The 71,670-nt window shown below is 44.0% G+C and overlaps 1 protein-coding gene across 2 annotated transcripts; it reads left to right on the forward strand.

Moving 5' to 3' along the window:
• Positions 1-1,630: 1,630 nt before the first annotated feature.
• LOC119777537 (serine-rich coiled-coil domain-containing protein 2-like) lies at positions 1,631-52,508 on the forward strand. Of its 2 annotated transcripts, XM_038276436.1 has the most exons (15): positions 1,631-2,131; positions 22,662-23,784; positions 23,867-24,034; positions 24,211-24,381; positions 24,461-24,534; positions 34,534-34,701; positions 39,332-39,422; positions 39,524-39,602; positions 40,115-40,171; positions 40,288-40,402; positions 41,760-41,843; positions 41,937-42,017; positions 43,507-43,632; positions 48,926-49,681; positions 50,378-52,508. In XM_038276436.1, the coding sequence occupies exons 2-14, from the start codon at positions 22,710-22,712 to the stop codon at positions 49,247-49,249; spliced, it is 2,613 nt and encodes an 870-aa protein (XP_038132364.1). In that variant the 5' UTR covers positions 1,631-2,131; positions 22,662-22,709; the 3' UTR covers positions 49,250-49,681; positions 50,378-52,508. The 2 variants fall into 2 exon arrangements, with proteins under 2 accessions (XP_038132364.1, XP_038132365.1); XM_038276437.1 differs by lacking the exons at positions 43,507-43,632; positions 48,926-49,681; positions 50,378-52,508 and adding an exon at positions 43,343-43,445 and having other exon boundaries at positions 41,937-42,119.
• The last annotated feature ends 19,162 nt before the right edge of the window (positions 52,509-71,670 follow it).

Raw genomic sequence — 71,670 nt, forward strand, 5'->3', positions numbered from 1 at the left:
TTCTTTTTTTTCACAAATGTCATTCGTTTTCCCCAATGCCCAAAAATTGAAAAAGGGCTTGATTTTGATCGACTTTAGGTCGGTCTGGAGGGTTTTTAAGGAAAAGTATTAATCCTACCGTAATTCCGAAGACATTGTGTGGGTCCAGAGATTTCAGTCTACAAACTGACCAAAAAAATGGTGACTCTAGCTATAAAATGTGGCCGTGAGGGCGAGTTTAAAATGTATTTTTGGTCTTAAAAAAAACGGCTGCCTCACACTCTAGCTTTTCAGTCTCTCCACTCTAGAAGGGTGGATTTTGCTAAAACTTTGTGACGCTTGAGGCCCTGATTATACAAAAACCGTAGCAGTTATCAACATACCGTCTTCAGTTTTAAATAGACGAAGGATTTATCTACAAACTGAGCTTTAAACTGTTTTTCTACATGAATGTATGCCGACACAGTGAAGTGCTGTTTTTTTATGCTTTTTTTTCCTCTCCCCATTCATTTCCTATGGGATTTTTTTTGCGACGTTTTCGCTAATAATTCGCGAACCTTCGGACTAATGAGAAAGTTTTATACAAGCACGCATCGCACCATTGGGCATGTGGCCCCCCTAATAATACGCGGAATAAATATGTGCAATAGTAATAGGTGGGCCATGCCTTCGGCATGTGGCCCCCCTAATAATAACACCGAAGTACAGAAATAATAATCAAGCATAACTTTCTTAATGTGACGGGCGACCATTTTGATTTGCTTGATTCCCTCCTTCTTCGTCTTCTTCTTCTTGTGTTTTAATGGTGGTTGGCAAACAACTTTTGGTGCATTACCACCACCAACTGCTTGATTTCCTCCTTCAATACTGGCAGTAATACTGCAGATTGTCACTAGGAGGCGGAGGAACCGAGATAGCATGATGTGTAAACGGTCATCAGAACTGAGCTCGGCCTGGTTAACTGATCCGAGCTCGGACCGCTCTCAGCATTGATCGGTTTTTCAAGGGTAGTGTAAATGGGGTTCAAATGTTCTGCTTGTTTCATTCATATAAATTGCTTTATTATAATTATGCACACAGCTCTCTCGAGATCCCAGCTGCTCATCCCCTCACACTCCCCTCCCCGCAGGTGAAGTGTCTTGCCCAAAGCCAGAGCTTTCAGTCTGAAATTAATTTTCAATTCAATTCTATTCTATTCTATTATTAGATATATTTAATATCTGAAGTAAAGGCCCAATACACAGGATTGGGAAACATGATACAATTTGTACTAGTAAGAATTCTATATTTTTTTTATTTAAGATGGAAGAATGTTATTTTAATTGTCTGAAATGTTTATTTTGACTAGTAAGAAATGCATTTGACATCTGAAATATACATTCATTCAAGTTAATAAATGTCAAAACTGACACAATTGTTTAAAGATTTCTAGGTATCTGAAAGTTTATTCGAACAGTTATATTTTCTGCATCTTGCAATGTATTTTTTTGCTGGCAGAAATGTAATCCATGACATCCATTTTCACAGTTCTGACAAGTAGGAATGTATTCTTGACCAGGAAGGATCTTATTTTAGAGATTTTTAAAAAAGCTTTCAATAAATGTCCAAACGGCCTGCCATACCTCTCTGTGTCTAACGTTTACCACCGGAAGGTGACGTCAGACTTGCTGTGTGTGTCTGTGCTCCTGTCTTGGCCTCAGAGTGAGGACCACTTTCCTGGTCCGGTTCGGTTCTGGGCCAAGCTGTGAATCAGGTTTGGTTTATTGGGAGTTCTGCGGTGGTTCCGGGTTGGTTCCGGTGATTATCGGGGTTCGATGACAGAGAAACGGGAGTTGTTGGTGACTGAGGATGATTCAGCAGCTCTCTCTCCGAGCGGCTCCACCTCTTCTCTCCACCGCAGCAGCAGCGGCAGCGGCTCTCTTCAGTCCAACCTCTGTTCTCACCTGGGCGCGTGAGCAGCAGAACTGAACCCTGCAGGTGAAAAAAGACCACAGGAAACCAGGCCGAGGGCGCGCGCTGCTACGACATTGGTCGCTTTTCGGTGTCAGACTGTTTCTTGTTGGATCGAACAGAACCGGCGGACTGATTCTAAATAACCAGAAGCGTCATTTCCGGGATTGTGTCGTGGATCTGATGCTCGGCGTGTCTGCAGGTAAGTGATCTGCAGTGAAGGTGGCTTTAGTCTGAGCATTGGACCGCAGTGTTCCTGCAGAAGTCCTGGACTGAAGGGCAGCAGCCCTGGATCAGGATAAACCATCAATTATCAAAGTTATTTAAACATTTACAGTCTTTCTAGATCGTTCATGGAAACATTAAACTATTGTTGGTCAGATTTGCTTTCATGTGTTTGATAACAGCTTAATTCTTTGTTTTTACTGAGAGACATGAGCGGTTCTGTTTTCCTGGGATGGAGATCCTGCAGTTTTCTGAACAGTCACATTCTTTCCAGAAAAAAGTCAGGTTTAGATCTTCTGCAGTGGAACCCCATGGTTCTGCAGGTTTAGATCTTCTGCAGTAGAACCTAATGGTTCTGTCAGGTTTAGATCTTCTGCAGTAGAACCCCATGGTTCTGTCAGGTTTAGATCTTCTGCAGTGGAACCCCATGGTTCTGCAGGTTTAGATCTTCTGCAGTAGAACCCCATGGTTCTGTCAGGTTTAGATCTTCTGCAGTAGAACCCCATGGTTCTGTCAGGTTTAGATCTTCTGCAGTAGAACCCCATGGTTCTGCAGGTTTAGATCTTCTGCGCTGGAACCCATGGTTCTGTCAGGTTTAGATCTTCTGCAGTGGAACCCCATGGTTCTGTCAGGTTTAGATCTTCTGCAGTAGAACCCCATGGTTCTGTCAGGTTTAGATCTTCTGCAGTAGAACCTCATGGTTCTGTCAGGTTTAGATCTTCTGCAGTAGAACCCCATGGTTCTGCAGGTTTAGATCTTCTGCAGTAGAACCTAATGGTTCTGTCAGGTTTAGATCTTCTGCAGTAGAACCCCATGGTTCTGCAGGTTTAGATCTTTTGCAGTAGAACCTCATGGTTCTGTCAGGTTTAGATCTTCTGCAGTAGAACCCCATGGTTCTGTCAGGTTTAGATCTTCTGCAGTAGAACCTCATGGTTCTGTCAGGTTTAGATCTTCTGCAGTAGAACCCCATGGTTCTGTCAGGTTTAGATCTTTTGCGCTGGAACCTCATGGTTCTGTCAGGTTTAGATCTTCTGCAGTAGAACCCCATGGTTCTGTCAGGTTTAGATCTTCTGCAGTAGAACCTAATGGTTCTGTCAGGTTTAGATCTTCTGCAGTAGAACCCCATGGTTCTGCAGGTTTAGATCTTCTGAAGTAGAACCCCATGGTTCTGTCAGGTTTAGATCTTCTGCAGTAGAACCCCATGGTTCTGCAGGTTTAGATCTTCTGCAGTAGAACCCCATGGTTCTGTCAGGTTTACATCTTCTGCAGTAGAACCCCATGGTTCTGTCAGGTTTACATCTTCTGCAGTAGAACCCCATGGTTCTGCAGGTTTAGATCTTCTGCAGTAGAACCCCATGGTTATGTCAGGTTTAGATCTTCTGCAGTAGAACCCCATGGTTCTGTCAGGTTTAGATCTTCTGCAGTAGAACCCCATGGTTCTGCAGGTTTAGATCTTCTGCAGTAGAACCCCATGGTTCTGTCAGGTTTAGATCTTCTGCAGTAGAACCCCATGGTTCTGTCAGGTTTAGATCTTCTGCAGTAGAACCCCATGGTTCTGCAGGTTTAGATCTTCTGAAGTAGAACCCCATGGTTCTGTCAGGTTTAGATCTTCTGCAGTAGAACCCCATGGTTCTGTCAGGTTTAGATCTTCTGCAGTAGAACCCCATGGTTCTGTCAGGTTTAGATCTTCTGCAGTAGAACCCCATGGTTCTGCAGGTTTAGATCTTCTGCAGTAGAACCCCATGGTTATGTCAGGTTTAGATCTTCTGCGCTGGAACCCATGGTTCTGTCAGGTTTAGATCTTCTGCAGTAGAACCCCATGGTTCTGCAGGTTTAGATCTTCTGCAGTAGAACCCCATGGCTCTGTCAGGTTTAGATCTTCTGCAGTAGAACCCCATGGTTCTGCAGGTTTAGATCTTCTGCAGTAGAACCCCATGGTTATGTCAGGTTTAGATCTTCTGCAGTAGAACCCCATGGTTCTGTCAGGTTTAGATCTTCTGCAGTAGAACCCCATGGTTCTGCAGGTTTAGATCTTCTGCGCTGGAACCCATGGTTCTGTCAGGTTTAGATCTTCTGCAGTGGAACCCCATGGTTCTGTCAGGTTTAGATCTTCTGCAGTGGAACCCCATGGTTCTGCAGGTTTAGATATTTTGCAGTAGAACCTCATGGTTCTGCAGGTTTAGATCTTTTGCAGTAGAACCTCATGGTTCTGTCAGGTTTAGATCTTCTGCAGTAGAACCCCATGGTTCTGCAGGTTTAGATCTTCTGCAGTAGAACCCCATGGTTATGTCAGGTTTAGATCTTCTGCGCTGGAACCCATGGTTCTGTCAGGTTTAGATCTTCTGCAGTAGAACCCCATGGTTCTGCAGGTTTAGATCTTCTGCAGTAGAACCCCATGGCTCTGTCAGGTTTAGATCTTCTGCAGTAGAACCCCATGGTTCTGCAGGTTTAGATCTTCTGCAGTAGAACCCCATGGTTATGTCAGGTTTAGATCTTCTGCAGTAGAACCCCATGGTTCTGTCAGGTTTAGATCTTCTGCAGTAGAACCCCATGGTTCTGCAGGTTTAGATCTTCTGCGCTGGAACCCATGGTTCTGTCAGGTTTAGATCTTCTGCAGTGGAACCCCATGGTTCTGCAGGTTTAGATCTTTTGCAGTAGAACCCCATGGTTCTGCAGGTTTAGATCTTTTGCAGTAGAACCTCATGGTTCTGTCAGGTTTAGATCTTCTGCAGTAGAACCCCATGGTTCTGCAGGTTTAGATCTTCTGCAGTAGAACCCCATGGTTCTGTCAGGTTTAGATCTTCTGCAGTAGAACCTCATGGTTCTGTCAGGTTTAGATCTTCTACAGTAGAACCCCATGGTTCTGCAGGTTTAGATCTTCTGCAGTAGAACCTAATGGTTCTGTCAGGTTTAGATCTTCTGCAGTAGAACCCCATGGTTCTGCAGGTTTAGATCTTTTGCAGTAGAACCTCATGGTTCTGTCAGGTTTAGATCTTCTGCAGTAGAACCCCATGGTTCTGTCAGGTTTAGATCTTCTGCAGTAGAACCTCATGGTTCTGCAGGTTTAGATCTTCTGCAGTAGAACCCCATGGTTCTGTCAGGTTTAGATCTTCTGCAGTGGAACCCCATGGTTCTGCAGGTTTAGATCTTCTGCAGTAGAACCTCATGGTTCTGTCAGGTTTAGATCTTCTGCAGTGGAACCCCATGGTTCTGCAGGTTTAGATCTTCTGCAGTAGAACCCCATGGTTCTGTCAGGTTTAGATCTTCTGCAGTAGAACCCCATGGTTCTGTCAGGTTTAGATCTTCTGCAGTAGAACCCCATGGTTCTGCAGGTTTAGATCTTCTGCGCTGGAACCCATGGTTCTGTCAGGTTTAGATCTTCTGCAGTGGAACCCCATGGTTCTGTCTGTTTAGATCTTCTGCAGTAGAACCCCATGGTTCTGTCAGGTTTAGATCTTCTGCAGTAGAACCCCATGGTTCTGTCAGGTTTAGATCTTCTGCAGTAGAACCTCATGGTTCTGTCAGGTTTAGATCTTCTGCAGTAGAACCCCATGGTTCTGCAGGTTTAGATCTTCTGCAGTAGAACCTAATGGTTCTGTCAGGTTTAGATCTTCTGCAGTAGAACCCCGTGGTTCTACAGGTTTAGATCTTTTGCAGTAGAACCTCATGGTTCTGTCAGGTTTAGATCTTCTGCAGTAGAACCCCATGGTTCTGTCAGGTTTAGATCTTCTGCAGTAGAACCTCATGGTTCTGTCAGGTTTAGATCTTCTGCAGTAGAACCCCATGGTTCTGTCAGGTTTAGATCTTCTGCAGTAGAACCCCATGGTTCTGCAGGTTTAGATCTTCTGCAGTAGAACCCCATGGTTCTGCAGGTTTAGATCTTCTGCAGTAGAACCTAATGGTTCTGTCAGGTTTAGATCTTCTGCAGTAGAACCCCATGGTTCTGCAGGTTTAGATCTTCTGCAGTAGAACCCCATGGTTATGTCAGGTTTAGATCTTCTGCAGTAGAACCCCATGGTTCTGTCAGGTTTAGATCTTCTGCAGTAGAACCCCATGGTTCTGCAGGTTTAGATCTTCTGCGCTGGAACCCATGGTTCTGTCAGGTTTAGATCTTCTGCAGTGGAACCCCATGGTTCTGTCAGGTTTAGATCTTCTGCAGTGGAACCCCATGGTTCTGCAGGTTTAGATATTTTGCAGTAGAACCTCATGGTTCTGCAGGTTTAGATCTTTTGCAGTAGAACCCCATGGTTCTGCAGGTTTAGATCTTTTGCAGTAGAACCTCATGGTTCTGTCAGGTTTAGATCTTCTGCAGTAGAACCCCATGGTTCTGCAGGTTTAGATCTTCTGCAGTAGAACCCCATGGTTCTGTCAGGTTTAGATCTTCTGCAGTAGAACCTCATGGTTCTGTCAGGTTTAGATCTTCTACAGTAGAACCCCATGGTTCTGCAGGTTTAGATCTTCTGCAGTAGAACCTAATGGTTCTGTCAGGTTTAGATCTTCTGCAGTAGAACCCCATGGTTCTGCAGGTTTAGATCTTTTGCAGTAGAACCTCATGGTTCTGTCAGGTTTAGATCTTCTGCAGTAGAACCCCATGGTTCTGTCAGGTTTAGATCTTCTGCAGTAGAACCTCATGGTTCTGCAGGTTTAGATCTTCTGCAGTAGAACCCCATGGTTCTGTCAGGTTTAGATCTTCTGCAGTGGAACCCCATGGTTCTGCAGGTTTAGATCTTCTGCAGTAGAACCTCATGGTTCTGTCAGGTTTAGATCTTCTGCAGTGGAACCCCATGGTTCTGCAGGTTTAGATCTTCTGCAGTAGAACCCCATGGTTCTGTCAGGTTTAGATCTTCTGCAGTAGAACCCCATGGTTCTGTCAGGTTTAGATCTTCTGCAGTAGAACCCCATGGTTCTGCAGGTTTAGATCTTCTGCGCTGGAACCCATGGTTCTGTCAGGTTTAGATCTTCTGCAGTGGAACCCCATGGTTCTGTCAGGTTTAGATCTTCTGCAGTAGAACCCCATGGTTCTGTCAGGTTTAGATCTTCTGCAGTAGAACCCCATGGTTCTGTCAGGTTTAGATCTTCTGCAGTAGAACCTCATGGTTCTGTCAGGTTTAGATCTTCTGCAGTAGAACCCCATGGTTCTGCAGGTTTAGATCTTCTGCAGTAGAACCCAATGGTTCTGTCAGGTTTAGATCTTCTGCAGTAGAACCCCGTGGTTCTGCAGGTTTAGATCTTTTGCAGTAGAACCTCATGGTTCTGTCAGGTTTAGATCTTCTGCAGTAGAACCCCATGGTTCTGTCAGGTTTAGATCTTCTGCAGTAGAACCTCATGGTTCTGTCAGGTTTAGATCTTCTGCAGTAGAACCCCATGGTTCTGTCAGGTTTAGATCTTCTGCAGTAGAACCCCATGGTTCTGCAGGTTTAGATCTTCTGCAGTAGAACCCCATGGTTCTGCAGGTTTAGATCTTCTGCAGTAGAACCTAATGGTTCTGTCAGGTTTAGATCTTCTGCAGTAGAACTCCATGGTTCTGCAGGTTTAGATCTTCTGCAGTAGAACCTCATGGTTCTGTCAGGTTTAGATCTTCTGCAGTAGAACCCCATGGTTCTGTCAGGTTTAGATCTTCTGCAGTAGAACCCCATGGTTCTGTCAGGTTTAGATCTTTTGCGCTGGAACCCATGGTTCTGTCAGGTTTAGATCTTCTGCAGTAGAACCCCATGGTTCTGCAGGTTTAGATCTTCTGCAGTAGAACCCCATGGTTCTGTCAGGTTTAGATCTTCTGCAGTAGAACCCCATGGTTCTGTCAGGTTTAGATCTTCTGCAGTAGAACCCCATGGTTCTGCAGGTTTAGATCTTCTGCAGTAGAACCCCATGGTTATGTCAGGTTTAGATCTTCTGTGCTGGAACCCATGGTTCTGTCAGGTTTAGATCTTCTGCAGTAGAACCCCATGGTTCTGCAGGTTTAGATCTTCTGCAGTAGAACCCCATGGTTCTGTCAGGTTTACATCTTCTGCAGTAGAACCCCATGGTTCTGTCAGGTTTACATCTTCTGCAGTAGAACCCCATGGTTCTGCAGGTTTAGATCTTCTGCAGTAGAACCCCATGGTTATGTCAGGTTTAGATCTTCTGCAGTAGAACCCCATGGTTCTGTCAGGTTTAGATCTTCTGCAGTAGAACCCCATGGTTCTGCAGGTTTAGATCTTCTGCGCTGGAACCCATGGTTCTGTCAGGTTTAGATCTTCTGCAGTGGAACCCCATGGTTCTGTCAGGTTTAGATCTTCTGCAGTGGAACCCCATGGTTCTGCAGGTTTAGATCTTTTGCAGTAGAACCTCATGGTTCTGCAGGTTTAGATCTTTTGCAGTAGAACCCCATGGTTCTGCAGGTTTAGATCTTTTGCAGTAGAACCTCATGGTTCTGTCAGGTTTAGATCTTCTGCAGTAGAACCCCATGGTTCTGCAGGTTTAGATCTTCTGCAGTAGAACCCCATGGTTCTGTCAGGTTTAGATCTTCTGCAGTAGAACCCCATGGTTCTGTCAGGTTTAGATCTTCTGCAGTAGAACCCCATGGTTCTGCAGGTTTAGATCTTCTGCTGTAGAACCCCATGGTTCTGTCAGGTTTAGATCTTCTGCAATGGAACCCCATGGTTCTGCAGGTTTAGATCTTTTGCAGTAGAACCCCATGGTTCTGTCAGGTTTAGATCTTCTGCAGTGGAACCCCATGGTTCTGTCAGGTTTAGATCTTCTGCAGTGGAACCCCATGGTTCTGCAGGTTTAGATCTTTTGCAGTAGAACCTCATGGTTCTGCAGGTTTAGATCTTTTGCAGTAGAACCCCATGGTTCTGCAGGTTTAGATCTTTTGCAGTAGAACCTCATGGTTCTGTCAGGTTTAGATCTTCTGCAGTAGAACCCCATGGTTCTGCAGGTTTAGATCTTCTGCAGTAGAACCCCATGGTTCTGTCAGGTTTAGATCTTCTGCAGTAGAACCCCATGGTTCTGCAGGTTTAGATCTTCTGCAGTAGAACCCCATGGTTATGTCAGGTTTAGATCTTCTGCGCTGGAACCCCATGGTTAGATCTTAGACCTCTTAGCATACTGCAACATGGCGGCGCGCTGCCAAAACCTTAGTAAACAAAGCTGTTAATTTAAATTTAGAGCATTGGCCTAATTAAAAGTTTGACAACTTTTGTTGTGTGTTTATGCTGAAGTACGTTGGACAGAGGTGGAAGGAGTCGGCTATCAATCAGCATACTGCTCTGAATAATAGCATATAGCCCGGCGTACACTGTGCAATTTTCGGGGCGATTTTCCAGTCGTGCAAGAATCTTTCGATCGGCCCGACTTTAAGCCTGATCGTGAGTCGTGTAGCGTACAGGGGGTTACGAGTGGCGATCCGCCTCTCACGACCACCTCCCCATCTGGAATCGTGAGGTCATGGGCAAATCGCTCAGGGCGCAAACAAGGATTCTTCTTTTTATTCTTCCTCTCAGATGTAAACCCAGCAGCATGGTGGGGGGGCAATGAGTAGCGCCATCTCACTGTGGAGCGGAGTCCCACCTGGTTTTTAGTCGTACAGTGTGAGCAGGTAGATCGCATCAGAGCGTCGGGCGAACATAAATTGTGAGCTTTGAGCTCACACGGTACGAGGAAACCCTGAGGTTTCCTCGTACCGTGTGAGCAGCAGCTGCGTGCAACGATTGAAAAAAATCGCACACTGTTCGCCCGGCTTTAGGCAGAGGCTAGGATGAAATATGCTGGGAAGAACCCTGACTTTTGAAGAAGACAGAGAAGTACTTCTAGGGACAGAATCAAACACCCAACTTCTCCAGAAGCCACAGAGAGTTGGACCTACCAACATCCTGCAGGGGTTCAAGTGTCCCGTCAGGGAATGAGGGACAGAATAATACCTTAATTATTAATACCAATAAATTACCAGTGTACTCTGCAGGAATCTGCTGCCTAGCTGCAGCTAACCGCTGCAGAACAATAACAGCAGCTGCTGCAGCAGAGCTCCTTCAGTTAAGAATAACAAACTGGTTGTTTCTGCTGGGGGGCAGAGTAGCCCCCCCCCTCCCAGCATAACTGCACTGATATATTGAATGAACTTTGCTGTCCAGCAGAAATCCCTAAACCTCAGTGTCTGTTTTGAAGCTCCGCCCCCTCATCAAAATTGTGCAATATTCCTCAGCTGAAAGAAGGAAATTCTAGAAACCTCTTTGATATGGGATTTAAATGACAGGTCCTGATCAAAAATAACACCAAGATTTTTTACTTTATTATCTGAAATCAGTTTAATCCCATCCAAATGAAGTGACTGACTAATCAGCTTCTTTTTCAGAGACTCTGGTCCAAAGACTATAACTTCTGTTTTGTCTGCATTCAGAAGCAGAAAGTTAAGAGTCATCCAGGTTTTTATGTCTTCAGACATGCCTGTAATCTATGTAATGGGTTAGTTTAATCTGGATTTATAGACAGATATAGCTGGGTATCATCAGCATAACAGTGGAAATTAATCCCATGCTGTCTAATAACTCTACCGATTGGGAGCATGTATAAAGTAAAGAGAATTGGTCCTAGCACTGATCCCTGTGGTACTCCACAGGTAACCTTTGAGCAGGTATAATTGTGTGAACAGGTGGTTCTGCTGGGTTCTGGCTGCAGGCATCAGAACAGAAGCTGTGGTCAGAAGGAACTTGCTGACCGCGTGGAACTGAAACTACTACCAGGCCCAGATCCGGTCCATTTGGCAACTTGACTCCCTACAGGACAACAGTTTGAGGAAAACATAAAATACAGATGCTAAACAATCCTAAAGACATTAACGACGTATTTGAGTTTGGTTACTGATGCTGAGGCAACAAGCCTGGGCAAGTGGAGGTTTAGGTCAATATGATGAAAGATGAATGATTTCCAGTTTGATTTAACGTTTTGGGTAAAAGTCTCCTAAAGCTCTGCAGGGAAGAAAGACTCCAACCTCTGTCCTTCCTCAGATAAATGCAAACAGCTCAGCTGCTTTCTCCAGCCCAGGCTTTGCATTAGAGCCAAGCTTAAGTTATTAGTGAAGCTTTTATGTCCTAGACGTTGCTGCTCTGGCCTTGTTTCTCCTTCCTGGACTCTTTCAGCTCTTGTTTCCTGCAGTCAGATATTTGATGGATAATTGATGTTGTTGCTCTGAGCGTCGCTGCTGAGATCAGGAATCGTCTGGTGAATCTTTCCATCTCTGACTGGGCGGCGTCTGCTTCTGCTCTGCTTTCCTTTTCTGTGAATTCACTCAACTGAATCCAAACTGTTGCTGATGAGGAGGAGGATTCTGCATGGAGGTCGAAGTAGGAAATGTTGATGGTATTCAGCTGATTCACTGACCTGAATTTATTTCAAAATAAGCTACTAAATTTATAGCAACTGTTGAATTATTGCAAATACCCCAGAAGGTTATAAAAGTTAGTGTCAAACTGTTAAATGCCAATGAAATGTATAGAAAAATTACATTTTATTTGGGTAAAATTAAAAAGTTTTAAATTCTAGAACATTTTTACCTATTATGAAATCAATAACATCTGAAGATGATGTGGACTTTGATGGTGAAACCAAAGGAGCGTCGGGGAACTGAGGAGATGACCACTGAACGGTTCCTCTCTTCTCCTCCACCCAAACAGCTGCTGCTGCCGGAGCTGCAGCACAACACCAATGCCTTCTGAGCCAAGTTGCTATGAAACCCAGAGGAACGGATGGAAGGGGGTCCTGCTGAGGGTCTCCTACAGCCCTGGGGAACACCAGCTGCTCGCTGCTCCAGTTTTACCTGAGACTCTTGAATCTGGGCTTTTCTGCTGCATCTTAGGCCTGTTGGCTGATTTATGTGCTTTAATTTGTTTCCATCTTTGAAATGCAGATTGTTTCCTCTGGAAAAGACAAAAATCATGAGAAATGCTGATATCCAGCTATCCTGACAGTAAGTCTGTTGGTTTTTGCAGTGTTTCATAAGGATAAAAGATTATGCATGACCAGTTAGACCAGTTAATGGTTGAAAAGGGAACCACAGCAGAGGGCCAACCAGGACCTACGGTTGCATCGTTATGCTTTCAGCAAAATGTGTGTCTGTCTCCATGACTGTGTTACCTTGTGAGAACCGATGACTGGTCCTCATGAGGCCATAGAAATCAATGGAAGTCAATGAAAAGTCCCCACAGAGATAGTGTGACACAATATGTGTGTGTCAGAGTGTGTGTGTGTGTCAGAGGGTTTGAGTTGCTGGTTTAATTTCCCTCCCGGCAACGGTTTGCTTATAAGGGGATTCAATCTGGAAGTCTTTAAGGAAGTGACATCACTGACAGTAAGCCAGTATTTAAAGACTAGAAATATAGACCAATATAACCTGAATATAACCTCTAAATTACACTTTTATTTTTTAAGTTCAGCCTCTAGCTTCTCTATTTTGATTATTCAAGAAACGGTAAATAATTAAGGCTTTTTTCCTTTTAGCTAAACTGAGGCAGATGTCTTTTTTTTTTTTAAAGACATAGATGTTGGGCAGTAGCGCCGCTCGTAAAGTCGTACCGCCGTAATGTCGTAACGTTGCTGTTTTCTACATCAAATAGCTTTTCAGCTGTGAAGCTACTTCTAGTACTGGGTTAGCATCCTTAGACGCTACTAGTTACATTTTCCCAGGGATTTCTGGACCTTTAATGCATCTCTGCTCATTTCCTGAAGTAGACATCACACGATTATAACTTTACGTACTTAGCCTGGATTCTTCCCTAGACTGCGTATAAAAAGAGAGAATATAAAAGAACGACCTGAAGCAGCCAGACCAGACCAGCAGGAGACGGTGGAGGGAAGGAGACAGACCCGTCTCCCAGTCCAAGACGTCCAACACTCATTTAATGACCAATTTGACACTAAGTTTGACACCAAGCTCAATACATTTTATACAGGTTAGAATGGCGCCATCTACTGGAGGCTAAGAGAACTACATTTTAGCGGTTATCCTAGTGTCTGCATTACTTGATAGTTGAACTCGCTTCTTCCAGGATGATAGTAATATAAATATTATATAAATAAAGGATAAAAAAACCCTCTTCCCAGAGGGCAGCAGGGAGAACAGTCCATGGTGGGGGGGTTAGGGGTCATTGATGATGTCACGGGCTCATTGCCATCATTATCTTGCTGTTGAATAAGACTGGAAAAATAAGACTGATATTATTTAACTCTTAAATTAAGTAATATTATTTTTAATCTGATATTTTAATCATCCATTAAAAAAAAAAAACTTGCATCACATGCAGCAGTGGCAGCCTGGAGATGGTGTCCTTTTGATCCTCAAAAGCCTTAAAGCAAAGATCTAGATCTGATGCAGCACACAGTCTCATTCTGTCCATCATATATTGACATTTTTTAACAGTGTGAGTTATGATAAATACATGATGAAATATGAGCCATTGACTAGTGTAACTAAGAAAATGCACACTTAAAAGAAAAAAATTCTTAGATTTGCTCCCAAGTAATTCTTCACAGCAGCCTTTAAGTCTAAGGATCAGAAGTGATGACAGATAGAGGTGGTTGCTTGTCCTCAGATATTGCTGGGATAGCTTCCTTCATAGGTTTCATGGGACCAAACCTCGTGAAAGGTGAGCAGTCAGTAGAGATGACGTGCTGTTGCTCTATAAAGTGCTCCAGCACGTCCAGCAAACTGTTCCATCTGGTCACAACGTCCAGGGTTAGCTCGTGCTTTCACCATCGTACTCTAGTGAAAGAACTTCACAGGGAAAGTGACTCTAAAACAGCCAAGGAGGCTCTGCTGCTCCGGAACATTTAGGTTTCTGATGGACAGAATCTGCATCATATTCATTAAAAAGCTGCTTGTAGCATCTAGTCAGCCCAAACTCAGGTCGCTGCACATTCTATGTTCATCTCTAGCTTAGAGATTTGGTTTGATGTATAGAAACATCTCCAAAGAAATTTAAACATGGTTTATTTTTTAATAAGATCAGGATCTTCATTGGGAAATCATTAAACGTTTTAATCCTTGTTGGATTCGATTATTCAGCCTTTGTCTAACAAATGCTTCCACCTCTTCATTCATAGAAAAATGTAATTTTCACTTTAATCTTTAGATAATCTCATTCATTATAGAAAGGAAAAGTCTTTCTTCCTTCGATCCAAAGTGAAATCCTCATTTCCTTTTACTGGAACATCGTCAGGCAGGAAGGTTCCTCTAATCGTCTCTAACTTTAGCTTGTTGGAATGAACTCTTTGATAAACCGACTCTTCTTTAGATTCTTGGATTAACCTATAAACTTTGGAACAAACTGTGTTCCTGGAGAAGCTTTTATTAAACCATAAATTGTTTATGCATTAAAATTAAATGATGATGAGCTGGAAACATCCTTTTCTTTTGTGGGTGTGGCAGATCATCCTGACATTGCTGCTTGGTTTGTGTTTCAGCCTGAGAGCCGCTGACCTCAGATCAGGTTTCTGTTGATTCATTTATCTCTAGATGCAGAGCATCTAGATCAGCTTACAGTGTGTCACTGGCTGCAGCCGACGCTCAGGGACCAGATGGGTCCCTCCAAAATTAAACCAATGCAGAATGACACTGCTTTGGTTTTTCAGTGTTTTCCACTTTATTTCTAAAATGATTACACAGTCTTAGTGATTTAAAATGGCCACAATAAGATTACAGTTTCAATAAAACACCACAGATATTGCATCAATAAGGGCGCCTAAGATTAAAGCATGAAAATAATGAAAAATAACCAATGGCTGCAGTCATTAACAGCAGTAAGAAATGTTTTACATTTGTTCTTTAAGGTGCGCATTCATTAGTACATAGTGACTGTTGGCCATGTGGTTAGAGCAACTTGTGCTATTAGAAGGTTGCCCGGTTCGATCCCCACAGCCTGCACTCTGGGTCCCTGAGCAAGACCCTTAATCCCACACTCCTCCCCAAGGGGAGGGGTTCAATGCAGAGAGGGAATTTCCCCATTGTGGGACGATAAAGGGATTTATATTTCATTCCATAGAAATAAATAAATAAATAACCATTTAGTGAGAACTCATCAGATTGGGATAAACCTCACACAGAAATGTTAGCGTTAGCGTTTCCACGGCAGACATATAAGGTCGGAGCTGAAGAGGCGTAACCTGGTTAATTCACCTCCACCCTTTAGTCAAGTCAGAGTTCTACAAGGATCCATCTGGAAAGCCTCGTGTAGAAAGTGTTCACAAAGGGAGGAACGTTCAATCCAATTCTTCCAGCTGATTGGTTACCTGCCTCCCATGTCCAGCTTATAGCCAATCACTGCAGCAGCAGCAGGATGATTTTCTCAACTTGCAACATTAACTGATTAATCAAACTCTTACCAAGTCCGGTTGGTGGGGAAACGTCTTCGCATCCACAAAGGCAAAACTCTCTTCCAGCTGAAACCAGAGCAGCCATCTTTGTTTTGGTTCAGCCCTCCTCCTGGCTCCTGGCAAGATGTATTTTTGGGATTTGTTAATTCCCAAATCTCAGAACAATCCATCTTGCTTGGAAGGTCAGTGGAATGGTAAATGGTAAATGGGCTGTACTTGTGCAGCGCTTTGGTCAAGTCAGGAGATTCGACCAAAGTGCTTTAAACTACATTCAGTCATTCACTCACACACTGATGGAAGGTTGATGACTTCCTGCATCATGTCAGGTCCGTTGATGTGAGCTGATCCTTTTCTCTCTGTATTATTGCCAGAATATTTTTGATTCATTTGTCATTATTTTTAACAATTATGGCCATCTGCTAAGCTAACATCTGCTCTGTATGGCACAGAGTGGGCGGAGCTTCAGCACTGACCTGCTTGTCATTACCCGATCCGTACCGGAAGCACGATCCGTACCATCAGCTCATTTGCGCGTGCGCAAACAGAATAACTTCCGGTGGAAATATTTCCGTTTTCTTACTTTTTTATTCTTTTGTATTTTTTAGAGGCATGGGTTTCTTTTTGTATATCTTTGTATTTTCGTCAATATTGCATTTTCTAAAAATAAAAAAACAGAAATACATAAAGAAGTTAAATCGCCTTGTGATAGTTACTCTGACTGCTCTGAGCATGCACAAATATACGTCACACAGCGTATATATTTAAATTTGTTTAAATATTTGATTTACTCTGTACTTAACTATGCACTCCAGCAGTACTGATCCCACAATGGATTCATTTGCTACCTTTCGTGACCTGCAGTTTTTCATTGATAAGGAAACATTTCCCGAAAATTTGGATTTTTATTCCAGAAAAAATGACGTCAAGCAATACAATGGATTGAATTTAAAAAGCATCCATTTCTTCCAGAAAAGTCTTCAATATTGTCTTTACGATGTAGTTTAGTATTCTTTAATTATTTAAGGATATAAATAAAGTTTTTTCAGTACCGTAATTACATAATTTTTTGGCGACCCGGAAGTTATTCTGTTCGCGCAGGCGCAAATGAGCTGATGGTACGGATCGTGCTACCGGTACGGATCGGGTAGCGAGACTGCTCCATTGGTAGAGAGGTGCTCCAGAGCCTGGCCCATCCTCTGCTCAACCCTACATCAAGCCTGCTTTCTACGTTTTTCAAACAAGAAGATCTATGTTTGCCCTTCAGCTTCTTTGGATTTGTTAAAGCAAAACGATTTAAAGCATCTGAACTTTTATAAGGTTACCTGACGCTAAATGCAGACCATCTATGAAGTGGAAACCATTATTATTGCTGTTCAAATAAACTTCTCAGGCCTTTGGATCCTTTCAGCTCAGTGAGCAAAGAAATGATGGCGCTGACGTCCATCAGAGGAAGAGGGGAAAGAAAATGGGTGAGACTGGAGGAAGTCAGGTGGCAGAACGCTGCAGAGGAGCTCAGTTTGTTTCAGGATCAGTTTTTTCGCTCTGTTTTTTTTAACCTTTTAATGTGCTTAAAGGTAGATTATTGTTTTTAGTATTTGTGCTATTTTTTAAGGTTTATAAATTCCTACTTGCACAGCTAGAGTGAAATGAACCATTGGATATGTTTGGGTTCCTCCTTCACTTGGCTTTTTTAAAACCCAAATCTTTCAGTTGGGAAATGACACAACCTGCAACCGAAGAACCAAACCAGTGTGACTGCGTAAACGGATCCTGCTTTCTTAATGTGAGCTTCAGGAAGCTATCTAGCTGCATCTCCATGTGATGCCAAACTGACTCCACTGTGGACAGTAATGATGACACACCTGCAGGACGGAGTGACGTTAGCAGAGATTCAAACCACTAGCATTGGGCAGACGGGTTTGAAGTCTGATTTGGTCACATTGAAGCAGTAGCATTGTTGTGTCTCTGAGCTTAAAGGGAGAAGCTGCCGTCAGCAGGTAAAGGTAGCTGCTGTTCGCCACTGCCAAACTGCAGCTGGTCTGTGTCTGCAGCTCACTCACAAAATGAAAGGAGCTGCTTCAGCAGTGAGACCAGCCTCACTTTCTGCCTACTGCTAGCAGAGCGTTGAAAGTGCTGCTGTAGCTGACTTTGACCCCACAAGTTCATTCATTAATCCAGATCGACTCTCTGGCTTTCAGCCAGAACAGAGCTGACTGTGACTGACTGGATGTTCTCTATTCATCCTCTGACATGGGAGCTGTGCTCACACTGAGCCTGGTTCTGCTGTAGATTTCTTCCTGTTCAAAGGGAGTTTTTCCTCTCCACTGTCGCCACAAGCATGCTTAGTGTGAGGCATTGCTGAAGAGTCAATCTCTGCTGTCTCTAGCTGCTCATCCAGGAGAAAAGAATCCTGTGAAGTCAATGACTGTTTTTCCTTTAATAGAAACTTTGAACTAACTTAGATAAAAAGCGAACCACTCAAATGTAGGCGGGTTAGCTTTCTTAGCATCACTGGAGGAGAGGCTAATAAAGCTAACCACTCAAATGTAGGCGGGTTAGCTTTCTTAGCATCACTGGAGGAGAGGCTAATAAAGCTAACCACTCAAATGTAGGCGGGTTAGCTTTCTTAGCATCACTGGAGGAGAGGCTAATAAAGCTAACCACTCAAATGTAGGCGGGTTGGCTTTCTTAGCATCACTGGAGGAGAGGCTAATAAAGCTAACCACTCAAATGTAGGCGGGTTAGCTTTCTTAGCATCACTGGAGGAGAGGCTAATAAAGCTAACCACTCAAATGTAGGCGGGTTAGCTTTCTTAGCATCACTGGAGGAGAGGCTAATAAAGCTAACCACTCAAATGTAGGCGGGTTAGCTTTCTTAGCATCACTGGAGGAGAGGCTAATAAAGCTAACCACTCAAATGTAGGCGGGTTAGCTTTCTTAGCATAACTGGAGGAGAGGCTAATAAAGCTAACCACTCAAATGTAGGCGGGTTAGCTTTCTTAGCATCACTGGAGGAGAGGCTAATAAAGCTAACCACTCAAATGTAGGCGGGTTAGCTTTCTTAGCATCACTGGAGGAGAGGCTAATAAAGCTAACCACTCAAATGTAGGCGGGTTAGCTTTCTTAGCATCACTGGAGGAGAGGCTAATAAAGCTAACCACTCAAATGTAGGCGGGTTGGCTTTCTTAGCATCACTGGAGGAGAGGCTAATAAAGCTAACCACTCAAATGTAGGCGGGTTAGCTTTCTTAGCATCACTGGAGGAGAGGCTAATAAAGCTAACCACTCAAATGTAGGCGGGTTAGCTTTCTTAGCATCACTGGAGGAGAGGCTAATAAAGCTAACCACTCAAATGTAGGCGGGTTAGCTTTCTTAGCATCACTGGAGGAGAGGCTAATAAAGCTAACCACTCAAATGTAGGCGGGTTAGCTTTCTTAGCATCACTGGAGGAGAGGCTAATAAAGCTAACCACTCAAATGTAGGCGGGTTAGCTTTCTTAGCATCACTGGAGGAGAGGCTAATAAAGCTAACCACTCGAATGTAGGCGGGTTGGCTTTCTTAGCATCACTGGAGGAGAGGCTAATAAAGCTAACCACTCAAATGTAGGCGGGTTAGCTTTCTTAGCATCACTGGAGGAGAGGCTAATAAAGCTAACCACTCAAATGTAGGCGGGTTAGCTTTCTTAGCATCACTGGAGGAGAGGCTAATAAAGCTAACCACTCAAATGTAGGCGGGTTAGCTTTCTTAGCATCACTGGAGGAGAGGCTAATAAAGCTAACCACTCAAATGTAGGCGGGTTAGCTTTCTTAGCATCACTGGAGGAGAGGCTAATAAAGCTAACCACTCAAATGTAGGCGGGTTAGCTTTCTTAGCATCACTGGAGGAGAGGCTAATAAAGCTAACCACTCAAATGTAGGCGGGTTAGCTTTCTTAGCATCACTGGAGGAGAGGCTAATAAAGCTAACCACTCAAATGTAGGCGGGTTAGCTTTCTTAGCATCACTGGAGGAGAGGCTAATAATGCTAACCACTCAAATGTAGGCGGGTTAGCTTTCTTAGCATCACTGGAGGAGAGGCTAATAAAGCTAACCACTCAAATGTAGGCGGGTTGGCTTTCTTAGCATCACTGGAGGAGAGGCTAATAAAGCTAACCACTCAAATGTAGGCGGGTTAGCTTTCTTAGCATCACTGGAGGAGAGGCTAATAAAGCTAACCACTCAAATGTAGGCGGGTTAGCTTTCTTAGCATCACTGGAGGAGAGGCTAATAAAGCTAACCACTCAAATGTAGGCGGGTTAGCTTTCTTAGCATCACTGGAGGAGAGGCTAATAAAGCTAACCACTCAAATGTAGGCGGGTTAGCTTTCTTAGCATCACTGGAGGTGAGGCTAATAAATCAGACATTAGACCAACAGAAACTATCTGTGGTTCTTTACATAAGAACATTACTAAAAATAAATCATTTCACTTATTCAGTAACCACTAAAAAAACTAATAACACGCAAAAAACACTTAGTGATGAATGTTAGCTTAGCAGTTAGCATATAAAAAAGAATGACAAATGACCCAAAGTATTCTGCAATAAATTAAGACTAAAGTGTATAAAGTAGACAGAATCTTTGATAATAATCATTTATGACAAAGAAAACGATCATTGTTTGCTCCACTCCTGAGACTGAACAAAATTAGTCTGCTGTTAACCACATGAGGCGACGCTACCTTCTGATTGGCTATACTGACTGCCAATCATAGCACACGTTTTAATGGGTTCTAACCTTTCAGTTTAGTTATAGTGAGATTTAAAGCTGTGTTGCTGCGTCACGGTGACTGTTTAGGAAGCCATGACTCGCCTCCATGCTGCCTCGTATCTTCCTTCTTTTACTGTAAAGTGGAAAATGTCTGGGTTTAATGCAATCACTGCAGGATGATCATCAGAATCTGGATTGTTTATGTAATTTAACATCTCTTCTCCGTGAAGATGATTAAAAAACAGAAAATTCTTTTCTCACACTGAAATCACAAGCTCCTCAGCTGTGGCACCATGTTCACATCAGCTGTTTTCTTTGAGGCATGAAGAAGCTTGTGATACACAGTTGGTTGTCTCTGGGTTAGGAAATAGATAGTTGATGTTTTATCTTCTAATTTAACCAAACAGACCATGTGCTGAAGCTGTAGGGCAGTGGGATGATGTCCTGTTTTTATTGATGAACTTAATCAGGAATAAAAGGCACTTTGAAGCAAAATGCTGGAAAACTTTTTAAACCAGTTGCCAAACTGCTGCACTTTAAGAAATGGAAATGTCATGAGAGCTGTACAAAAATAATTTTTTTTTGTATACACTCTGTGTACAAAATGAAAAAAAAAGTTGTCTAAGTAAAACTCACCCAGAGCCATCGCTCTGTGGAACCATCAGCCCACCTGCTCTTAGCAGTAATGATTTTATGGGATTCTATTTGAGATATGATCATTAGCACTCCTCTAACTATCGTTGGTTTAAAATTGGTTCTAACCCTCCATCCTGGAGAGAAATATCAGCTGTGCTGCTGCCATCAACGCCTTTGTTTCTAGATGTTGGAGCTTGGCCTGTTTTCCAGTGTAGTCCTGTTTCTCTGACTGTGACTCACTGGATGTGCTCTCTTTATCCTCTGACATGGGAGCTGGCTCGGAGCTCGTCTGCCTGGCTGTGTGTTTCCTGGACGGGGCCGCCTGTGGAGCTGGTTGACAGTTGCCTTTTGTATCTATGCTTCTTTTTCTATGTCTGCTTCTGTCTCCTTGAACCCCAGTGGGCCTCAGCAGACGGTCGCTCACACTGAGCCTGGTTCTGCTGGGGGTTTCTTCCTGTTTAAAGGGAGTTTTTCCTCTCCACTGTCGCTACAAGCATGCTTAGTGTGAGGGATTGCTGAAGAGTCAATGAGTCGATGCAATCAGCTGGTTTTCCTTAGATAGAAAACTGAATGATCTGGTTGACCTGGATCTATAAATTGACCTGACATGATGTAAATTGGTTCTATAGAAATTTATGGATTATTTTATTAGTTTTTTTAGTACTTATGTTCTAAGCAGGGAGACAGGAAATGGGATTAGAAAATTAGGGAAGACAGCAAAACCCACCAGGGCAGGACTAGAAGCTGTGATGGCCGCATCATGGACCAAACCCGCCATATATCGGTCGCACGCTGACCGGCTTCTTTTTTCCTGGGAAAAGGTGAGGTTTAGATAACTACCTGTCTGAAATATGAAGGGATTATGGAAACCAGTCAGTGATGGCCCAAGCAACTGATGAAACGTGTTCCTGCTGTTCCAAACTGAAGGGCTTAAAACTCCTTCTGTTCAGCAGCACTGAAGAGCAGATGATCCGTCCCGATCTGGCTGGCCAGCAGGGGAGGCGCGGAGGAGCAGAATAAGCAAGTGGCAGAAGTTTCTATTGGTGGCATCTTGGCCGATGACGGCCTCTACTTTTAGCTCATCCAGCCTTGTTTCTGCAGCGCGTTCAACAGAAACCAAAGAGAGGGGGCCTGGGTGTCAGCCAGGGAGGACAATTGGTCGTACTTCATCACAGCCCTGACAGTTTTTAGCGTAGCGTGCCGATGCACTTGAAGAACCCTGGATTAGTTACATTGTGGGGAAAGTGTAAAAGGGGCCAATTTCCCAGAATTCTGGGACGCTCTGAGGCGATCTGCAGGTAAACCTGCCCCCCATCCTCATGTGGGCCAGAATAGTCCCTCCCTTCTTTGGATGGTGGACAGGTTTAGATCTGAGGGGTGGATTGAGTTCAGGTTGGGGTTAGGATTAGGTATGAAGCTGTCAGGGGTCACAGCTAGGCTGTAGAAATGAAGTCAATAGAAAAGCCTGACTAAGATAGCAGGGATGTTTCATTCCTGTTATTGCTGCGGCTGCAGCAGCAGTGACTCATCAGCTGAGCTACGTTCAGGTGTTATCGCCACACGTTTCAGCTCTTAATCAATGACCTTTGATTATTTGGCAGTAAAGTTGGCTGTAAAACTTTCTGTATTCATGTTGATCTCTGAACAGTTGGTCATCAGAGGAAGTCTGATAGTTTTCCTCTTAACTTCTTGAAATATCCACTGGAGATATTTTCACAAGGACAGATTGTGAATCTTTCATGTTTTAAATATTGGTGTGCCTTCTTCCTCTCTCCTTCTCCATCCAGTGCAGCTTTACTGGATAATTGTCTCCATGGTGAAGTGGGCGGAGTCTGATGTCTGCTTCTCCTCTTGTTGACCCTTCCATCATGCCCACCATGGTGTCCCGCCTCCCCCAGTTAAGCTCCCGGTCACAGACAGCTCCAGCAGCTGGCAGAACTCGTCTTACCAACGGGTTCTACCACCACCCCGGACCTGCAGGAGGCGCCATGCCCTCATCGTCTGCAAAGCAGAACGGATTCATCCGGGTTCCCGGTTCATTTCTGACAAAGTGGAGGAAGGAACACGCAGCTGATTGTGATGAGGCTGAGAGCAAGAAAGGAAAAGGTGGCAGCGCCTTTCAGCTGTGTGTGCAGCAGGGGGCGCTACTGTCACAGCAGGATGTCAACAAGCAAATCAGCCCCTCTGCAGCTAAAGGCCGAAGGCAGCTTACATCATCATCCTCATCACCGTCTCCACAGTCCAGCCCCACAGCTCTTCCTGTTCCTAAAAACAGATCTCAAGGTTCCAAACCAAACCCGACCTCATCAGTTCTGTCCAACATGTCGAAGCAAAGCCTAAAGAAAAGTCCAGGATCAAAATCAGAGACCAAGATCAGCGGTTCTCTGAGGCAGGCTCCGACCTTCCCTCGGCCTCCTACAGGTTCTGGATCTCAGTCTAGTTCCCCCCTCCTGAAGAAAGCGGCTGCCAGCCGCTCCCAGTCTAGCGATAACATTGGCGGTCCTGCTGCCATGCGGCTGACTGATCGCGATCGGCTTCGCTCCCAGAGCCTCAACCAGGTCCGCCAGCAGGCGTCTCCAACCTTCACCAGCAAAGCTGCCCAACATGGATCCCCCGCCTCTTCCTCCTCCTCTTATGCTCTTCATAGAGGAAAGGCATTAAAATCACCTGTGAGCAGAGCTGCTCCAGGGAGACTGGGGGTGGCCCCCACCTCCCAGCTGCCACAGTCCGCCCTAAAGGCGCCCCTCTTTCCGAATCCAACGGCCAGACCCATCGGCATCAGCTATAAGCTGTCCCGCCCGTCACTTATCAAGAAGACCTGCCCTCTTCGAGCGACAGGAGCCATCGTGCACAGTGGTGAAAAGGATGTTCACTCAGTCGAGTCGCCGTCATCGACTGAACACAAACCCGGTAAGTCCGTCTTTTCTTTGGGTCAGCTATCGTTGCTGAAGCTGTAGACTCGGGTTTGTCTCTAGATTTCCTTTCCCTGCAGAAAACAGTCCAGAGGCCCCAGAATTGGAGCAGCTTTCAAATGAGATCCTTCCACAGGAAGTTGGATCAGTTGTCGGCGAGATGCTGGAGGACATGTCTCTGTCCTCCACTTCCTCCCTGGACAGGAATGACATTAATCAGGAGTACATGGACGACTTTGACAACCTTGGTGAGACACTAGGAATGTTTTTGGATGTTATAAAAATCAGCAAAGCAGCTCGTTAATAGAGAGGTGGATGTTTTATTGATTAATGGAGAAGATGACATTACATTTCTAATAAACTCAACTTAAATTAAAACCAGTAAACAGTTTTTTCATTATTTTTCATCCTCTTTTGTTTTCAGGAAACGGAGGAGCTGGCGTTTTACAGTTCTCATCCAAAAATGAAGAGGATGACTCAGGACTCGACCAATCATGCACCAGGCTGGACGAAGACCAGAGTGCAATGAGCAGCGTCACCAAGACAACAGGACTGTACTTCCTGGATGATAGTCCTGACTGGACCTCCATCAGAGGTACATTTTAAAGGATGAGCTGTAAGGATCAGCAGAAGCTTCAAGGTCTATCGATCAGAAAAAATCTTTATGTCTTCAGGTGATAAAGGAGAGGAGAGACTTGAGCGACTTGCCCGCCAGCGGAAGCCAAGTCAGTCTGACTATCATGAACAGGTATGTTATTTTTAAATGTTTCTAGAAAATGATTTAGGGAAAAAACGGTTCTGATTCACATGATAACTATTATTAGAAATCAGTCTGATCTGGTTCCTACCAGAGGTGGAACAACTGCACTTCTCCCAAGTGTCCGTCTAGTCAGGTCCCAAGTCTGCTTCTGTGATTCCTGCTGCTTCAGATCCATGGAGTTCCTCCTGCAGGATGATTCCTGCCTGGTCTATTGTCCAAAACTGTGTGTTTAAATGTGTTGATACAAACACAGTGCCCTGAGGAGCTTCTGACTTCCTCACTGATGCATGATTAGGATGTGTAGGGGGCGGAGTCTATAGGATGACTTTGACTAAAAGTACTGAGGATGTTGCTTGTAAATGTTGCAGGAAGGTATGGAGTTGAGGTAGGATCTAACAGGACAGATTATCCTGCTTTATCCAATCCCAGTCCTGCAGATTTAAAATAAGATCTAGAAAACAGATCTTAGTTAATCCATTTTAAATTAACAGAACAAAATTAATTAGCTTCTCCATCTTTGGCTCATTGTGATTATTAATGTTTCTACTGATCTGAGGTGCAGAGAAATGGACCAGTTAGCATTTTCAGTTCAACAATAGTTGTTTGATTTAGATTTGAAATAAGTTGCACATTTTCTATTCTCCATCCTCCTGCTCCTCCTCCTCCTGCTCCTCCTCCTTCTACTCCTCCTCCTTCTCCTCCTCTCTCTCCTCCTCCATCCTCCTGCTCCTCCATCCTCCTTCTCCTCCTCTCTCCATGTCTGTAAATTGTCCATCCATCCTGATTCACCAGTTCACCCAGTTAGCTACATAACTGTCAGAAACACACTAAAAGCTGCTTTAACAGTATAATGTTACACTTCACATATCCCTCTTTTCTTTCACAAAAAAATTATTTGACTTATTTACTTACTACTTACTGTTAGTTTTCTACCCTTTCTCACCGTTAAAGCGGCCACAGGCTGAGCCGTAGTTCTCTGAGCGCACAGGAGCGGTGCGTACCTGATCTGTACCTGAAGCGCCATCTGCACCGGTAGCTCATTTGCACAAGCAAATATCGGGTAGTGGAGGGGGAGGGCAGGAGGACTACAGTGTGCAGGAAGGACAGGGAGAGCGGCTGCTTTGCTGGGTGCAATGGGGTGAAACGCTAAACCCATGCTACTACAATTTGGCCAGTGGGGTGGCCAGTGGGGGGGGACCAGTGGGGTGAGCAGGGCATACCCCAGGGTGGCCGTGGCTTGGACATTAGATCCAGTTCCAACCAGGTTATTTAAAGGGAACGCTGTTTTTTTTCCATTGGTCCTTGATTTTCCGTTATTCCATTCTGTTCTACTCTCCCATCTGAGTTTAGTGTCATTTGGAGCCGTTCTTTTTTTTTTAGAACTTATACTTTTATTATTTTTTACAGAGCAATTGTACAGCCACGCATCAATGGTACATAACACAAAAGTTGAAAATATACAGTTTTCCAAAAAAAAAAAAAAAAATGAACATCTTAGCTTGATGCCTTATAATCACAGCCTCGAATTTGTAGGCACATCATCCTGAGACCCCAGCATAAGCATACACTTTGGATGGAATAGCTCAACACCATATGCAAGAAACAAACTTGTTAAGCTTATTTACATCAACATAGCTTCTGCTGGCCCCCAGCGGAGGCTAAAGGTGGTTTTTTGAAGTCTTAATGAGTAGGTTATCTTTTCCATTGTGTACAACTCTCTTACTTTTTGTACCCATAAATCATAGGAAGGAGGCTCCAACTGCATCCACCTGATTGTAATGCATTTCAGGGCTGCTGTAAAAAAAACATTCAACAGATAAGTTTTGGCCCGTCCTTGCAAACCCTCCGGTATAATACCAAGTACCGCAACAGTAACATCCCTCGGTATAACCTCTGTGAAGATCTGGTTCATAGTCCTGTACACCTCATCCCAAAAGTTTAGTAGTTTGGGACATGACCAGAAAATGTGTGTATGATTGGGGACCGCTGAGCCACAGTTTCTCCAACACAAGCTTGGTACTCTAGGATCCATCTTGGCAACAACATCCGGGGTCCTAAAATATCTACTTATGATTTTCCATTTATATTCCCGCCACGTATTGGAGTTTGTAACTCGATGTGCCTCAGTCCAGACTCCCTCCCATGTTTCATCAGAGATTATTCTGGCCGTCTCTGCCTCCCATCTTTGTTTTGTCCTAGTGGGATCGTTGAGGTTCATTGACAGAAATACACTGTATAACTTTGCTATCAATTTTTTATCTCCTCCCCCTTTCTGAAAATGAATTAGGAGTTTTTCAATTGGTGAGGGATTAAGCACTCTTTCCCAGTCCCTGTGTGCAACTAGAAATGAGCGCAGCTGTAAATATCTAAAGAAATCACTTTTCTGGAGATGAAAATTCCTGCATAGCTCTTCAAATGCCATAAGGTTGTTCTTGTGGATCAACTGATGAAGAAATGTAAGCCCCTGTTCAGCCCATTTAGAAAACGTTTTGTCCAATAAATTGGGTGTGAAGGATTGAATATGTCCAATGCTTGATAAAGTTGATAAGCCTCTTGGTAGCTTGAAAGAAATTCGCACTTTATTCCAAATGTCAAAAGTGGTTTTAGTCCACAATGGCAGCTCCTTTACTGGAATATCTAAAAATGGCAAAACTTTTAATGGTACTGAGCACTTTGCTTGCTCAATGCTCAGCCATCTTGTTTGAGAATCCTGTTGGATCCATGAAATTAAAGGTTTTAACTGAGCTGCCCAGAAATAATATTTTAAAACAGGAAGCTTAAGACCGCCTTCTGTCTTACTTCTTTGTAGTGTTTTATATTTTATGCGAGGGCGCTTGCTTTGCCATATGAATTTTGATATACTTTTATCCAATTCAATGAATGTGGCCCTAGGTATGCTAACCGGTAACATCTGGAACAAATACAGTAATCTAGGTAACAAATTCATGCGAATGGTTTCAATGCGACCGAGGAGGGACAAGGGCAATGCTGACCACCTCTCCAGGTCATTTTTAATTGTAGTCAATATTTTACTGTAATTGACATGATACAAATCTTTTAATGAAAGAGGAATGTTGATGCCTAGGTATTTAATGCCCTCCTTTGGCCACCTAAAGCCGCTCTGTTGTTTGACCTCCAGTGGAATATTGCTATTGATATCTATTGCTTCTGTTTTATCAACATTTATTTTATAACCAGAAAAATTGCCATAAACAGAAATCATTTCCTTCAGACGTTGAATTGAGGATGTCGGATCAGCCATATATAGAAGTACATCATCTGCGTAAAGGGATATTTTATGTTCCTCTGTGCCAATCAAAATCCCTTTCATTTCATCAGTATCTCTAATGAGCTGGGCCAGTGGTTCAATGCTAATTGCAAACAAAAGAGGTGACAGAGGACACCCCTGCCTGCATCCGCGCTCCAATTTGAAACTCGCCGACCTGAAACCATTAACTCTTACAGCCGCTTGTGGGGATGAATATAATGTATGTATCCAATCTATGAATTTCGGCCCAAATTTAAATCTCTTTAATGTTTGAATAAGGTATCTCCATGATACGCGGTCAAAGGCCTTTTGGGCATCTAAAGACACTACAGCTGTCATAGCTTTATTTTCTTTTTGGTGAGAGATAATATTTAATAAACGCCGTAAATGATTTCCATAATGCCTCCCGACAATGAATCCGGTTTGATCTGGATGTATGATTTTATTTATTATGAAATTAAATCGTCTTGCCAGAATACCAGTTAGAATGCGTACGTCCACGTTAAGCATTGATAATGGCCTATATGACCCACAGTCAGTAGGGTCCTTACCTTCTTTATGTAATACAACTATTGTGGCATCAGACCAAGATGGCGCCATTGTTTTAGTTTCTGAAGAAAAGCGATATGCTTCTAATAATAGTGGACTAACGATGTCTATGAAACACTTATAGAATTCATTTATGAAATCATCAGGACCAGGACTTTTGTTATTTTTAAGGGAAGAGACAACATTTTTTATTTCTTCTTCTTGAATTGGCTGATCTAATTGTTTAGCTACAGTATCAGATAATTCTGAAATATTTATATTTTGTAAGTAGTCTGCTATTTTATTCTCATCATCACAAGTGTCCGTGTCTCGGTATAAAACCTTATAAAATTCCGCAAATGTTTCAGCAATATCTTTTGGTTTTAAGATGGATTTATTGCCCGATTTCAGCTTTAAAACTACGTTTGAGGACTGTTGTTTTTTAAGTCGGAAGGCCAAGAGTCTGCTCGCTCTATTTCCATTTTCATAATACTGCTGCTTGGCAAAACGAAGGTTACCTTCTATCTTTTCCGATAGCAAATCTTGGAGCTCTCTCCGTGCGGTGTTCAAATCATTCAGGATCCCGGATGCTCTAGTCTTTTTATGTTGAAGATCCAGATCTTGGATTCTATCTTCTAAGTATTTCTGTTTGGCTGCCTTTTGTCTTTTTTTTGCTGTTGTATAGGAGATGATACTACCTCTTAAATAAGCCTTTGCACAGTCCCACAACATAATAGGAGATGTTTCAGGGGTATTGTTTATGTCCAAATAATTTTTGAGATCTAATTTAACAAAATTGATGAATTCTTGGTCATTAAGAAGGGAGGCATTAAGTCTCCATTGCTTAAATGATGGTGTCAATCCTATATTCCACTCGAGGGTAACGGGTGCATGGTCAGAGATTGTGATGGGCGATATTATGATATCCTCAACTCTGTGTAGTTCGGCCTTGGTGGTAAAAAAGTAATCTATTCGTGAGTAAGATGCATGTCGATTTGAGTAAAATGTAAAATTTCTATTTTTTGGGAATTTGGATCGCCATACATCCACTAATCCAGCTTCCACAGACATATTTTTAAGCATTTTACCCATCTTAGATATGGGTGTCCGAGAGAGTGGTTGTCTATCTAGATTTGACATTACACAATTAAAATCCCCTCCGACGATCAGCAGACCAGAACTGTATTCTGCAATCATATTGAAAACTGACTGAATAAACCCTGGTACATCTTCGTTAGGGGCATATACATTTATAAAGGATACAGCTGTTCCATCAATTATCCCATTTACCAATATAAATCTACCCTCTTTGTCTTTATGTACCAACGTTTCAGTGAAATTTATTTGCCTATGTATTAATATAGCAACACCCCTTTTTCTACCAGAGCAATGTGACGAGTAGTAAACTTTATCAGCCCAAGACCTATTTAATTTTATATGCTCCATATCTGATAGGTGTGTTTCTTGTAACAGTGCTACGTGACATTTTGATTGTCTGAGTTGCAGCAAAACTTTTTTTCTTTTGATTGGACTATGCAAACCCCTCACGTTATAACTTGTTACAGTTAGTGTACTCATAATTAATTTAATTTAAAATATATATGTGATAGTATTGTATTGGAGGCAGAGACGGCCATTTGACTGGTGGGACCAAGCATTTGAATAACATGAACGCTGAAAACCAAGATGATGCAATAAAATAAAAGTAGTGAGGCTTTGCTGTACAAAATTGTCAAGACTAAGATTCAGAAGCTCTGTTTTTTTAAATGCAATAAGATCCTTGGGGAACAGAGGGATCAAAACGCAGAAAACACAATTAAAAAAGTGCATAACTAACATAATGCAAAGTAGTGGGTTTAAGACCCTAGCCACTATAAAAGCAGCAACAAACACAACCGAAAGAGACGGATGTGTGCAAAAACAACAAAAACAAGAGAGATCAAAAATGTGGAAGTCCAGGCTCCCGCAGGGGAAATAAATATATGTACTTTAACTACAGTGTAGAACCTACTGGTGTTATGAATGTAACTAAATTATGACTAATTATGACTTTATAGTATTTAACCAAGTTAGAAGTGACAGTGTTACACACCCTTTAAACATACCAGTTTAGAAATGTGACATTACCAAACACAGTCACAGTTGGTATTTAAGCAGTTTCAGATCCAGTAATTGCAGCAGGAATGGTCTTCCGTATGTAGTCCATGGCCTTCACAGGATCTCGAAACTCCTTACTGTCCTCTTTGTATGTTATTTTGAGTCTTGCTGGATAAAGTAATCCAAAGCGCACATCGCTTCGCCCCCGTAATACTTTCCGTGCATCAGAGAAGGCTGCGCGTGCTTTGGCCACACTGGTGGTGTAATCCGGGAAGATTGCGATTCTTTTACCCTGGTAGGTCAGCGGGGCCTTGTCCCTGGCTCTTCTCAGGATGTCAGCGGCGTCTCCATCATAGTGCAGCTTAGCGATGATCACACGGGGTCTTTCTCTGCTGCCCGGTTTCGTCAGCACAGCTGTTCGGTGTGAGCATTCGACTTTTACATCCCGGTCCATCTGAAGCGCTTCTCTGATAATTTTTGAGACCTCCTTAGGATTGGCGGAGTTGGGATATTCCTCCACCCCAACTATACGAATATTTCCGCGCCTCATCCTCCCCTCCATGTCTTCGCACCTGTCTCGTATCTTAACCAGCTCGCTTTGAAGGTCGGTAACTATAGTCTGCAGTGAGTTCACCTCATCAGACCATGTAGACAGTCCACTTTTCACATCTTCAACGTCTGATTTAATTGAGGTGATTTCTGCACGGGTGGCGGTGGAATTACTAGCAATTTCGGCCCTCACTGCATTGAGATCAGCTCTGAGAGCGGTGAACTCCTCAGACAGAGCGCTTCTCATTTCCTCCCTTATGATTTTGGAGATTTCCCCCCGTAAGGAGGTTAGGATATCGGCTTTCAGCTCTTCACACATACCAGGGCTCTTGGGTTGCGGGTTTTCGTCCTCTAGAGTGCGCAGCTTCGTGGATCTGGTGTTAGCAGTTAGCTTTGGCGTGCTACCATCGTATTTGAATTTGCGAAGTTTATCCGCCATTTATCGAGTAGCGTCCACCGGAACGGAATTCTTTATAGTCCAGGGTCACTATTAAACCAATTTAGGTCACAATTAGTGAGAAGTTGTGGTTTTTTAACCGAAAATGTTGATATGCCTGCAGGAGCTCTGAAATATCCGACTTTACTCCATCTTGGCTCACTAGCGCCCCCCATTTGGAGCCGTTCTGAAGATATTCCATTAGGTTATATCCAGTAACGTCTTCCTATGGGCAACGACTTGAAGGCACAAACTAAACTCTTCATCATTTATTCTTTATGGTACGCCAGCATTCAGAACATGGAGGCCAATCACTGTCCCCCAGACATCCACAGGTATATTTTTTTATATTTATATGTTTTAAAAACAAAGCGGCACGTGTATGACGGCATGCGCACTGGAGTTGTAAAAGGCAGCCCGGGCCACAGGCGGCTACGCTCTACCCCTTCTATTCATTCTAGCTAATCTGAATCGTTCATTTTGAGAACGAGATCATCTGTGGTAGCAGCACTAGACATCTTCCAGGCATGAGAGGAAAACTAGCAGCAGTTCAGCAAACAGGATGAATGAACGGCAGCCGGCGCACGCGGATGACGTCATACACACTCTGCTTTGTTTTTAAAAGATATAAATATATCTCCATCCTGGAGAGAAATATCAGCTGTGCTGCTGCCATCAACACCTTTGTTTCTAGATGTTGGAGCTTGGCCTGTTTTCCAGTGTAGTCCTGTTTCTCTGACTGTGACTAACTGGATGTGCTCTCTTCATCCTCTGACATGGGAGCTGGCTCGGAGCTCGTCTGCCTGGCTGTGTGTTTCCTGGACGGGGCCGCCTGTGGAGCTGGTTGACAGTTGCCTTTTGTATCTATGCTTCTTTTTCTATGTCTGCTTCTGTCTCCTTGAACCCCAGTGCAGCAGATGGCCGCTCACACTGAGCCTGGTTCTGCTGGAGGTTTCTTCCTGTTCAAAGGGAGTTTTTCCTCTCCACTGTCGCTACAAACATGCTTAGTGTGAGGGATTGCTGAAGAGTCAATGAGTCGATGCAATCAGCTGGTTTTCCTTAGATAGAAAACTTTGAATCAATCTGACTGGATGATCTGGTTTATCTGGATCTATAAAGTGACCTGAGATGACATGATGTTAATTGGAGCTATAGAAATAAACTGAACTGAATTGAATATAAAATGATTCTAGATAATGTTGGTAAAGCGCCCCCCCCACACACATACACACCACCACCAACCAGCTCTACAGGTTAGTTCAATTCAACCGAAACAAACCTGAGGTTTTGTTACGCTGCAGGTGGAGTCGGTCCCACCCAAAGCAAAGATAGATGAGCTCATCTGTCATTTGTTTGCAGCAGAAACACACCCAATAGGAAGATGCTGCTTTTCACTCATCCCACTAGGTGGACCCGGCGTCTAGACCTGATGCTTTATGTGGTTCCTGCTCTGAATGCTTTTTAAGATGAATGAAACAGCATGTTGATTTAAAGGAACAATAATAGTCTGTCCACAAAAGCTGATTTTTGCAAACATTTCGCTGTAAATGTGACTCTGAGCTACAGACTATGACTGCTTGTTTGTATGCTTTCAAGTTTCTGTAGTTAGGGCTGGCAACTTCTTTCTCAAGAATTTTAGATAAGAAAGGAAGATTAGATATAGGTCTATAATTGACCAAGTCATCTGGTTCAAGAGACGGTTTCTAGAGTAAAAATAAACACATTTTTATATATTTTTTATTCTGTTTTGACTTTGTGTCTGCCATTGTGTTTTTATGTTTTGTACGGTGACCTTGACTGTCCAGAGAGGCACCTTTGAAATAAAATTTATTATTATTATTATTATTATTATTATTATTAAAGGTTTAATTACAGGTTTAATTACCTTAAAAGCCTTTGGTACATATCCCTGTAACAGAGATAGATTAATCACATCTAGAATGGAGGAGATCAAAGGGAATACCTCCTTAAATAACCTGGTTGGAACTGGATCTAACATCCAAATTGAAGGCTTAGATGAAGACAATAGTTTTGCTAACTCTGAAGGTTCAACTGGATCAAAGCAGTCTGAGCCCGGTCATTCTGTATACGCAGTGTGGATGCTGCCTCACCTTTATTCTGCCCCCTGAAGCTGCTTCCACCCCAGAGCTTTCATCCCCAGTTCTTTTCCTAAAGGCAATCACTGGTTTTTACTTCCTTCTAGATAACTTCTCAATGCAGTAAAAGGCTATAGAACAGGACTTAATATTTAACAACAATTTAATCTTAAGCAGATTGCTGAGTTTACAGCCCCAGGCGCCTAGAATAAGGGCTACAACAGTTCCTTAGAGATTAACAGAGACACACCCTGTGACAGCAGTATATTCACACACAGGTTAAATATCTCTGGTCCAGTAGAAGCAGAACTGCCTTCAATTCAACAGTAGTAAAACCGAGATTCTGCTCATTGGCACTAAATCAACTTTTTCCAAAACCAACAGCTTCACACTTATTATTGACGGCTCCTCCATCTCACCGCCCCCCAGTCCTCCTCCATCCTCATCATCGCTTTAACCTGCAGTGTTGAACCAGGTTGTTGCTTTGCAGCAACTTTTCCCTGTTTCCCCACAAACGACTCTTGTCTTGTTTTTTCGAACTAAGCTAACTCTTCATATCGTCCGTTACTGTTTGGGTTATGTATCTACCATCAAACCTTTAGGTCATTTTCTTGTTAACATGCTTTATCTGAAATGAATGTAGGATCAAAAATATCAGCATTTCAATTCTAAATAGATTTCAGAGCCAAATGGTGTCTGTGGTATCTATATTTTAGCATCGATCTGCAGTACGGTAGGTTTACCTTATATCCCATCACCTCCATTCATCCGATCAATTGATTGTTTGTTTACAAGCTGTGGAAAATGGATAAACTTTATATTTAGAAGTTTAAGGAATCCAATCATTCCTTTGTTTATATCTAAGGTTCTCAGGTAGAGTTGCTTTACAGTTTATTTTTATCTTTTTAAGTCACACAATTCATTTAATCTAATTTGAATTCTTTTGTAAGCTAAAGACATCATAAATGAGATATATGAACCTCAGGATGACCTGAAACTGATTTCCTCCACAGGGCAGCTCCTCTCTCGATCTGTCCCCCTCTGACAGCTGTGGCTCTGGGGGGACCTACATGTGGGACGAGGAAGGACTGGAGCCTTTAGGGGGCAGCGCTACTACAGCCTCCCTCCACACTAACACCACTCAGCACGTCGGGAGCTTTGACTCAGACATCGACAGCGTGGTAAGGACCCTGCAGGTTCGCAGATGACCTTTGACCTCCTGACAGCTCCTCCTTACTCTTCCGTCAGGCTGATGAACTTTAGGGAATATTTGGCTCAGCTATAGTTCCAGTTTCTATTTTATTAAATTCATGAAGGAATTTTTTGCACCACAGGAACCGAAAGTCAGCAACCAAAGACTTAACTCAGGAAAAAGGAGACAGGTAAACATTTTGGAAGAGAAAGATAAATGATGATGCTGCTATCTCTATTATTATCTGAAATAAGACAAAAATGTCTTATTAGGACGATTTTTAGATCCTGATCTATCATTTGTCAGAGTTGCGGCTTGAAAGAACCTTTATCTCCTGCTGTTTGGAAAAAATCAGTTCTCTGGCTCCCCCTGGTGTCTCTTTGTGTGGAATGCAGCCAGAAGATGATAGTAAAGCAAACCTCCTCCTCCTCCTCAGGTCATGCTGACTAAGTAGCTTTAGTCTGTCCTGGTCTGACTCGGTTTAATCGCTCTCTTTGGTCTGAATTGATCCATTTCTTTATTTTCCTGTTCCAAAGATGCACCAGACTCCAACTCAACCTCTGCCAAACGGCTGCTCAGAAAACCGTCTTCTGTAATGACAGCAGTTCTGCCCGTTAGAGATCAGACATTCGCCCCCGTGCGTTTGCCGCACTGCAGCGTGTGCACCATTACCCATAATGGTGGAGGATATATAGCAGTTGTAGGAAATACATTAAAACTTGTCATATTCTTGTTATATTAGGGCCTAATTTATCTTGTTAAACTGAGATCTGGAGCCATTGAGAAAACATGCAGTTTAAGCCAATATTAGTATTATATGGATACAGTTATTTTTTCCTTTCCTCACGTTCAGCTCTGCTATCATAGCTCTGCTTCATCTCTGATCTCTCCTGCTGCTCCACTCTGCATCTCTGGATATTTAAGATGATGGGAAGGGGCGGAGCATTCTAAAATGGAAGGAGAGCAGAACTTCAAAGTGTTTTTGTAAATAACCATAACCTTTTTCTTGTTGCAACAAATGGAGTTGAGTTTTGTTTCATTGGTTTTCTACACATTTTTTCTTTCACAATGTCAACAACTTCCGGTTTGAGCTAAGTGCTTTTATTTTGTCAAGCTTTTGTGTTTCCGGTCCCACGCAACATAGTGTCAGTTAGCTTGTTCTCTCATAAGTACGGCATTAAGTTAAACACGGACCTACGGTATCGCAAAATATAGCCCTGGCAGCCCCTCCGAAGAGGCAAAAGGTGCGTTATTTATTTGTACAATAGTATTTTCCAATGTTTATTTTTTGTACAAGATGAAACATTTAAAATGGTTTAATGAAAAATGATAAGCTGTATAATTGTTATGTGTTTCAGCTCTTATGGTGGTTATATGTGGATTTAAAGATTACAGTTTATGGAAAATTACTCTAAAGGAATTAAAATCCATAAAACCCATCAGTAAAGTTTCATCCTTGATCGGGGGCGGCATGCTACAGTTTTCACTCATGACTTTTTCTCACTGTTTTTATGATCAATTATAATTATTTAATTTCAAACATGCAAAGTTCCACCATCATCATCGATTCCACTGCTCCAGTTAAAGTGAAGGTTGTCTCTGGGAAGATGAAATGAAGAAATGTTCCAGCAGTGAGACACGAAGAGAGTGAAGGAAAGCAGAAAGAATGGACTCCAACTAAACTATGAAATCTATAAAGAGAAACTTTCTTCTCTGAGATTATCAACAAAAACATCAACAATGCTTGCGCCTTATTTGGCACAGTCGACAGGTTAACAAACCCTCCTATCACAGCGGCCGATGAAGTCCACAATGAAAAGGCCTACAATGTTTAAGCTCCTCTTCCTGCTGTCTGGACTTTTTACTCTCAGGGTTTTTTAGAAGGTTTTACCTGTTTTAGAGTGTCTGGATCAGCCGCAGCTAAAGAAACCATCCGCCATGTTGGATATTTCCCCCCCAGCCTTATAAACAGCAATTATCAAACCATTGTTGAAAAAGAAAAGCTTGAAAAGATGAATCCTTCAAATTTATAGACGCATCTCTAACTTTCATCAGTAAGATTATTGAAAAAAGTTGTTTCAACAGTTAAATGCTTTCTTAACATTGACCAATTGTTTTAATGTCTACCAGTCAGGTTTCCATAGCAACCCCAGTACAGAGACTGCCCTGATTAAGCTGTTCAGTGACATCCGTATTAACTCAGACTCTGGAATAACCACAGTGCTGGTGTTATTGGATCCCAGTGCAGAGTTAAGTTCTGTTGATCGGTGGATTTTATTATACTATTATTTTATTTCTGGTTCAGCACTGGACTGGTTTGAATCCTACCTTAAGGACTTCTATGTGTAAATAGGGAACATTAAATCAGAGACCATAAAAATCCCATGTGGGGTTCGTCCATTCTGAGGATGCAACATCAACATGCCCCCCTTGGCTCAGATTCTATCAAACAACCAGATCAGTTAGCATAACTATGCAGACGACACACAGCTTTACATCCCGATGTCACCAGGTGACTATGAACCCATCAGAGCGTTGATTAGATGCTGAGAACAGATCAGTATGTAGATGCACCATATGAATAAAAACCAAACTGAGGTAATAATCTTTGGACCAAAGGAGCAGAGACATCATGATGGACTGAAACCTGAACCTTCAGAGGCTCACAAAGGTAGTTTTGTAAAGTTTTCAGACAGTAAATGAGCAGCATCTTAGCAGTAAAATGAAAATGTCCTTTTCATAAATTTCACCAGTGATCAAATGTAAACAACGAAGTCAGCCTTAAATCACCTAAAGAACATCTGCAGCATCGAATGCCTTAATGTCCACCAAGATCTAGAAAACTCATTCATGCATTTATCTTTAGTAGAACTGATCACTGCAGCAGTGTCTTCATAGGTTGGTGTCCTCACTAGAACTATAGAAAGTAGATCAGACAGCTGATCCAGACGCTGCTGCCTGCGTCCTCACTAGAACTATAGAAAGTAGATCAGACGGCTGATCCAGACGCTGCTGCCTGCGTCCTCACTAGAACTATAGAAAGTAGATCAGACAGCTGATCCAGACGCTGCTGCCTGCGTCCTCACTAGAACTATAGAAAGTAGATCAGACGGCTGATCCAGGCGCTGCTGCCTGCGTCCTCACTAGAACTATAGAAAGTAGATCAGACGGCTGATCCAGACGCTGCTGCCTGCGTCCTCACTAGAACTATAGAAAGTAGATCAGACGGCTGATCCAGACGCTGCTGCCTGCGTCCTCACTAGAACTATAGAAAGTAGATCAGACAGCTGATCCAGAGCTGCTGCCTGCGTCCTCACTAGAACTATAGAAAGTAGATCAGACAGCTGATCCAGACGCCGCTGCCTGCGTCCTCACTAGAACTATAGAAAGTAGATCAGACAGCTGATCCAGACGCTGCTGCCTGCGTCCTCACTAGAACTATAGAAAGTAGATCAGACAGCTGATCCAGACGCTGCTGCCTGCGTCCTCACTAGAACTATAGAAAGTAGATCAGACAGCTGATCCAGACGCCGCCGCCTGCGTCCTCACTAGAACTATAGAGAGTAGATCAGACAGCTGATCAGACCCTGCTGCCTGCGTCCTCACTAGAACTATAGAAAGTAGATCAGACAGCTGATCCAGACGCCGCTGCCTGCGTCCTCACTAGAACTATAGAAAGTAGATCAGACAGCTGATCCAGACGCCGCCGCCTGCGTCCTCACTAGAACTATAGAAAGTAGATCAGACAGCTGATCCAGACGCTGCTGCCTGCGTCCTCACTAGAACTATAGAAAGTAGATCAGACAGCTGATCCAGACGCTGCTGCCTGCGTCCTCACTAGAACTATAGAAAGTAGATCAGACAGCTGATCCAGACGCCGCCGCCTGCGTCCTCACTAGAACTATAGAGAGTAGATCAGACAGCTGATCAGACCCTGCTGCCTGCGTCCTCACTAGAACTATAGAAAGTAGATCAGACAGCTGATCCAGACGCCGCTGCCTGCGTCCTCACTAGAACTATAGAAAGTAGATCAGACAGCTGATCCAGACGCCGCCGCCTGCGTCCTCACTAGAACTATAGAAAGTAGATCAGATAGCTGATCCAGACGCCGCTGCCTGCGTCCTCACTAGAACTATAGAAAGTAGATCAGACAGCTGATCCAGACGCCGCTGCCTGCGTCCTCACTAGAACTATAGAAAGTAGATCAGACAGCTGATCCAGACGCTGCTGCCTGCGTCCTCACTAGAACTATAGAAAGTAGATCACATCAGCCCGCCGGGCTGCGTTACTTTGAAAATCGATTTTTCGCCATCCACCTTGGTTTTTTTTACTTCTGGACGTGCCTCACTCAGCAGCGGAGTACCACAGGGCTCCATTCTGGGCCTCTTATTGTTATCAATGTATATGCTAACCCTTGGTTACATTTTTAGAGAATATAAAATTTCTTTTCACTGCTTTGCAGACGACCTGCAAAGTTGTCTGCCTTTGCAACATCCTTCCATCGAAATTAAAAAGGTCCAGTCTCGTTGCGCTTTATAATGTTTGGTACAGCACTATGGGCAGATGGCTCTGTCTTTATATAAATGTTTCCTGATTAATGAATGAATTTTTGTCCCCAGGACCTTTTGAACAACCTAGACTCCTGTGATCTGGCTGATGATGACCTGATGCTGGATGCAGACTTCCCAGAGGACTCCTCTCTGCACAGCGGTGCGTGCAATGATCCCCATCACGTCCCACTGGAATGCCAGAACAAGTGCTTGCATGTGCTGAAAATGGGATTCATGATGCTGATGATGTGAACCTTGCAGATGGAGACGGACTGTCCAGCATGGCTCAGTGGAGACGGAGGCAGCTGTGTTGGGGAGCTCCGGACTATGAGAGCGAGAGGTGAGGAGAAAACCTGCTCATCTGCAGCTGAATCAAACCAGCTGGAAATTCCCAGCAGATCCTAGAAGTCCGATTCTGATGCATTCCTTCGTCATGAATCCTTTCCCATTGGAGATCCTTCCCGTTTGTTTAAAGCTGATATGTGTTGAGCTTTCATGAACTTGGCATCATTACGGGTCATTTTAGAGTTATGAATATTAGTTTATAAATGCTGGTCTGATGGGCACCGACAGATCATTTGACAAGCAGAAACCTTCAGGAAGGGAGAAAACCTCTGCATGTGCAGCATATTAGACATGTCAGTTCATCAACAGCTCTGACTTATTTTAAGGCTGCTTTCCACCCCAGACACAGTTCTAAAAGCAAATCCAGGACTCTGCAGCCCTAGCTGTACTTTTAGCAGTGGCTGTAGGCCGATTTTGAAGGCGGATGCTAAGCTGCTGCAGAGAAGCCTCATTTCTGGATGTTTTGAACTTCTAACTTTTAGGTTTTGTTTGATCTTCTGTCCACAGTGATGTTCAGAGCTACAAACACTGTCAGTATCCTGATACCAAGGAGGAAAAAATCAGGTACTGTGATCTCATCCTGTCCTACGTCTCTGTTACGCTGGAGTTCCAGCATTTCCTGACATGATGAGTTCATGTTGATTTGCAGCATCAGAGGCTAATCTGGCTCTTCTCTGTAGGTCAGCCTGCTGCTCTCCTGCTGCTCACACTCTGGGTCTGGATGTGGAGACACTCGCCGAGGATTGTTCTGCAGTCCGGTCACAGCTGGAGTTCCTGCAGAGCTTCCTGCTGCAGGTTGGTGGGAAGGGGGGTCATAATCACGTTAACTTCTCCTTTTACATTATTGAACATGAGATGAGCTTTTGCTGAACTTTTAACCCAAGAACAGACCCGGTGGGGTCCAGTCATAGGTCCTCATAAGAACACACAGATTTCTGTCAGCTGTATGAGTAGGAAGCCTCATGATGGGGGACATTTACTGCAGACTGCGTTGCTAATGGGACACTATAGCTCCAATTAACATCAGATCATCTTGGGTCTCTTTCTAGTTCTAGATCAACCAGTCAGATTAAAGGTTCAAAGATTTCTATCTAAGGAAAACCAGCTGATTACATCCAGTCATGGACTTTGCAGGATGCGCAGTTAGAGACGGCAAATAAGGAATGTGCAGAAATTGGATCAGGGAAATTAAGGGTTAAATGTACAAAAGAGTTGTAGGTATTAACTGTTTTGGGAGTAATCAGTAAGTCAGACTGGAAGATTGCTGCTACTCCTCCTCCTCGCCCAGAACTTCTGGATATGTGAAAATTTAAATAGCTTGAAGGAGTTGCCTCATTTATGCTCACATAATCCTCTTGCTGCAGCCAGGTTTCTGTAAGGCAACATAAGTCAATGTGATTATCACAAATCAAGTCATTAACTATCATACTTTTAGAGGAAAGAGATCTTATGTTAAATAAACCATTGGAGTTATTTTTACTTTATTATATTATCATGATTTGCTCCTTTGGGAATGTTTTTTATTTTAATAGATTTTGGTCGTGGGCAAGACACTGTCTGGTTGGAGTAAAGAGTGGGTAACAATAGAGAAGCTGCAGAGAGGTCTGTTAAACTAGGACTCAGCTTCCTGGTCTGCACCCTGGGGGGTCAGGGTTTTGGAGGAGTAATAAATGTGGCCAGATTCCTAGAAAGAAGTGTTGCACCATCCAGAGTGGGATGGATGCCGTCTCTCGGAATCAGACCAGGCTTTCCCCAAAAGTATTGCCAATTTTTAATGTAGCCCACGTTGTTTTCAGGACACCACCTAGACAACCAGCGGTTGAATGATGACATGCGGCTAAACATGTCATCACTGGTCAGATCAGGGAGGGGACCAGAGAAAATTATGGAGTCCCACATTGGCAAACTCACACAATGTATCAACACTAGTTTTAGTGACCTCCGATCAGCGTAACAACCCAGTTGCCCCAATCGGTTCCACAGACAGGAAGCAAAGGTGACAACAAATATAAAAGTGATGAATCAAGACTGTTGTAAAGTTATGTTCTCATATCATTATTTTTCTTTACTTTGCTGATTAGCTCTTTGTCTCTGACTCATTGATACCTTGATTTGGACATTTTTTAACCTGTTTGTGTCCTTCGGTGTTCAGGACAACCACTTGGATGACGACACGCTGACCACAGACACTCTGAGTCCAGACACAACTGACTCGTCCCCTGTTTCAAACTTGCAGGTCAGCAAGTTCAGCCTTATGAAGCTCCTGTATTATTACTGATGGCCTACGTTTCCCATAATCCTCTCCTCTGTGATCTGTCTGTAAGTGCAGGAGCTTCTGCTGGAGGTACAGCTGCTCCGGGAGGAGCTGAGGAGCCGAGACCGAACCATTGCACAGCTAACTATGCAGTTGGTCAGTTAGATGCTTTATTGTTTGCTGTAGTTTTTTTTGGCTTATTTGTCTGTGGAATCCTGTAACCCGCTGTAAGCTGTAACTTACTGAGGGTCGTATGTATACACTCACCGGCCACTTTATTAGGTACCCCATGCTAGTAACGGGTTGGACCCCCTTTTGCCTTCAGAACTGCCTCAAATCTTCGTGGCATAGATTCAACAAGGCGCTGGAAGCATTCCTCAGGGAGTTTGGTCCATATTGACATGATGGCATCACACAGTTGCCGCAGATTTGTCGGCTGCACATCAATGATGCGAATCTCCCGTTCCACCACATCCCAAAGATGCTCTATTGGATTGAGATCGGGTGACTGTGGAGGCCATTTGAGTACAGTGAACTCATTGTCATGTTCAAGAAACCAGTCTGAGATGATTCCAGCTTTATGACATGGCGCATTATCCTGCTGAAAGTAGCCATCAGAAGTTGGGTACATTGTGGTCATAAAGGGATGGACATGGTCAGCAACAATACTCAGGTAGGCTGCGGCGTTGAAACGATGCTCAATTGGTACCAAGGGGCCCAAAGAGTGCCAAGAAAATATTCCCCACAGCATGACACCACCACCACCAGCCTGAACCGTTGATACAAGGCAGGATGGATCCATGCTTTCATGTTGTAGACGCCAAATTCTGACCCTACCATCCGAATGTCGCAGCAGAAATCGAGACTCATCAGACCAGGCAACGTTTTTCCAATCTTCTATTGTCCAATTTCCATGAGCTTGTGCAAATTGTAGCCTCAGTTTTCTGTTCTTAGCTGAAAGGAGTGGCACCCGGTGTGGTCTTCTGCTGCTGTAGCCCATCTGCCTCAAAGTTCCACGTACTGTGCGTTCAGAGATGCTCTTCTGCCCACCTTGGTTGTAACGGGTGGTTATTTGAGTCACTGTTGCCCTTCTATCAGCTCCAACCAGTCTGGCCATTCTCCTCTGACCTCTGGCATCAACAAGGCATTTCCGCCCGCAGAACTGCCGCTCACTGGATGTTTTTTCTTTTTCGGACCATTCTCTGTAAACCCTAGAGATGGTTGTGCGTGAAAATCCCAGTAGATCAGCAGTTTCTGAAATACTCAGACCAGCCCTTCTGGCACCAACAATCATGCCACGTTCAAAGTCACTCAAATCACCTTTCTTCCCCATACTGATGCTCGCTTTGAACTGCAGGAGATTGTCTTGACCATGTCTACATGCCTAAATGCACTGAATTGCCGCCATGTGATTGGCTGCTTAGAAATTAAGTGTAAACGAGCAGTTGGACAGGTGTACCTAATAAAGTGGCCGGTGAGTGTAGTTCTGACCCTGAGTGGCTGAGAGAAAATCAACCAATTATCAACTAGATCTTATTTCTGCTCCTTCTTCTAGTTTTGGGGGGTTAGTTAAAAAGCTTCATGAACCTAAGACACCAATAATATTAAATGTTATGGGCTGTTCCTGTTTTCTTTTTGTGTGCAGACTGTTCCCACCCTGACCACTAGGTGTCAGTGTCAGGAGACACCTGAGAGGATGGAGCAGCAAACGCAGACCGGTGTGTGTGAAAGCGAGTGTGTGGCTTCGCAGACGCCATGGAGAGAATACATTGTGAGACCCCACACACACACACACACACACACACATGTTGTGTCACACTATCCTTGAGGGGACCTTCCAGTGACTTCCATTCATTTCTCACTAATGAATGGCCCAACTGTGACACTTTCCCAAACCCCAACTATTAGCAACACATGTCTAACCCTAAACCTAACCTAAACTCAATTCACAGCTTAGTCCTACAAAAGATGTTTTGTGGGATCTTGTTTTTAGAAACGCGTCCTTCCAGCAGTTGCAGTATCTCATCTATTTGTGAATTTCTGATCTGAGTTATTTTCAGGTAGAAACACATATTTCTGTACATCAGGCTCCTTCGTAACCTTTAGCTACTTCACTGAGACTTTCTGCTGCTGGTTTCCTGTCTTTCATTCAGAAGCAGACTTCTGGAGAGAACATCTGCTTCTTTCTTCTCTCTCTGTCACAGGTCTTTCCTCCTGTCCCTTTCCTCTCCCCACCCTGGCAGTACCAGCGCTCCAGGCCTATCAGGGAGAGGCCCAAGCCAAGCATCCCCCCCCACCTTGCTAGAAAGAGTGAGTCTCACAAATCTGTGACTCCTGCACAAGAGTCATCCAGGTTTTCATGTCTTCAGACATGACTGTAATCTATGTAATGGTTTAGTTTAGACAGATATAGCTGGGTATCATCAGCATAACAGTGGAAATTAATCCCATGCTGTCTAAGAATTCTACCAATTGGGAGCATGTATAAAGTAAAGAGAATTGGTCCTAGCACTGATCCCTGTGGTACTCCACAGGTAACCTTTGAGCGTGTTGAAGATCTATCATTAACATGAACAAACTGAAATCGATCAGATAGATAAGATTTAAACCAGTCTAGAGCTGTTCCTTTAATTCCAAAAAAAATATTCAAGTCTTTCTAAAAGAATATTATGGTCAACTGTATCAAATGCAGCACTGAGATCCAACAGGACGAGCACAGATACAAGTCCATTATCTGAGGCCATGAGAATATCATTAGTGACTTTCACCAGAGCTGTTTCAGTGCTATGATGAGCTCTAAAGCCAGACTGAAACTCTTCAAAAAGTTCATTATGGTGGAAGTGATCGCACACCATCACTTTTGGAAGATTGGATATAGGTCTATAATTGACCAAGTCATCTGGGTCAAGAGACGGTTTCTTAAGTAAAGGTTTCACTAACTACAGGAAACCTGATGAAGTGCAGAAATTCCCACTTATCCCTGATTTCTTTCCAAGCCTCTATGATCTCCTTCAGCTTCCTGGTCCTCTTTCTGTGCAGTGGCCTTAAAGGAATAGTACACCCAAAACATGATTAGCCTTCATTTTCTACTCACCTCCATGCTGAACAACACTCTGGAGTACTTTTTTGATATCTCAAATGCATCTGGAGATCTGGGAGGCTTCTTGCTGTCTGCTGACATTCAAATAATGGAGGTCCATGGCGCCCGAGACAGAAAGGTCCATAAAAGTCCACAAAAACGTGTCAATATTCCTCCATACTGCTCGTCCAATGTAATCCAAGTGTCCTGAGTGGGTAGCATCCAGAATTTACTCGAAACGAAGTAATTTAGAATGTTTTTAGAGCATAAACAGTAGTGTATAGGATTTCCTAATAGCGCCCCCATGCGCGCTCACGATTCTACGGAAGCCGGCAGACCAAACCGGAAGGAAGTGCGCATTCAGCGTCTGGTCTGCCGATAATGCAAGCGTAGAAGAAGAAATGTGCTGTTTACCTGTGCAAAGAAAGAAACAACGAAAGAAAAATGTCTGAGGACTTCAGTGTTGAGGAAGAGCATGAGTTCTTTGCCGAGCTGAATGCGCTGGTTTGGTCTGCCGGCTTCCGTAGAATCGTGAGCGCGCATGGGGGCGCTATTAGGAAATCCTATACACTACTGTTTAGGCTCTAAAACGTTCTAAATGACTTCGTTTCGAGTAAATTCTGGATGCTACCCACTCAGGACACTTGGATTACATTGGACGAGCAGTATGGAGGAATATTGACACGTTTTTGTGGACTTTTGTGGACCTTTCTGTCTCGGGCGCCATAGACCTCCATTATTTGAATGTCAGCAGACAGCAAGAAGTCTCCCAGATCTCCAGATGCATTTGAGATATCAAAAAAGTACTCCAGAGTGTTGTTCAGCATGGAGGTGAGTAGAAAATGAAGGCTAATCATGTTTTGGGTGTACTATTCCTTTAAGTTTTCGGAAGGAGGTTTCCTCTGATGATAACCAGGATCTAAATGTAGGAACTGAGGGATGCATTATCAGACTAACAGCATTTCTCTGAATCTTCTCTCTAATTCTGACCTTTTATAAAAAGTTGAAGCTGCTCTGAGGTCAGGCTGTTCATCCTCTGCCTGAATGATTGATGCTCCAAAAACCCGATGCTGAAAGAAAACATTCCACTGTAACAAAAGGGAAGAATCAATCTGAAGACCTTCAGACATTTTGAAGAATGTTCTCCTAATTCAGGAAACCTCTTCTGTCAATCAAAATGTTGTAAAATGCGTGTTTTCTGTTTTCCTCTAATTGTTCCTCCTCCTGTCCTCTTCTGTGTTTCTTCTTCACGCTTCCGTTCAGGAGTGGAAGATCTGGTGCTTTACTTCAGTGACACGGCGTGGTACGGTAGCTCCTCTCCTCCATCTCACTGTTTCCTTAGTTCTTTTATACTGGTTCCCATCAGCAGATGGGGACCAGCGCTCTCCAGTAATCGGGTCAAAGGTGGCTTCAACTCTGAGGATTATTTAATCTGAACTGGTTGATTCAGGTTCTTCTCCTGGGAATCTAGTCTGATTTCTGGGAATCGTTTTTGATTTTGTCAGAACTTTTCAGATCTTTTTAGGAATTTGCTCATCGGGTGTTTCACTTGTTTGTCCTGTTTCCATCAAGGAGCTGATAATCCGTCCAATCCAATTGTTCCTAGAATGGCAGAAGGAGCAAAAAAGTGTCTCCGGTTTAAACTGGAGATTAGCATCGACTCGCGTCTTTGAACTTCTCTTAACTCTACAGATGAATGATGAACACGTCGGTCATCATACCGGAGATAACATGGATATATTCTGTCCGTCCATCAAAGTCCTAAAACATAATGATCAAATTCCCCGGGTCAGTAGCGACTGTCCAATTAGCATCAAACATTTCTAGCTAGGGTTAGGTTATAGCTTCTTTTGGGGAAGAGGCTTCAATCTTTGAACCCTCCATGAACCCTTCCTCTTCCTCCTCGTCTTCTCATGAACCTGTTGGTTACCAGCTAAGGACTGTAGAGTCTGGGATGATGCTGGTGGGTTTTGAATTTGCTAAACTTGATTTAAATGAGGTTTGAATTTTTTTTTAAATGGTACCATTAGATAAACAGTTTGAGCCTGAAGTCCTTCAGAGTAGAACCCTCCTCTGTCCTCCGTGTCTCGTGTCTTAGGTGAGTGTTGGTCTGGTGGTCAGAGCAGCGCTTTGTGCTCTGAGAAGGTTGCAGTACCCGGTTTGATCCCCACATCCTCCACTCTGGCTCCCTGAGCAAGACCCCTAACCCCTCGCTGCTCCCCAGGAGCCACACAATGGCTGCCCACTGCTCCCCAAGGGGAGGGGTTAAATGCAGAGAGGAAATTTCTCCAATGTGAGATCAATAAAGTTCAATTATTATTGATGATTAATATATCCATCCAATTGCACCATAAACAGGGTTTTTGGTGTCATTATCTGTGTCTGTGAGAAACTAGCTCTGCAGAACTCCATTAAAATCATGTGGAAGCTCCTTGAGGAACCAGACAAGACAACTATTGTTGATGATGCATCATGGAGGAACATCAGTGCTCTACCTGTCCTCCTGGGGTAGACGGCTCTCTGTCTCCATCAGGAAGAACCTAGAGAGACTGGAGGCTCATATAACTCCATCTCACCATTTCTGCTCCTTCTCTTCCTTTTTAATGAGGATCAACAATCAGCAGTTCCTCTTCAGAACACTAGATGTCAGTGTTGGCCAGTCAATGTTCTGGTTTTTGCTACGGCGCTTCAGCAGGTTATCCTGAGACGTAGAAAACTATCTATTGCTATTTATTGTCATTTTGTTTCCACAGAGTGTAAACAAAACAAAAGGACATTTCGTGTAGTACAGCTTTAATGACATTTCCATTTCCATAGTGCAGGAGTGATCAAATGTAAACAGTGTGAGAGAAGAAACATGGTGCAAAAAAATGAATGGATATGGAAGTTCAGAGCATTATTATTTATGGTGCAGATATGGTGGGGAAGAAGCTGCTGCAGAACCTGCTGGTCCTGCATTGAATGCTGGGAAGCCTCTTCCCAGAGGGCAGCAGGGAGAACAGTCCATGGTGGGGGGGTGAGGGGTCATTGATGATGTCACGGGCTCGGGACACGCAGCGCTGGGATGAAATGTCTTTAATGGAGGGAAGAGGAGCCCCCATGATCCTCTCTGCTGTTCTCACCTTCTTCCAGTCTGAGGCGCTGCAGCCTCCACACCACACAGTGAGACAGCTGCTCAGAATGCTCTCTATGGTGCTTCTGGAGAAGGTGGGGAGGATGGGGGGGCAGGAAGTCCAAGCGCTTCTGGGCCCTTTGGACCAGTGAGGTGGTGTTTCCAGTCCAGGTGAGGGTGTCTGTGATGAATGTGGTGCTGCTGACCACCTCTACAGCTGAGCTGTTGATGAGCAGTGGAGCGTGGTTAGGCCGCTTCTTCCTGAAGTCCACCATGATCTCCTTGGTCTTCGTCTTTGTTATCCTGGTGATAACATCCAGATGTTTGCTGCTGTTTACTGTTGGTGTGAACGTGCAGCGGATCTATCATCTTTCTTTACTGATTCATATTTGAACAAATGCTTCTTTTAGAGATACTTCTGTCTGAAATGATTGTAGTCTGTTTCCATATCTCTGGTTTGATGACTGGAAAAGTCTGGAATCGTATTCCAAGATTTTCCAGGTATCGGTGAATCTTTAATTAAAAAAGAAGAGCGTTCCGAGGAAAACTCTTTGTTTCTGATGCTGGTCCAGTTAAAACCATGTTCGGTTTCCAACCAGTTTTCAGGATGTTGGAAACCAGTTTGCTGCAGACGCACCTTTTGTTTGTTTCCTTCTGATGCGGAGCTTCTGCTCGCTGAATAAATCAGAGAGGAAACGGCTCTCTACAGACAGACCAGTCAAACTGCTTTGGCTCCTCCAACATCTGATCAGTGATGATCAAAGCGTTGGTTTGCTCGGGTGCTAATGGGGAACGGGTTCAGAGCTTTTAGGTCAGAACATTTTCAGCAGCTGCTGAAAACCTAAAACAGTTTTTTGTTTTTCTTGTTTTCAGTCACAAGTACTTCACTCCTCTAAGCAGGAAGAGCCGGAACCACTAAGGAACCCTGTAGCTCCTTCCAGCGACCCCGCCCCCCCTGAAACGCTTGCCGATGGGCTCCCTCCGTCCCAGAGGTCCATAAACGCCCCCGTCTTCACCCCAAGAGCAGCAGATGGTGGAAACCGGCAGAGGAGAGAGATGAAAACCCTGCAGCCCTCCAAGCTCCGCCTCTTCCTGTCTCACAGCTCCACGCGGTCAGAAGAAGGCGGGTCTTCAGGGCATAAGCTTAAAATCTTCAGTTCTGGATCATCTCGTCTCCCCAAACCAAAGAGCCACTGAGGCTCCGCCCACTGAGCCCCTCCCCCCCCGTAAGTCTGAGCTGCTCACTGATGGGAAGATGTTGAACTTTGAACTGCTGCTCCCACTTCCTGGTCCCTCTGATCCGTGAGCCTTTGCCTGCCGTCCATCTTCTTCTCTGCAGACCTGAGGAAGTCCGATCTGCTCTTCATGGAGATGCTCCCTCAGGGTTGAGAGGGGTCAAAGGTTAACCTTTATCACTGAAACCTTTTTCTTGTATGACCATACAGAAAAATCTTAGAAATCCTTTGGAAGAAGAACTTCCCACTTCATTTTATCAGCTGTAGACCTAAATTGGAGAAACTTCCAGGAGTTTCTAACATCTATCAGCGATGACCTGCAGCTCCACATTCAATATGCAACAAAGATGGAGAACAGAAAAGTTGGATGATGGAAAAAAAGTTCAGCTTCAGGGTGAGGGTCAGCTTCAGGGTCAGCTTCAAGGTTAGGGTCAGCTTCAGGGTCAGGGTCAGCTTCAAGGTTAGGGTCAACTTCAGGGTCAGCTTCAGGGTTAGGGTCAGCTTCAGGGTGAGGGTCAGCTTCAGGGTCAGGGTCAGCTTCAAGGTTAGGGTCAGCTTCAGGGTCAGCTTCAGGGCTAGGGTCAGCTTCAGGGTCAGCTTCAGGGTGAGAGTCAGGGTCAGCTTCAAGGTTAGGGTCAGCTTCAAGGTTAGGGTCAGCTTCAAGGTTAGGGTCAGCTTCAGGGTTAGGGTCAGCTTCAGGGTCAGCTTCAGGGCTAGGGTCAGCTTCAGGGTCAGGGTCAGCTTCAGGGTCAGGGTCAGCTTCAAGGTTAGGGTCAGCTTCAGGGTCAGCTTCAGGGCTAGGGTCAGCTTCAGGGTCAGCTTCAGGGCTAGGGTCAGCTTCAAGGTTAGGGTCAGCTTCAGGGTCAGCTTCAGGGCTAGGGTCAGCTTCAGGGTCAGCTTCAGGGCTAGGGTCAGCTTCAGGGTCAGCTTCAGGGTCAGGGTCAGCTTCAGGGTCAGGGTCAGCTTCAAGGTTAGGGTCAGCTTCAGGGTCAGCTTCAGGGCTAGGGTCAGCTTCAGGGTCAGCTTTAGGGTTAGGGTCAGCTTCAGGGTCAGCTTCAGGGTGAGGGTCAGCTTCAGGGTCAGCTTCAAGGTTAGGGTCAGCTTCAGGGTGAGGGTCAGCTTCAGGGTCAGGGTCAGCTTCAAGGTTAGGGTCAGTTTCAGGGTCAGCTTCAAGGTTAGGGTCAGCTTCAGGGTTAGGGTCAGCTTCAGGGTTAGGGTCAGCTTCAGGGTCAGCTTTAGGGTTAGAGTCAGCTTCAGGGTTAGGGTCAGCTTCAGGGTCAGCTTCAGGGCTAGGGTCAGCTTCAGGGTCAGCTTCAGGGTGAGGGTCAGCTTCAGGGTCAGCTTTAGAACGGAAACCAATGTTCTGGGTTTTGGACTGTTGCTGGAATAAATGAAGCAGAAAGACGTCAGAGACCAAAAAGTTTAATTTAAATTTAAGGAGAAAAACTGCAGCTTCATCCAAACATTTTATTTGGCTGCTCAGACATTAACAGACGATTCTGCTTTTAAGATTGAAACATTTTTTTCTCGTTTATTATGAAAATTAATAAAGAGGAAACTTTTTTTCTTTATAATCTATCAGCCATGTTTCTATCTAGAACTCTGACAGTCTGCATTTCATCCGGTTCAGAAAGAGGAAAACTTTATTGGTTCAGGGGGACACATGAAGCCCCAGGAGCAGAACAGCAGTTCAGGTTTAGCAGAAAAAGCTTGTTGCCATGGCAGCCATGACAGCCAATCATTTGTCCCGCTGGTTTCATGGTCGCTTCCATCTCCAGCGCCGCCCTCTGACCTTGGTGACCCAGAGAGCAGAGCATGAAGCATGGTGGATAGAACATGGAGGTCCTTGGATCTCAGGGAGACGTCGTGATGATGATGATGATGATGATGAGGAAGAACTGTTGGTCTCATGGCGCCCGAGCCAAACACAGTGGAGCCGCTCAGCAGCGACTCCTGCTGGTGGTTTTTAAACCCTTCCAGTTTCTGTTGGTTTGGTAAAGAAAAAACTGATCTGATAAAAACATTTGAGTTTCTGTCTGAAAGGTCGATTCGATTTCCAGAATAATCCAAAGAATATCTAGAAACTACATCTATGTTTGTGATGAAGTCCAGAATAATCCGAGTTTTGCTGATGTGATTGAGAAAAGTCGGTCCTGTTTAGTCGATGACTGCCTGATTTATTCCACTTCCTTTCTGTGAATTCTGAAAGTCAAACAGTCCAGAACCCAGACGGCCAATCAGGCGTCAGTGTGCTGATCATCACACAGACAGCCAATCAGGCGTCAGTGTGATGATCATCACACAGACAGCCAATCAGGCGTCAGTGTGATGATCATCACACAGACAGCCAATCAGGCGTCAGTGTGCTGATCATCAGGGGTGGAGATGCTCCACGGCTTCCTGTCGCATGTTTCTCGCCTTGACCTGCTGCAGGATTCACTCTAATCTGCAGAGTTTCCTGCTCAGACAGCAGGTCGACACGGATCTGCACATTTCACTGGAATTTATTAGCATTAATGTGTGTTCATGATAATCACTGTTTGTTCAAACACTGTAGGAAGGATTTTATTTGTCTTACTTGAAGGAAAAGCATCCATCCATTTTCTGTCACTTTATTTAATTTGTTTTTGTGCAATATCTGCTGCAGTATTTTGCTGTTCAGCTACAGTAAGTATAATATTTATGTGAAAGTCTGTAAACCGTCTGCTTTACTGTTTATTCCACTTTGTGTCCGAATGATCTTAGAAAGAATCAGCAGAAGAAAGCACTTTATGACAGGAAGCAAAATGGACCAACTGCTAATAGATTCTGCATTTCTGTCATATTCAGATTTCATCCTTACAAATCTTTTCTTCTTTAGGGGAAATGAAAGCTGCAAAATAACTGAATTGATTTGTTGGAAACTTATTTTAACATCATTTAGTTCAGGTGAACAGTAGTGAATTTAAAGCAGGAATAAACTCCTTTTTTCGCACCGTTTGATTTTCATTTGACTTTTAATTGGATCTGAATTAAAAAGTTTGATTAATGAGTGTAAAAATATCCAAACATCTGGGTTCTCGTTGAAAACAGTTCCTGGTACCGTGGACCGTGTTAGCTAGCAAACATTTCCTGTTAGCTTGAGCTAACAGCTGCTTCATCCGGCTTGAATTTGTTTGGATTTCTTGTTCCTTCCTGTTTTAAACTATTTGGATGCTGCTGAAATAAAGATCCTTAGAACTGATGAAAAACGGTGTACCTCATTCATTTTAAAGTACTGCAGCCAATCACCAATATTCTCTTATTTAATATCCTCCAATGCAAAGATCTCATTGTGTCCTCAGAGAGCAGCTTATTGTTTAAATGAAAGGTTGTAATGGTGTTTGGGTCAGATTGTGGGTCCAACACAGAGAACCTGCAGCAGGTAGAAGCCTTAAATGACTCTGGCTCTTTGGCTGGAAGGATGAGAGCAGAAATGATAAAAGGCAAATTGCTTCACATTTTAATTGACCTATTAGAACCAACACTTGCTTTGAAGAGGGTTAGGGTTAATCCTAACCCTCTTTAATCATCACACTGATAAATGCAGATGGTGCTCCTATGTTGCTCTCCATGGTTCTACAGAAATGACACTTCCCTCAGGCTGGAGCTCAGCCTCCATCCTTACTGGAGTCATTATGGGAAAAATAGAGAGATTTGGATTCACCAATTGTCCAAAACAAGCTTCTGCAGGTTAATAAGGGAAAAGGTCCTTCAGCCTGAAGTAAAGCTGCTGTTCCTTCAAAGTGAGAGGATGTCGCTGCCTTGTTTCTGCTCAGAAGAACTCATGGAGGCCTTTGTTTGGGCTTGACTTGAGAAACAAGGACAGAGCAGAGAGAGAGCCACTGTTCATAAATGGAAAAACATGGAACGGTGTTTCTTTACTCCCCCAGAAGGGACTACCTAGCCCAGGGGTCAGCGACCCAAACTGCTTAAAGAGCCACAGTGGACCAAAAAAACAAAAAGTAAATCTGTCCGGAGCTGCAAAAATGTAAAAGTCTTCTATCAGCCTCGTAAGGCAACACGGGCTCTAAGCGTATTAGACCACGATAGGAGAGGACAATGTGTTCCCATCCCTGCATCAGAGCGCAACCTGTTGGATCTATGAACACTTTTCTATCCTTGCAACCAAACTAGCAGCAGTAGTGGAGTTTGTAGATGCAATCTACTTCTCAAATCTATCTTTGCTCTCCTCTAATTTATCCAGAAGTTCTGCAATCTCACGTTTTCTCTCCCTCCTGCAGATTTAATCTTCCCTGGAAATGCTTTTTTAAATGATTCTTTTTATTTTTTGCTAACCTCTCATTATAAAGCAAAAATGCAGGCAATCCTTCCTCACTGATAATGGAAGCAAATGATTCGGATCATTCTTCTTTAAATCCTTTTTTCTCATCAGCCATTATCCTTTTTTCCCTCTGGGATCCACGGCCAAGTTCATAAAGCAGGGCAGAGACACAAGCAGGGAAGGCTACAGAGTTTAAGGTGGAACAGATTTACTGGGATATGCAACATGCATGTATATCTCCAAGTTTACCAGAAAGTTTAAAAGGAAATCAATATGCTTTAGTTATAGTCAACATATCTTTTTTAATTCAGCAAGACTCAGAAATAGCTGTGCCTTCAACCCAGAGACAACCAGACTCACAGGACACAGACTGAAAATACCTGCAAGAATTAAAGCACAAATAAAGTAAAAATCCATCCATCCATCCATCCATCCATCCATCCATCCATCCATTCCTTCATTCCAGGCTAACAATGGAACCAAACGACCCATTCATCCGTTACCATTTGCATGTTTCCAAGCAATACAAGGCCTGGTCTATATAAAGACTCAAGCCCACTGCAGATCCAGACATTTGAATAGAGAAAGCTTCCTGGAGGGGAAGCAAAAAATCTTCAAATCTTGGAAACCAAGTCCAGTCGATTTTTTTGAACTTTTATGGAATGACTATGACCTGGATGACTGAGAACCTTCACCAGCTTATGCTGGTGAAGGTTCTCAGTCATCCAAGTTCAGTTCAGTTTATTTCTGTAGCACCAATTCACATCATGTCATCTCAAAGCACATTAAAGTTTACCAGATCATCCAGTCAGATTGATTCAAAGTTTTCTATCTAAGGAAAACCAGCTGATTGCATCGACTTATTGACTCTTCAGCAATCCCTCACACTAAGCATGCTTGTAGCGACAGTGGAGAGGAAAAACTCCCTTTGAACAGGAAGAAACCTCCAGCAGAACCAGGCTCAGTGTGAGCGGCCATCTGCTGAGGCCCACTGGGGTTCAAGGAGACAGAAGCAGACATAGAAAAAGACGCATAGATACAAAAGGCAACTGTCAACCAGCTCCACAGGCAGCTGATATTTCTCTCCAGGATGGAGTCACAGCCAAACAGGAACAGACCAGATGAAGCTACTATGAGGAAAAGCAGAGAGAGCAGAACGTTAGAGATTGAACTAACAGATTCTGCAGAGTGGGAGAATAGAGATAGAATGAAGCAGAATGATGAAAAAGGGGTCCCTATGTCCTCCAGCAGTCTAAGCCTATAGCAGCAGCGTTTTTCTATAACTGCAGCTTATATTTAATATTAGTGTGTATGTGCGTATTAGTATGGATGTGTATGATGGTTTTCCAGCCTTCTTCAAGGATAGAGGAAACCTGCTGAGTAAGACGAGTTCCTGCTGATTGTCGCAGATGAAAAAAGACTTTAAAACCTGCAGCTCTAAGTGATTTATTTATTTGGTTTCTGTTGTTGGCTCTCAGCAGATTCTTTGTAGGTTATTTTGTCATGAGTGCCTTGGTCTGAAGTGTGAAATAGCACTGCTGTTTGTCCTCTGCTTGTATTGTTTTGCACTTATGTGGAAATCAGGAGGCGTGTCTGTGTGGCTCTTGCAGCTGAGACTGCATGTCGTCGCTTTATTATGAGAGCCCAGTCTGTCATTTACATTTAGATGGCTGTTATTGCTGCTTGGCGTGACTTCATTGATGGTAAAAATCTCCCCCGCTACTGTCCCATCAGAGGGTAATAGTTTATAGCTTTACCAAATTTTTTTTTTTTTTTACTTTTCTCAGGATATGAAACTGTCATTTGTCATTATTTTGGTTCTGTTTCCATTTTCTTTTTGAGTTTTCATTACTTTTTTCCCCATTTTGTGTTATTCTTGTTGTTTTTGAGCTCTTATGTATTTCCTGTGTACCCTCTGTTGCCTGCTTGTGTCTATCTCCTTCTAGCTCCCTTCTAGAATATTCTGTCCATTAGAGGTGGATAAAAGAATCTGCTCCCAATCTGCTGATTAGCTTAGTCTTTGTTCAGTCTCCCATTTATACTCCTCCTCTTCAGTTACTCTTTACCTCTCATGTTTGACTTCTAGATTTTAGTTTTCTGTATTTTGTTTGTGGACTTTTGCTTCTGTTGCCCTTTGAAACTGTATTAAATCTTCTTGAATCCACCTCAGCTCCCATCTCTGCATTTGGGTTCTCTTAAAAACCTCCAAACAAAATATGACCATTTTTAGGAAGCTGTAAATATTTGTGTTGGAAATAATAAACTTTTGAGTTTTGGGCAGTCGTGGGTGAGTGGTTAGGGTGTCAGACTTGGATCCCAAAGGTTACCGGTTCGACTCCCGACCCGCCAGGTTGGTGGGGGGGGGGTAATTAACCAGCGCTCTCCCCCATCCTCCTCCATGACTGAGGTACCCTGAGCATGGTACCGTCCCGCCACACTGCTCCCTTGGGGCGCCATTGAGGGCTGCCCCCTTGCACGGGTGAGGCATAAATGCAATTTCATGGTGTGCAGTGTTCACTTGTGTGTGCTGTGTCACAATGACAATGGGAGTTGGAGGAGTTTCCCAAAGGGCTTTCATCTTGGCATTTCATCAGCATGGCCTGATCTGACTTTCTGAAAGTATCTCTTTTAAAGTACCTACAATTATTTATTTCCAAAATAGATTTGAGTTTGAAATAATAATTTAATGTAATGTATACTCCTGTAGCACCTATATAGAGAAAAAATGTCTGCTGCTGTGACTTCACGTGTTGTTTAGAGCAGGCATCCCCAACCTTGGTCCTCAATGCCCGCTGTCCTGCAGATTTTAGAGGTTTCTCTGCTCCAGCACAGCTGATTTTAATTTATAGTTGATTAACAGGCTTTTGCTCTACTGCAATCATTATAATCAGCTGTGCTAAAGCAGGGAAACCTCTAAAACCTGCAGGACAGCGGTCCTCGAGGACCGAGGTTGGGGATGCCTGGTTTAGAGGACGAATGTGGTCTGAGGTAAATAAGGTTAGAACACCTAGAGATCAAGACTGGAATGACACGAGCTGAGTAATGGAGACTATAGGTAGATAGAGGAAGACTTGTTTTACCGTATGGAATAGAAAATGATATTTAACATTTAAACTTATGTGATCCTTTTAGATTTGTTTTTATATTTTCAATATTGTTTATTCAGTTAAGCTTTGCTAAGTTATTCTGTATTGCAGTAGTTAGTCTGGGTTTAACTTTGGAGCATGGGTTCCATGGAGCATCAGTCGTAAAATCAGTTCTGAAAGCAAGTTTTAATGTCTTGCTGTAGTGATTCTTGAATGAGTAAATAGCTGACTAGATAAGTTTGTTAGTTAACATAACTAGAATTACCAGGATTGTCATTTTCTCCCTCCTTCTGCCATTATTAATTGTTCTCTCACACCCTGCTGCATTCTGCTGCCTCCTTCTGCTTGTAGATGTGGCTTCTAATGGTTGCTGCCACTCCCCCATTTCACCCTCACCGCTGCTACTCCCACAGCCAGACTCCAACATTTCCACAACACAACCACCTTCTCTCATGTAAATGCATCTTTAGCACTTTCCACCTTCAGAAGTACATCGTCGACATTGGCTGGAGGCTGCTTAGCATCCTGTACTGGTTTGGACAGATCACAAAAACCTCTCCCACATTCAACCTGCTAAACAACTCAACCTCTGTCAGTCCTGCTGGTTGCTTTTTTTCTCCCGCTGTAACCCTTTCATGCATTAATCATGATAGTATATGTTATGATTTTTTTACCAAGTGTTTTTATTACTCTTTAAGAATGAAAAAAACATTTTCATCAATTTTTTTTAAAATATACTTTCTTTAGGGAGTTGCATAATGTCCAACTTAGTGGACACATAACTACTTACAAATTTTTAATAACACAGAATCAATTCTTGGAATTTATACTTAACTCCTTAATTGTTACCCTATGTCCCCATATTTTTTTTTTACCTGCAAGGATCGCCTAGAATAGAAGGAATGAGCAGATATTCCTCTCCCTCACAACCCATGTGCTCCTCTGTCGGCCATTTTTTTTTTCCAGGAAAAAACAAAGTCACTTGCAAAGGCTGACAAGTAGGTGGCAGTTTGACAAGTGGCAGGATGATACATTAGCGTCCACTGTAGTAACATATGTGCAAATGTGACATTAAAACATGTTCATTTAAGAGAAAACAACCATTTAACAACTGTCCACTGTAGTGACCACTATGGATGAAAGGGTTAATTTGTCTATCTCAACCAGCCAGGCTCCAGAAACATCAAACCTGATGCTTTTTTCCCGCATCCACTCCCCAGTAGACTCCCAAGATGAACCTGCCACTATCCTGCCTCCCTGTTGTGTGGTTGCTTCAGTCACCTGGGGATTGAGGACCTCATTCATCAAGCTCAGTTAACAGAGCTGCCCACCAATTTTGTCTCCAGGAATAAGCTCTAAGTTCCCAAGTCTGTCCGGGCCCATCTTATTCATTAGATTCATTCAGCCAAGTTCTCTGCCCATCCTGGAGTCAGTCGCACTTTTGCTCTGGTTAACTGTAGATTCTGGTGACCATCCCTACATAAAGACATTAAAGAATACGTTCTTGCCTTCCCCGCATGTGCCAGAAATAAATCATCTCACCGACCCCCTTCCGGCCTTCTTCTCTCTCCATCCCGGAACATTCCTGGTCCTGACTATCCATTGTTTATTTCACCGGTCTCTGCGTATCCAAAGGTATTACCACCAGCTTCATTATTGTGGACCGATTCTCTAAAGTTTGTCATCTCATCTCACTTAGGAAACATCCCACTGCCTTCCAGACTGCCCAATTTCTGGTCAAACATGTTTTTCTTTTATTTTCTTTTTTTTTTCTTTTCTTTTATTTACAGTGTCCTGTCTGGCAATGTGGCAATAAGAATAATTGTCTAGATGCCAAAAATGCCCAACAGATTTTACTTTCACAAGTGTAGCAGTATGGCAATTGCAATATTGCTCCACTTGTTTCATGCATACAAATTGCTTTATTATATTTATGCAGGGAGTTTTACAGTTTACATGGACACTGCAATGTAAATAGAACAGAACTGGAAAAACAGAACAAGAAAAACAATAAAAAGAGAAAAGATGAAAGGAAGAGGAGATAGAAAGGAGACAATGAAAACATTTTTAGTCTGCTTCATCACCTGCAACAAGATGCACGACACATACAATAAGGTAACACCTAGATACTATCGCTGAAGTAGTATTATTTAGTCTGACATGTACTTTATGTTACCTGAAGATATGAGTGTGGGCTTTCTGTATGGAACTGAATCTCTGAGTACCTGGAGCCAAGCACCTGTAATTGTTTGTGAGGGTGAACTTGTGCATGTAAAGTTTATCCGTAGAGAAAATGCTCAATAGTGGTTGTGGAGAGCCGAAGAGGCGCCCCCCCCCAGAGTACTGAGTCCAGCGCCGGGAGACCAAAAGCCCCAGATGCCCAAAGGGACCCCAAGAGCGAAGGCACCAAGGAGGGGCCAGCCCAGGAAATCAGACCCCCACCAAGGGAGGAGGAGAGACAGCCCAGAGGAAGTCCCTCAGCAACCGCAATGTCGGCGTTCCGGGGAGCCGCGAGAATGAGTCCGCAGGTCCAGCCACCCTGAAGTGAATCCGGCCCTGAGCCCCAGGGATCCAAGGCCCAGGAGCTCCAACCAGGCCCCGGCCGGCCAGGCCCTGCGGAGAGGCCGCCAGGAATGAGCCAGCAGCCACCTGGGCATCCACCCCCAAACCCCGAGCTCCACCAGTGCACCAGCGAGCCCCGCAACTGTCCCCCGTCAAGACCACGGATCAGGCGGCTCACTCTTCCTCCAGGCCCCAGACTCCGGGTGGCAGCTGGGGAACAGGGGTGTGAGAAGACCCGATCCTCCCTTTGCCTGCTCAAATGTGGTTATGTTTCGTGTTGCTCTAAGATGTAATTAAAACTGCGAGTACCAAAAAGGGGCGTCCAACACAGTCCATCCCTCCTCCGGTAGATAGGCGGTGCCAGCGCACCCCCAATTCGACAACCCAGAACCCTTAATGTCTAAATGTGAGAGGGGATGGGGGGAGCCGACAGTGGTGAGGCCCATAAAATAAGCCCCCCCCGGGTGCCCTTGACCCCCACCCCCCAGAGAGTGCCCTACATAGATGTGTGTTGTGGAAATGTTGTATTTGGAAGTGTGTAAGATGCAAAATAAAATTGGGGTGGGGGACGTCATCAGAAGATGGGGCCCTCCAGTAACGACCCCCTCCCCAAAAACCTACATGTGTGGCAGTGTGATGGAGCAGGCAGAGGGAGGATTACAGGGATGGGGAGCAAAGGACTGGGGTGCTTACTGCACTCCCAGGGAGCCAGCTCCCCCGCTGACTCCAATAGGCACACCCGTTGCATCTCGTTTGGCAGGCCATCGGCTAGATCCTGCCTCACGCCTAGGCTGGACTGAACTGTTAAACCAGGTAAGTGACTCGCATGTTTCATCTTCTGTCAGATTATCATGGTCACTTACTTTTGTTTCTCCTTAAACCAGACTACCTGATTCGCCTTGAATTCTGGGTCCTACATTCTGAGATTAAGACACTGTCCAAGTGATTTTATTTCACATTTTAGGCGATTTTTACCATAACCTAGTATACCCCCACCTCTCTCTGTCTCTCTACATATTCTAAATGCATTGTAGTCTGGCATAGCTGCAGATGGTGATTTTCCATTCAACCAACTTTCTGATATGCTATTTATATAAATATTTGAGTCACCTAAAATATTTTCTATTTATTCTCTTTTGTTAACAATGCTGTGAATATTAATATGTCCAATCAAAATCCCTTTTGGTTTATATCATGGATTCCTTTAGTGTAAATTAAAGTTTAGTAGGGAACTGCCTTTTTTGCTATATATCCTGATCTCACAATAAAAAAATAGCCTGGATCCAGATTATGATCTGGATCCTCACCAAAAACTAATGGATTGTTTATTTGCCTGAGGGTGACCTTTGATAAAAAAAGGGTAAAAGTAATACAAAACAATGAATTAGCGTTTTTGACCTGGAAACCAGAAGACCCTTCAGAAGGAAAGAGAGAGGGCACCCATAAAGGACCCAGAAAGTATTAGCAGAGGACTAGGAAAGGAGGCTGTAGGTGTCATCAGAGGGCATCTGACTTTATTTAGACTTAAATGATTTCATAGAGAGAAGTCGCTCCGTTATTCAAAGTTGGCATCAGTCAGGTGAAAGGGTCTGGCTAAATGTGCATATTGGTTATGGGTTAATTACTCATGGATAATGCGATAGAAATAAAGCTGCAGTGAAAAAGGGACAGAATCAGTTCCAGGAAGATGGAGCTGCTTCCACATGACTAAATATGGGGCCTACAGCACTAATAACTTCATCTGTAATGAACCCCTCACCCAAGTTTCTCATCATGTGAGACATAAGCATTAAAGTCCTGCTCCCTGATGTGGCTAAAGTGTTCCACTATCTTAGGTGGTGGATCTTAGGTGGTCCAGTTTAGGATTGAGGCGGTGGAGTCTGGAGCCGAGTTAGATCGATCAATGAGGTTGATGAGGTTAATGTAAATTGCCTTTTCTTTCAAAAATTAGTTTGGCACTGAAAATAAAATCTTTTGTAAGATGTTCTACATAATAACTAGATGTTCTACATCTTACAATGAAGAAAATTATTTCTGACAAAGACTGTAAATACAGGACAATTATTGTCAAAATGGAACCACAGCCTTCTGGAAAAGCACAACATAAACCAAAAGTTTCACAAATGTAGTGTCCAGATTTAGCTTTCCATTAGAAAACCCAAAACTTATGAAGCTGTAAAGATTATCATGTGTCACATAGACAACAGAAGATATAAATGATTTTGTGTTAACCCCTTTTAGGTGGGCTTTCCCTATACATCCCGTCCCAAGCATTGTGGCCAAGAGATGGCTAGGAATGTCAGGAGGTCCATATGCTAAATGAAGCCTAGGAGGAAGTTCAACAGAATAAACTGATTACTCGCCTTTATCCGTTGTGACACCAGCTAATTATCTTTGAACCACACCTCCACGAAAGCCCAATCAGCATCCAGAGTTCATCTTAAAAGGTCTCCAATCCCACTCTGTCTGCTATCCAAGCTCAGGCAATGGTTGCTCTATGTCCGATTGATGCTACATCCGATACTTCAATTCAGATGACCCTCCTCCACCATCTTAGCTAAGGTTCATCAGAGTGTCATTCCTCCCGGACTCTTACTGCGTTCCCCATCTCATCTCAGCCGGTCCGGCAGACGTCCACCATGTTGAACCTGGTTCTGATCTATCTCCACTCCACCAGTTTCAGGCCTGGTGGGAAACATCCCTGTTCTTTACTCCTGTTCATGCATATCAAACAAAATTCAGCGCTGTTTCCTGCCGAGGTCTGAGCGCCAAAGACTAAAGTAATCGTATCAGTAAAAAGCCAGCACTATTAAGACAACACTTACTATGGTTACCGCACTTCTGTCATGGTTTAGTGTTGTTATTGGTTTGAGGTATTCGGACTGAGCTTAAATTAAAACTGTGCTCTTTGTTTAATTTAGCAACAGCAAACTGAAAGCCATAGAAACAATATTGATGCCATCATTCTGCCCAGATGCATGATGGCTTCAAAAATGGAAACAAGTTAGATGCTAAATACTACGAAATGTATTTGATGCAATAACATTTCTAGATTTGAAGCCAACTATAAACTTTTGGTCACTTCTCAAACACAAAGTGGAGAAACAGAGGCCACTAAATTATGATGAAGGCAAACACCAAGATGACGACATGGGTGAGAATCAGTTAAAGACATTTAGGTCTTTGCGGCTGCAGAGAATCTCTCCACTTAGGAAGAAAGATTGATACTAAATTAAAACTTTTTAAATTAGATGTTTATTTTCACAAGCAAAAATGAGCTGACGAAGTATCTGATATGTTGACTTAAAAGGCAGATTAGTGTCCTTTCTAAAGCTTTTTTTTGCTGATGACTGGGGTAGTTCCTTAAAGTAGTTTGACATTATAAACATTAAAGGGTTTGCTATTGTCTAGTTGCTGGGTTTGGTTTATTGTACTTTAATTGAACAACTGTTCTGAAAATGCCAAAACATGTAGGTTAATTGGGTTTCTGAATAAGACAGAAACATCTTACTTAGGTGTCGTTTTCAGAGTAAAGCATCACTCTGACATTTCACGTGGTGCATGTTGTCTCCAGTGGGACTAATGATGCTAAACAGTTTAAACTTGAGAGTCAAACAGGCAGTAGCCTCAATTAGAAAAGGTAGAAATGAGTAGAATCAGAAAAGGTCTTAAAGCCGTTTTTGTGGTGCAACTGTTTGGCTGAATCCGAGGTGGTAAACAAAGAGGCAGTGGAAGGCACAGAAGTTATTATCTTAGGTAATTATTCTCAGCCTGCAGAGAAGAGAATGCACAATAATCAGCGGTCAGGAAAAGATGTGAATATAAGGCCTGTTACAGTGAGCCTTCACACACTGAAGCTGGGACAGCAATGGCTTCCAAAAGAGAGCCTTAGAGAAAGGAGCCATATAGATGAAGGAAGAACATTTTATTTTGAGATAAGTGTTTTAATAGGTATTATGGGAATTTGAGACACACACAGAGACTCTGCGAGTGACTAAATACAAACAGAGGAGAAACTGTGAGGCTGGGAATCCTCTCCACCTGCCAGCATTGTCTTTTCTTTCTAATGCCTTCTACTTCCAAACTATTCCATGTACTGTTGATGTTTCCTGACCTCCATGGGATCCAGTGTTGCACAATGAAAACATTTGATCACCTCCATCCTAGCTTAGAGCTTTTTGATCATACAGCAGCAGAACTCCTTCAACAAAGCCCATCTCTAATCCCCATAAATACGCAATAAAACACTGCAGTTAAGGCATGTTCAATGCCACGCTGTTGTTTGGATCATCGCCATGGATTATGCTTGCATCAGATCCTTGCTGTTTGAAAATGTGAACAAAGCCAACTCTGCTAAGCCTTATTTAAACCAACAGCACTTACTGGGTCTGAGAAGAAACACAAATGCAAATGTATCTGGATACACTTCACAACGTGGACATCTTTTAAGTGGGAGACTCCAGAAGCATGTCTTATGTTATTATTAATCATAAGCCTCCTTTCATCAGTAAGAACAAAGAAAGGCTAGTTAATATGCTAGTGAAGATTCTCAGTCATCCAGGTCATACTCATTCCAAAAAATAGCTTTCGCTTCCCATCCAGGAAGCTTTCTCAATTCAAAATGTCTGAATTAGTGTTGAACTCCAGGGTTTATAGAATGGCCTGAACAAAAGCCTTGTTATGGCTTGGAAAACATGCAAAAACAGGTCCACCCCTTTGTAATGGGGAGTCATTTAGGTCGTTATTGGCCTGCAAACCTGATACTGGCCCATGCCTCTGAAAAGGGTTGTTTTAACAGGCGAGATGTTTTGGTCCCCTGCATGGCGATGAGGGTTAAGATGATAGTGGGAAAGAATGAACTCTATCGCTGCATTGTAGGTTTTCAAGAGCTGAATCCTGAGTCCCCCCCTCTGTTAAAGGTTGTTTTTTCTGTCTTGACATAAATGGCTTCCTTCACACCCCTTTAAAACCACCTGTCTTCTTTATCCAAAATGTGAACAATCTCTTCCTCAAAGAGTGTCCTTTCTCCTTAAGGATAGTTAACTAACTAAAGTCAAGAGCCAAGGCATGGTTCTTAAGACCCTATGAAATGATTGTAGAGGGGAATTAAAAAGTCAACAACAAAACAGCTTTAACAATTTTCTTTTATTTTTCTGCTTTGGTTGACCCCACTGAGCCCGTCACAGCTTGCAAATATAATTGTACAGTTGGAATGTCTTTAAAATCACAGTTTCAACCATCTAGCTATTGATATGAGGCAAAGAAACATTAATTCAATGAAACACTGCAGGCACTGGCCACTTTGGCCTCAGTAAAAGCAGTATGATTGTATATTTAATTTTTAGGTAGGGGATTATAATTATGTTATGAAGCACATCAGTATGGCTGACAGTTTAACACTCCAACAGTAAAATGCTTTTATGCTTGATAGTAGATCATAGCTTCATTGCAGTGAACTTGATTCCTCTAAACATGATACATACTGCTTATTGATGCGCCTTTGTTGAATGCAACCATCAACTCTTTCTGCAGAAGGTCCTAGGTTTGTCCATATGTGCAGCTGTAGATCCCATTCCACACTGAAATGTTTTAATGTTTGAAATAGCGGCTTCTGTCATTCTTAGCTATGGAATCATAAAGAGTGACACTGGTGTTCCAGAACCACAAACAGGATTAAATCAGAGAGAATCAGACATTTGTTAATAAAAAAAAAAAAAAACGTTTCCACACCTATCTAGTAGTCTTTGTTATTCTCACTCTGGTGCAGCCATAGCCTGGTTGTTTTTTTGTTCCGTGAATAAACAGAGAAAACATCCATTTTCTAAAGTCAAACTGTGTATCAAGCACAAATGATTCTCCACTAACCAGCACAAAGTGGAAAAAAAAAACTGCTTACTGATAGAATTGTTTTCTATAATAATACATTTATGGTTCTAATTTTAAACATCTTTTTATTTTTGGAGATAGCCACTTATTAAGCCCCATTAAGGTTATTTGGCAATTATCCATCACATTAATCTGTAAAAAAAACACTTTTTTTTTTTAAATCTTACTAACTGCTGTCCCTCCCTGCTGGTTCAAAGCCACGTTGGTCATTCCCCTGGAATCACATCCCAAAAGGTCAGATCTGAGTCAGATACAAGACGATGTATGGCGATAAAAAACAAGACATCATTTAACAGAGGAGGTGGTCTTAGTCATAACCTTTAATATTTGGGGGGGTGTGGCAGCCTAGTGGATAGGGCATGGAGCTTGGAAACCTGAGGTTCTGAGTTTGAGTCCCACTCCCACAGACTGACGCTCTTGGTCCCTGAGCAAGACCCTTAATCCCACACTGCTCTCTGGGCGCCACACAATGGCAGCCCTCTGCTCCCCAAGGGGAGGGGTTCAATTCAATTCAGTTTATTTCTATAGCTCCAATTCACATCATGTCATCTCAAGGCACTTTACAGTTCAACCAGATCATGCAGTCAAATTGATACAAAGTTTTCTATCTAAGGAAAACCAGTTGATTGCATTGACTCATTGACTCTTCAGCAATCCCTCACACTAAGCATGCTTGTAGCGACAGTGGAGAGGAAAAACTCCCTTTGAACAGGAAGGAACCTCCAGCAGAACCAGGCTCAGTGTGAGCGGCCATCTGCTGAGGCCCACTGGGGTTCAAGGAGACAGAAGCAATGCAGATAATTAATTTCGTTGCTCTGTACTTGTGAAAGTGGAATGACAATAAAGAATTCTTTTCTATATGAGTGTCTGTTTGTGTTGCCATAGTTACCTTGTGGGGATGGTTTTCCAAGAATGTGCTATTTAGTAAATCTCTCCACTGTGAGATCAATGAAGTCAATCAATCAATAATGCTATATTTAAATGGCTTAAATGTGACCTAAGAAGATCCAGTTATGCCCACAAAGAGAATGGGTCTAAGAGTACCAATCAGATATGCTCCAGATGTTAAGTTAAACAATCTAGAAGCCTCAGCAGCAAGTCATGGATTAAGGACATTTTTTTTCCCATTTAACAAAACGTTCATAAGAAAAAAAATCCATTCTTAAAAGAAAATGTCTCATTCTCCATTTTTTTCTGGTCTCTAATGTTCTCTCAGGTAGGAACTAATTTTCATCGAGACAGACGTAGGAGTGTAGTTCCATCAGTCAGCTTTTCTCCAAACACAGTTTCTGCCTAAATGACCTCATCTGTTTTTCCTTAGAAACAATCATCCATCTTATCAGGCTGCATCATTCTATATTCTGCAGCTATACATTTCTAGATGCCATTTTATTGGCTGATGATGGAAGTCTGGATCCCCCCACCCCCAGCTGCAGGGGGTGGGGGGTTTCATTGGTTGGTCCAAAGAAAGGGACGTGGAATGTCACCTCGCTGGTGGGGAAGGAACCGGAGCTAGTGTGTGAGGCTGAGAGGTTCCGGCTAGAAATAGTCGGTCTCACCTCAACGCATGGTTCTGGTTCTGGAACCAGTCTCCTTGAGAGGGGCTGGACATACTTCCACTCTGGAGTTGCCCACGGTGAGAGGCGCCGGGCAGGAGTGGGCATACTTGTTGCCCCCCATCTCGGCGCCTGTACGTTGGGGTTTACCCCGGTGAATGAGAGGGTAGCCTCCCTCCGCCTACAGGTGGGGGGACGGGTTCTGACTGTTGTCTGTGCTTACGGGCCGAACAACAGTTCAGATTACCCACCCTTCTTGGAGTCCTTAGAGGGGGTACTGGAGGGTGCCCCTCCTGGGGACTCCCTTGTTCTGCTGGGAGACTTCAACGCTCACGTGGGCAATGACAGTGAGACCTGGAGGGGCGTGGTTGGGAGGAATGGCCGCCCTGATCTGAACTCGAGTGGTGTTCTGTTGTTGGACTTCTGTGCTCGTCATGGATTGTCCATAACGAACACCATGTTCAAGCATAAGGGTGTCCATATGTGCACATGGCACCAGGACACCCTAGGCCGCAGTTCGATGATCGACTTTGTCATCGTTTCATCGGACTTGCGGCCGTATGTCTTGGACACTCGGGTGAAGAGAGGTGCTGAGCTTTCCACTGACCACTACCTGGTGGTGAGTTGGCTCCGGTGGTGGGGGAGGATGCCGGTCAGACCTGGCAGGCCCAAACGTGTTGTGAGGGTCTGCTGGGAACGTCTGGCGGAGTCCCCTGTTAGGCGGAGCTTTAACTCCCATCTCCGGCAGAACTTCGAACACATCCCGGGGGAGGTGGGGGACATTGAGTCCGAGTGGACCATGTTCCGTTCCTCCATTGTCGAGGCGGCTTATCTGAGCTGCGGCCGCAAGGTTGTCGGTGCCTGTCGTGGCGGCAACCCTCGAACCCGTTGGTGGACACCTCCGGTGAGGGATGCTGTCAGGTTGAAGAAGGAGGCCTATCGGGCCTTTTTGGCCTGTGGGACTCCGGAATCAGCTGATGGGTACCGGCGGGCGAAGCGGCATGCGGCTCGGATGGTTGCTGAGGCAAAAACTCGGGTGTGGGAGGAGTTTGGAGAGGCCATGGAGAAAGACTTCCGCACGGCTCCGAAGCGATTCTGGTCCGCCATCCGGCGTCTCAGGAGGGGGAAGCGGTGCAGCACCAACACTGTTTATAGTGGGGATGGTGTGCTGCTGACCTCGACTCGGGACGTTGTGGGTCGGTGGGCGGAATACTTCGAAGACCTCCTCAATCCCACCAACATGTCTTCCATTGAGGAAGCTGGGCCAGGGGACTCTGGGCTGGGCTCTCCAATCTCTGTGGACGAGGTCGCCGAGGTGGTCAAAAAGCTCCTCGGTGGCAGGGCCCCGGGGGTGGATGAGATCCGCCCGGAGTTCCTCAAGGTCCTGGATGTTGTGGGGTTGTGTTGGCTGACACGACTCTTCAACATTGCATGGACATCGGGGGCAGTCCCCCTGGATTGGCAGACTGGGGTGGTGGTCCCCCTATTCAAAAAGGGGGACCGGAGGGTGTGCTCCAATTACAGGGGAGTCACACTCTTAAGCCTCCCCGGCAAGGTCTATTCGGGGGTGCTGGAGAGGAGGGTCCGTCGGATAGTCGAACCTCGGATTCAGGAAGAGCAGTGTGGTTTCCGTCCTGGTCGTGGAACGCTGGACCAGCTCTACACCCTCAGCAGGGTCCTGGAGGGTGCATGGGAGTTCGCCCAACCAGTCTACATGTGCTTTGTGGACTTGGAGAAGGCGTTCGACCGTGTCCCTCGGGGGGCCCTGTGGGGGGTTCTCCGGGAGTACGGGGTGCCGGGCCCTTTGATACGGGCTGTCAGGTCCCTGTATGACCGGTGTCAGAGTCTGGTCCGCATTGCCGGCAGTAAGTCGGGCTCGTTTCCAGTGAGAGTTGGACTCCGCCAGGGCTGCCCTTTGTCACCGATTCTGTTCATTACCTTCATGGACAGAATTTCTAGGCGCAGCCAAGGTGTTGAGGGGATCCGTTTTGGTGGCCTTAGGATTGCGTCTCTGCTTTTTGCAGATGATGTGGTCCTGTTGGCTTCATCAAGTCGTGATCTGCAGCTCTAGCTGGATCGGTTCGCAGCCGAGTGTGAAGCGGCCGGGATGGGGATCAGTGCCTCCAAATCCGAGGCCATGGTCTTGAGCCGGAAAAGGGTAGAGTGCCTTCTCCGGGTCAGGGGGGGTGTCCTGCCCCAAGTGGAGGAGTTTAAGTATCTTGGGATCTTGTTCACGAATGAGGGAAGAAGGGAGCGGGAGATCGACAGGCGGATTGGTGCAGCGTCTGCCGTGAAGCGGGCACTGTACCGGTCCGTCGTGGTGAAGAGAGAGCTGAGTCAAAAAGCGAAGCTCTCGATTTACCGGTCGATCTACGTTCCTACCCTCATCTATGGTCATGAACTCTGGGTCATGACCGAAAGAACGAGATCGCGGATACAAGCGGCCGAAATGGGTTTCCTCCGTAGGGTGGCTGGGCTCTCCCTTAGAGATAGGGTGAGAAGCTCGGTCATCCGGGAGGGACTCGGAGTAGAGCCGCTGCTCCTCCACGTCGAGAGGAGCCAGTTGAGGTGGCTTGGGCATCTGTTTAGGATGCCTCCTGGACGCCTCCCTGGTGAGGTGTTCAGGGCACGTCCCACCGGGGGGAGGCCCCGGGGAAGACCCAGGACACGCTGGAGAGACTATGTTTCTCGGCTGGCCTGGGAACGCCTTGGGGTTCCTCCTGAAGAGCTGGAAGAAGTGGCTGGGGAGAGGGAAGTCTGGGCCTCCCTTCTTAAGCTGCTGCCCCCGCGACCCGACCCCGGATAAGCGGAGGAAGATGGATGGATGGATGGATGGATGGATGGATGGTCCAAAGAAAGAACAGTCAGTGACTCTATGTGAGATCAATCTACTATAGAAATTGGATGTAGAACAGAAAATGGATGGTTGCCACTGTCGCCACTGTAAGGAGTGGATGTAGGAGTTTGCCCTGAAATTGAAGGGTTGACGATTCAAGCCCCGACTCCGACTTTCAGTGTCGTTGGGCAAGACACTTCACCTGCATTGTCTACTGATGGTGGTCAGAGGGCCCGGTGGCGCCAGTGTACGGCAGCCCCGCTTCTGTCAGTGAGCCCTGGGCAGCTGTGGCTACAATGTAGCTTGCCACCGTCAGTGTGTGAATGGGTGAATGAATGTAGTGTAAAGCACTTTGGTCAAGTCTCCTGACTTAAATAAAGGCGCTATATAAGTACAGGACATTTACCATGGTTGTTCAGTAAAGCTTTCCCTCCATTCCAGCTCCATTAACATCTGGATATTTGTGTCTGAGAGAGATGGAAAGTGGATGAAGGGATGACAGACGTGCTCTGGAGATGGACAGTAGAGACAGTAGAGCAGAATGCTGTCCTGTTTTCAGATCACATCCCATCAGATGTTGCTCCTCTTTCCTCCATCAAGACTTTTCATCATGATTTTTGAATCAAAGGATTTTCTTTCTTATTTTATCATTATTTCTGTAACAGTCCGACAAAATAATTTCCAGCTCTTGTTCTTTATTTCCCTGCTTTATTTCCCTGTTTTTCTGCCCAAATATAAAAAACAGACACAAAAAAATGTAAACCACTCCGATGTTGTAGTAAGTTTTTACAGAAATGTTGTAATATTGCAACATTGGGCCAAATGGGGAGCAGCATTTCCTGTATTTTTACTCATTGTCTGACAACAATACAAAACTATGGATTCATTTGAAGGGTTTTGCTTTTATCCCATAATAGTACAGCATGAAAAATAATCTTAGTCATGTTGTCATGAATAGTTTTTAAAAATGTATTCCAGCAAAGAGAACTTTTTATTTACAATGATAGTCCAATAAACAGTTCCTGTCCTCTGAAAAACAGAGGCGAACATCGCACTTGCTACACTGGGTATTCATATACGCTTTACTGCAATGTCTGCAGTGCCCTCTCTTGACCTTCTGGGGGAAATGTCCAGTGAGGTCCTTGCACGCATCGAGTGGGGGGTGTGCACATGATTTCTTGGAGGGACCATTTGGACTCCCATCATCTGAGTATGGTCTCTTCATAGCAGTCAAAGGACTCACTGCTGCATCGGGGTTCCCATCGGATGTCCTCTTTTTGGAGTTGTGAGTGTTGTGACCATCTGATCTGAAAAGAGAAAAATCAATATTAATATTAATAATCAATTCATGCACATGTCAAAAATGCATGCAGATATCGCAAAACATGACAAATAGCAGAAATAGATTCTTACCAGGATGAGAAAGGACGCTAGCTGTTCCTGGAACTTTCTCATGTTTAGCATCTCCTTCTTTGGCATCATGAGAGCCTGACAGTGCCGTTTGTAGAGGTGCCAGGCCTTGACCACGGCGAGGGTGATGGTGTGCCAGAAGATGTACATGTACCAATGCCAGGATTTCAGGGTGAACTTATATTTTGCTGTAAATTACACCTCCCATGTATGTGTTGTAGGTAGCCACAATATAAGTTCTTTCAGTGTAAATGTAGGTTTTGTGGATTTGTCCCAGCGCTGAATCTCCTGCACAGGTTCTGGTCCAGTGAAGGATGAAACAAGTGTGACTGCCCTGTCGTCATACCATTTCACAGCGCAGATGTTGTGTGTCCCCTCCACTCTGCAGTCAAAGCTTCCTCTACCCTTCTTCTTCAAGCTCTTCTCATCTTCAAGGTTGCATTTGGGGAGGCGCACCTGCCTGGCTGTACCCACATAATGGATTCCATGCTCAAGGAGCTTCACTACCAGTGGAACAGAGGTGAAGTAGTTGTCTGCGTAGATCTTGTAGTTCTCACCCTTTGGGAGTGTGGAGGCAAGCTTCAATACAACATCACCTGACAATCAAAGTTCAGATTGGATGCGTATTCCATTCTTGCTGCCCTGGTAAACATCAAAATAAAGCATCATGCCAGAGAGTCCAGCTTTCATCCATACTTTGAACCCCCATGGGTGTGGCTTGCCTCGCATATACAGCTTGATGCT

This window comes from Cyprinodon tularosa, unplaced genomic scaffold (assembly GCF_016077235.1).
Source record: "Cyprinodon tularosa strain WSP-4 unplaced genomic scaffold, ASM1607723v1 ctg1241, whole genome shotgun sequence".
In the NCBI taxonomy this organism is placed as follows: domain Eukaryota; kingdom Metazoa; phylum Chordata; class Actinopteri; order Cyprinodontiformes; family Cyprinodontidae; genus Cyprinodon; species Cyprinodon tularosa.

What these genes read in the sequence shown, in the direction of transcription:
- LOC119777537 (XM_038276436.1), top strand. Translation starts at nt 22,710, where the DNA reads ATGTCTGCTTCTCCTCTTGTTGACCCTTCCATCATGCCCACCATGGTG. An exon ending in GGACTCCTCTCTGCACAGCG is followed by an intron (nt 39,423 to 39,523) that starts GTGCGTGCAATG and finishes TGAACCTTGCAG; the next exon opens with ATGGAGACGGACTGTCCAGC. An exon ending in CCGGACTATGAGAGCGAGAG is followed by an intron (nt 39,603 to 40,114) that starts GTGAGGAGAAAA and finishes TTCTGTCCACAG; the next exon opens with TGATGTTCAGAGCTACAAAC.